The sequence below is a fragment of the Dendrobates tinctorius genome, unplaced genomic scaffold, assembly GCF_039654945.1.
Source record: "Dendrobates tinctorius isolate UK_male_01 unplaced genomic scaffold, ASM3965494v1 ptg000126l, whole genome shotgun sequence".
In the NCBI taxonomy this organism is placed as follows: domain Eukaryota; kingdom Metazoa; phylum Chordata; class Amphibia; order Anura; family Dendrobatidae; genus Dendrobates; species Dendrobates tinctorius.
Window position 1 is genome coordinate 29,680,694 of NW_027361794.1, and position 52,592 is coordinate 29,733,285.

The 52,592-nt window shown below is 47.4% G+C and overlaps 1 protein-coding gene across 1 annotated transcript; it reads right to left on the reverse strand.

Moving 5' to 3' along the window:
- Positions 1–781: 781 nt before the first annotated feature.
- Positions 782–39,835, reverse strand: LOC141047221 (oocyte zinc finger protein XlCOF29-like). The gene is made up of 3 exons (XM_073542171.1): positions 39,815–39,835; positions 1,136–1,282; positions 782–1,006 (listed from the first exon to the last, which is right to left on the reverse strand). The coding sequence occupies exons 1-3, from the start codon at positions 39,833–39,835 to the stop codon at positions 782–784; spliced, it is 393 nt and encodes a 130-aa protein (XP_073398272.1).
- Between the last annotated feature and the right edge of the window lie 12,757 nt (positions 39,836–52,592).

The window sequence follows — 52,592 nt, forward strand, 5'->3', positions numbered from 1 at the left end:
TTGAACAGTTTTGGGTGGAGGAAAATGTTGTGGTCTAGAGGCAAAATGGTGATCATGGTAATACGGCCAGACTACACCACCGATAAAGCAGCCACAGCCGGTGACTGAGAAGAATCTGTGACGTCTCTGCATTCAGTGGTTACTACTCACCTGGGTAGTTATATGTGGGAATCTCCTCTTTACACCATTCATCACCCCTCACATATGTCTCTGTAGTATTAATATGGGTCAGATCTTCACCCTGAAACAAATATTGTAAAAGTCACAGACAGATGGAGAAGTCCCATCTATGATCAGCTCTAATCCTGCCATCTCCACCGTTCTCATTACATAAGTATAAAACATATAATACTGGTGGATAAAACAAGACTGAGCACAAGACCTTCACAGCCGTCTACACATCATAGGGGAGATCTCCTGACACCTTCTCTCCATCTACCTGATGATCCTGAGGAGCACTGGGATCTTCTTGGTTACAGTCCTGTGGAAGAAGAGGACGGGGACATCTCTCTGGTGTTGTCCTCTTACTGGATAGATCTGGAGGAAACACATACAGGGACTGAATTCATTCTCTACATACAGATAATTATAGGCCGTGTGTATTTAGTCCTGTCTATTACCTGGAGATGTGAGGGGCTGGGGAACCTCCATTATGACATCCTTGTACTGATCTCTGTGTCCTTCTAAATACTCCCACTCCTCCATGGAGAAATAGACAGCAACATCCTGACACCTTATAGGAACCTGACACATACAATGATACCGTCATCCCCCGATCCCTTCATAGTGTTACTGTATAATGTCCCAGCATTCCCAGCAGTGTCACCTCTCCAGTCAGCAGCTCAATCATCTTGTAGGTGAGTTCTAGAATCTTCTGGTCATTGATGTCCTCATGGATCAGGGGGTGAGGTGGAGGCCCCGTGATTGGGCTCAGGGGTCTTCCACATCTCTCAGACACAGGGTCCTGACAGCGATCACTAGAGGTCTTCTTCACCACTGTGTAATCCTGGTTATGGAGAAACACATTAATAACTCTCACTCCAGACATTTCCAGAGTCCTCACCTCTCCAGTTCTGTCCATCTGTTATTCCCATAGATAAGAATGATGTAATGTGACGTCATCAGAATCTCTCACCTCTCCAGTGAGACGGAAGAGGATCTCTAGGGTGAGGTGTAATATCCTCTCTGCCATCTTGTCTCTGTCCATATCCATCCTTGATGGGTAAATCAGGAAAATTCTCTTTTGTAGATCTTCACTGAGAGGATCCGATATTGTAGAGACCTGAATGAGAAGAAGATGATCCGATGTAACATCATAAGAATCCTGTGTAATAATACAATTACTGGAGATAATAATGGAAACATATGAGGAGATTTATTATCTTACAGGGTTTAGTTTTCTTCCCTGACATCTACTAATAAAACCTATATATTTAGGCCACAGACAACAAGCAGTTTCCTCCTCGGAGTCGGCAGCTGAACACGTTCCTCATAGACTCATCTTCCATAACGCTAATTCTCGTCTCATTACCGACACTGGAATCGGCATTAGCAATACTGCAGGAGATATTCATTACATGCGACATGAGAAATAACTCCTTCATGATGAGGACGACATCTTCATCTTCTACTGCGGCTCTAGAGACAGATTTGGCCAGAGTCGGTCACTGCCTCCATCCCCACCGGCCGTCTATATGAAGGTTTCCCGTCTTCCCCGCACTGGAATCTTCTCTCACGTTAAATCTCAGCTCTGAGTCACACACAGAAGTTTGAGGCTTTTAGAACAGATTTTTTGTTTCCACAAACACAACGGACAGAAATGATCTGATCCCAAAGTCTCCATGTACAGTGATTTATGGGGATTATTTCTGGCCTTAGGCTTTCCTATATTACAAGATGGATGTGAAGACTTTTCTGCCCAATGATGATATAACTATTCTAGGAGTGACGCCTTTATAACCAGATAATAGTATGTTTGCAGCTTGCAGAGCACAGCGGCTCCTTCTTCAGGCAGCTGCAACAATCAGACTCCGTCAGACTCGGGGACGGAGCGACATTTTACTGGGAACATTTCATTCCTCCGCTCAATGTTACACAATTCTGTGACCCCCTGAGGGTTAATAATCCTCCCTGCCCCCTAGATGAGCCCCCAGAGGTGGAGGGGGAAACATGGGGCCACTTGTGGGGTCTCTGCTGTTCTGGTGTCAGAGCTCTTCACACGTCACACGGCGTCCGCCGTCTATCCCAGCCACAATGGCGCCCCTTCCCTCCCGAGCCTGTGGGGTATCGGCACTCAGGAGACACGGCGCACTGTGCGGCCTCAGTGCTCCTGTCACCTTTAGGACAATGACACATTGGGGGGAAAGTCACATTTCTGTGAGGAAAACAGTAAAATTGTCATTTCTTCCTTCCACATTGCTGAAATTCCTGTCACACTGTCCGAATTCAGAGATTGTCCTGTCAGAAAGGAGAAGACAGGGAGCGAAATGGTTAATAGGACTCACAGGAGGAACCGGCCCAGAAAGCAGAAGGTCCAGGAGCGTCCGACACATATATGACTGCTCTGTGCACAGGACCTGTGATGAGGTGACAAGAGGGGAGGAGTCAGGGGTCACATGATCAGGGGCCTCAGTGTGTGCAGGACTCTGCTGTGCTGGTTGTCATGGTGCTGGATGAGGGGAAGTTTCTGTGTGGGGTCAGGAGGGGTTTACAGGGTGGATGTAGCAGAGCCGTGTGTGTGCGAGGTGTACGGAGCGGAGCCGTGTGTGTACGAGGTGTATGGAGCAGGGTCATGTGTGTATGTGGTGTATGGAGCGGAGCCGTGTGTGTACGAGGTGTAAGGAGCGGAGCCGTGTGTGTACGAGGTGTACGGAGCGGAGCCGTGTGTGTACGAGGTGTACGGAGCGGAGTCCTGTGTGTACGAGGTGTGCGGAGCGGAGCCGCGTGTGTACGAGGTGTACGGAGCGGAGCCGTGTGTGTACGAGGTGTACGGAGCGGAGCCGTGTGTGTACGAGGTGTACGGAGCGGAGCCGTGAATGTACGAGGTGTGTGGAGCCGTGTGTGTACGAGGTGTACTGAGCCGTGTGTACGAGGTGTACGGAGCCGTGTGTGTACCAGGTGTACGGAGCGGAGCCGTGTGTGTACGAGGTGTACGGAGCAGAGCCGTGTGTGTACGAGGTGTACGGAGCGGAGCCCTGTGTGTACGAGGTGTACGGAGCGGAGCCGTGTGAGTACAATAGGGTGACCGGATCTCATATGGGGGGAAAAATGTCATGTGACCGCTCTTCTGCAGAGGAGAGGGGGAGGGGAGATCACTCACCCAATCCTGGCTGAGCGCGCTCTCCTTGAAAGCTCCCTGCTGCAGAGAAGTCATCATCTCCAGCAGCAGCCTGGACGCGGGGGACTCTGCCTCTGCCTGTGAGCTGAGCTCCCTGTCTGCACTTGATTGCTTCTGACTGAGAGGAGCCTGACAGCTGAGGAGCGTGCTGCTCCAGGACCAGTGGACACTGCACACGGCATGGGGATTGATGAGTATCTATGTTAATCACTATTTGAAGTGTCTAATCTGTTGCTTTGGATATATACATACAACTTACTGCTATTGGGGTGTAATATTCATTACATGATGCTCTCCTTACGTGTTACATAGTTTTCAGGCACTTTGCAGCGGTCACTGATGCGCTATATGGCGATGCTTTGTCTTGGCCTGGGAATTTACTGCACTTTGGGACTGAGAGAAAACCAGGAAAAGCGCAAACTAGAGATCGCACTGCTGGCTGCAGGCATTGAGCTGTGCAGAGAAAGCGGCGCATCCTCCCTGGCAGGCAGAGGGAGGGTTAAACCAGTGTATCACCTTATCTCGCTGTTTGTGCTGTAATTATTAACCTACCCGTTACCAGGCTGACCGCGAGTCCTAGAGGATTAGGGGATGTGCACACGTTGTGGATTACTCTGCGGATTTGGCCAAATCCACAGGTAAATCCGCAGGTTAAATAACCGGCGTTTTACCTGCGGATTTTGTGCGGATTTAGTGCGGATTTCCCCTGCGTTTTTACACCTGCGGATTCCTATAATGGAGCAGGTGACAAAACGCTGCGGATTCCGCACAAAGAATTGACATATTGCAGATTAAATCCGCAGAAAATCCGCACCGTGTGCACTGTGTTCTTCATTTCTCATAGACAGTACTGTACAATGCAGCAGAAACTGCTGATCCGCAGGACCAAATCCACTGCAGATCCGCAGCAGAATCCGCAACGTGTGCACTAGAGTGACCGGATCTCTAATGGGGGGAAAAAAATGTCGGAATCTTGTTCGTCTGGACCCCACAAAATGATTCCCCTTTCCAGATATTGAGAGAGCCAAAATTTCAGCTCGATCAAACGACGTTAACCCGTGCCGCTCGTCGCTCAAAGTTTGAAAAAATCCAAATTGAGGTATTTTAAGATTTTGGTATTTTGCATAGTCTGTTAGACTATAAAGAATGTGACAACAACATTGCAGAAATAGCCCTGACCAAATTTTCGAACCATTTGTGGTATTTGCAGAGTTGGTGGGATTATCGTTTTTTGATCCCACCATTACAGACAATGAAAAGTTGTTAATGGCTAATAAATTGCTCAGTAGCACAGATGAACCATCAGAGCACGCTAACCTACATGAGTTGATAATTTTACATAGTTATCTAATCTATTCTAGAGCTTTTGTTAAAGTAGTTTTTGAAACGTCAGAATATAATGCTCGGCATTTGCTTACAACTTGCAGGACATATTGCTTTTGTTCTTCATCTTTTGTCAGAAGGTCGTTAAAGTCGGTTACTTCCTACCTCTTTTAATTTTTCTTTCCTAACTTTTGGATTTACAACCCTAGCGTGCCCATATTTTGTCCCCTAGAAAGAAATAGCGCCATTTGTGCCCCTTTGACAGTCACAGTTACCTGAGTTCCCTATAACAATAAGTGCCCACTTTACATTTAATAATGTCATGAGTCTCCCCCCTGTACAGCTTCCCTATACACTGTATGATGCTCCCCTATACACAGTATGATGCCCCCCTATACACTGTATGATGCTCCCCTATACACTGTATGATGCTCCCCTATACACTGTATGATGCTCCCCTATACACAGTATGATGCTCCCTATACACTGTATGATGCTCCCCTATACACTGTATGATGCTCCCCTATACACAGTATGATGCTCCCCTATACACTGTATGATGCTCCCCTATACACTGTATGATGCTCCCCTATACACTGTATGATGCTCCCCTATACACAGTATGATGCTCCCCTATACACTGTATGATGCTCCCCTATACAAAGTATGATGCTCCCCTATACACAGTATGATGCTCCCCTATACACTGTATGATGCTACCCTATACACTGTATGATGCTCCCCTATACACAGTATGATGCTCCCCTATACACTGTATGATGCTCCCCTATACACAGTATGATGCTCCCCTATACACTGTATGATGTTCCCCTATACACAGTATGATGCTCCCCTATACACAGTATGATGCTTCCCTATACACTGTATGATGCTCCCCTATACACAGTATGATGCTCCCCTATACACTGTATGATGCTACCCTATACACTGTATGATGCTCCCCTATACACAGTATGATGCTCCCCTATACACTGTATGATGCTCCCCTATACACAGTATGATGCTCCCCTATACACTGTATGATGTTCCCCTATACACAGTATGATGCTCCCCTATACACTGTATGATGCTCCCCTATACACTGTATGATGCTCCCCTATACACTGTATGATGCTCCCCTATACACTGTATGATGCTCCCATATAAACAGTATGATGCTCCCCTATACACTGTATGATGCTCCCCTATACACTGTATGATGCTCCCCTATACACTGTATGATGCTCCCCTATACACAGTATGATGCTCTCCTATACACAGTATGATGCTCCCCTATACACAGTATGATGCTCCCCTATACATAGTATGATGCTCCCCTATACACAGTATGATGCTCCCCTATACACTGTATGATGCTCCCCTATACACTGTATGATGCTCCCCTATACACAGTATGATGCTCCCCTATACACTGTATGATGCTCCCCTATAAACTGTATGATGCTCCCCTATACACAGTATGATGCTCCCCTATACACAGTATGATGCTCCCCTATACACAGTATGATGCTCCCCTATACACAGTATGATGCTCCCCTATACACAGTATGATGCTCCCCTATACACTGTATGATGCTCCCCTATACACTGTATGATGCTCCCCTATACACTGTATGATGCTCCCCTATACACAGTATGATGCTCCACTAAACACTGAATGATGCTCCCATATACACAGTATGATGCTCCCCTATACACAGTATGATGCTCCCCTATACACTGTATGATGCTCCCCTATACACAGTATGATGCTCCCCTATACACAGTATGATGCTCCCCTATACACTGTATGATGCTCCCATATACACAGTATGATGCTCCCCTATACACTGTATGATGCTCCCCTATACACAGTATGATGCTCCCCTATACACAGTATGATGCTCCCCTATACACTGTATGATGCTCCCCTATACACAGTATGATGCTCCCCTATACACTGTATGATGCTCCCCTATACACAGTATGATGCTCCCCTATACACAGTATGATGCTTCCCTATACACTGTATGATGCTCCCCTATACACAGTATGATGCTCCCTATACACTGTATGAAGCACCCCTATACACTGCATGATGCTCCCCTATACACTGTATGATGCTCCCCTATACACAGTATGATGCTTCCTTATACACAGTATGATGCTCCCATATACACAGTATGATGCTCCCCTATACACAATATGATGCTCCCCTATACACTGTATGATGCTCCCCTATACACAGTATGATGCTTCCCTATACACAGTATGATGCTCCCATATACACAGTATGATGCTCCCCTATACACAATATGATGCTCCCCTATACACTGTATGATGCTCCCCTATACACAGTATGATGCTCCCCTATACACAGTATGATGCTCCCCTATACACTGTATGATGCTCCCCTATACACTGTATGATGCTCCCCTATACACTGTATGATGCTCCCCTATACACAGTATGATGCTCCCCTATACACAGTATGATGCTCCCTATACACTGTATGATGCTCCCCTATACACTGTATGATGCTCCCCTATACACTGTATGATGCTCCCCTATACACAGTGTGATGCTCCCCTATACACTGTATGATGCTCCCCTATACACTGTATGATGCTCCCCTATACACTGTATGATGCTCCCCTATACACAGTATGATGCTCCCCTATACACTGTATGATGCTCCCCTATACAAAGTATGATGCTCCCCTATACACAGTATGATGCTTCCCTATACACTGTATGATGCTCCCCTATACACTGTATGATGCTCCCCTATACACTGTATGATGCTCCCCTATACACAGTATGATGCTCCCCTATACACTGTATGATGCTCCCCTATACACTGTATGATGCTCCCCTATACACTGTATGATGCTCCCCTATACACTGTATGATGCTCCCCTATACACAGTATGATGCTCCCCTATACACTGTATGATGCTCCCCTATACACAGTATGATGCTCCCCTATACACTGTATGATGCTCCCATATAAACAGTATGATGCTCCCCTATACACTGTATGATGCTCCCCTATACACTGTATGATGCTCCCCTATACACAGTATGATGCTCTCCTATACACAGTATGATGCTCCCCTATACACAGTATGATGCTCCCCTATACACAGTATGATGCTCCCCTATACACTGTATGATGCTCCACTATACACTGTATGATGCTCCCCTATACACAGTATGATGCTCCCCTATACACTGTATGATGCTCCCCTATACAAAGTATGATGCTCCCCTATACACAGTATGATGCTCCCCTATACACTGTATGATGCTCCCCTATACACTGTATGATGCTCCCCTATACACTGTATGATGCTCCCCTATACACAGTATGATGCTCCCCTATACACTGTATGATGCTCCCCTATACAAAGTATGATGCTCCCCTATACACAGTATGATGCTCCCCTATACACTGTATGATGCTCCCCTATACACTGTATGATGCTCCCCTATACACAGTATGATGCTCCCCTATACACTGTATGATGCTCCCATATAAACAGTATGATGCTCCCCTATACACTGATGCTCCCCTATACACTGTATGATGCTCCCCTATACACAGTATGATGCTCTCCTATACACAGTATGATGCTCCCCTATACACAGTATGATGCTCCCCTATACACAGTATGATGCTCCCCTATACACTGTATGATGCTCCCCTATACACTGTATGATGCTCCCCTATACACTGTATGATGCTCCCCTATACACAGTATGATGCTCCCCTATACACTGTATGACGCTCCCCTATACACAGTATGATGCTCCCCTATACACTGTATGATGCTCCCCTATACACTGTATGATGCTCCCCTATACACAGTATGATGCTCCCCTATACACTGTATGATGCTCCCCTATACACAGTATGATGCTCCCCTATACACAGTATGATGCTCCCCTATACACAGTATGATGCTCCCCTATACACTGTATGATGCTCCCCTATACACTGTATGATGCTCCCATATAAACAGTATGATGCTCCCCTATACACTGTATGATGCTCCCCTATACACTGTATGATGCTCCCCTATACACAGTATGATGCTCCCCTATACACAGTATGATGCTCCCCTATACACAGTATGATGCTCCCCTATACACTGTATGATGCTCCCCTATACACTGTATGATGCTCCCCTATACACAGTATGATGCTCCCCTATACACTGTATGATGCTCCCCTATACACAGTATGATGCTCCCCTATACACAGTATGATGCTCCCCTATACACTGTATGATGCTCCCCTATACACTGTATGATGCTCCCCTATACACTGTATGATGCTCCCCTATACACAGTATGATGCTCCCCTATACACAGTATGATGCTCCACTAAACACTGTATGATGCTCCCCTATACACAGTATGATGCTCCCCTATACACAGTATGATGCTCCCCTATACACAGTATGATGCTCCCCTATACACAGTATGATGCTCCCCTATACACTGTATGATGCTCCCCTATACACAGTATGATGCTCCCCTATACACTGTATGATGCTCCCATATACACAGTATGATGCTCCCCTATACACTGTATGATGCTCCCCTATACACAGTATGATGCTCCCCTATGCACAGTATGATGCTCCCCTATACACTGTATGATGCTCCCCTATACACAGTATGATGCTCCCCTATACACTGTATGATGCTCCCCTATACACAGTATGATGCTCCCCTATACACTGTATGATGCTCCCCTATACTCTGTATGATGCTCCCCTATACACAGTATGATGCTCCTCTATACACTGTATGATGCTTCCCTATACACAGTATGATGCTCCCCTATACACTGTATGATGCTCCCCTATACACTGTATGATGCTCCCACATACACAGTATGATGCTCCCCTATACACTGTATGATGCTCCCCTATACACAGTATGATGCTCCCCTATACACTGTATGATGCTCCCCTATACACTGTATGATGCTCCCCTATACACTGTATGATGCTCCCCTATACACTGTATGATGCTCCCCTATACACAGTATGATGCTCCCCTATACACAGTATGATGCTCCCCTATACACAGTATGATGCTCCCCTATACACTGTATGATGCTCCCCTATACACTGTATGATGCTCCCCTATACACTATATGATGCTCCCATATACACTGTATGATGCTCCCCTATACACAGTATGATGCTCCCCTATACACTGTATGATGCTCCCCTATACACTGTATGATGCTCCCATATACACAGTATGATGCACCCCTATACACTGTATGATGCTCCCCTATACACAGTATGATGCTCCCCTATACACAGGATGATGCTCCCCTATACACAGTATGATGCTCCCCTATACACTGTATGATGCTCCCCTATACACAGTATGATGCTCTCCTATACACAGTATGATGCTCCCCTATACACAGTATGATGCTCCCCTATACACAGTATGATGCTCCCCTATACACTGTATGATGCTCCCCTATACACTGTATGATGCTCCCATATAAACAGTATGATGCTCCCCTATACACTGTATGATGCTCCCCTATACACTGTATGATGCTCCCCTATACACAGTATGATGCTCTCCTATACACTGTATGATGCTCCCCTATACACAGTATGATGCTCCCCTATACACAGTATGATGCTCCCCTATACACTGTATGATGCTCCCCTATACACTGTATGATGCTCCCCTATACACAGTATGATGCTCCCCTATACACTGTATGATGCTCCCCTATACACAGTATGATGCTCCCCTATACACTGTATGATGCTCCCCTATACACTGTATGATGCTCTCCTATACACAGTATGATGCTCCCCTATACACTGTATGATGCTCCCCTATACACTGTATGATGCTCCCCTATACACTGTATGATGCTCCCCTATACACAGTATGATGCTCCCCTATACACAGTATGATGCTCCCCTATACACTGTATGATGCTCCCCTATACACAGTATGATGCTCCCCTATACACTGTATGATGCTCCCCTATACACAGTATGATGCTCCCCTATACACTGTATGATGCTCCCCTATACACTGTATGATGCTCCCCTATACACTGTATGATGCTCCCCTATACACTGTATGATGCTCCCATATACACAGTATGATGCTCCCCTATACACAGTATGATGCTCCCCTATACACAGTATGATGCTCCCCTATACACTGTATGACGCTCCCCTATACTCAGTATGATGCTCCCCTATACACTGTATGATGCTCCCCTATACACTGTATGATGCTCCCCTATACACAGTATGATGCTCCCCTATACACTGTATGATGCTCCCCTATACACAGTATGATGCTCCCCTATACACAGTATGATGCTCCCCTATACACTGTATGATGCTCCCCTATACACAGTATGATGCTCCCCTATACACTGTATGATGCTCCCCTATACACTGTATGATGCTCCCCTATACACAGTATGATGCTCCCCTATACACTGTATGATGCTCCCCTATACACAGTATGATGCTCCCCTATACACAGTATGATGCTCCCCTATACACTGTATGATGCTCCCCTATACACTGTATGATGCTCCCATATAAACAGTATGATGCTCCCCTATACACTGTATGATGCTCCCCTATACACAGTATGATGCTCCCCTATACACTGTATGATGCTCCCCTATACACAGTATGATGCTCCCCTATACACAGTATGATGCTCCCCTATACACAGTATGATGCTCCCCTATACACAGTATGATGATCCCCTATACACTGTATGATGCTCCCCTATACACTGTATGATGCTCCCCTATACACAGTATGATGCTCCCCTATACACTGTATGATGCTCCCCTATACACAGTATGATGCTCCCCTATACACAGTATGATGCTCCCCTATACACTGTATGATGCTCCCCTATACACTGTATGATGCTCCCCTATACACTGTATGATGCTCCCCTATACACAGTATGATGCTCCCCTATACACAGTATGATGCTCCACTAAACACTGTATGATGCTCCCCTATACACAGTATGATGCTCCCCTATACACAGTATGATGCTCCCCTATACACAGTATGATGCTCCCCTATACACAGTATGATGCTCCCCTATACACTGTATGATGCTCCCCTATACACAGTATGATGCTCCCCTATACACTGTATGATGCTCCCATATACACAGTATGATGCTCCCCTATACACTGTATGATGCTCCCCTATACACAGTATGATGCTCCCCTATACACTGTATGATGCTCCCCTATACACAGTATGATGCTCCCCTATACACTGTATGATGCTCCCCTATACACAGTATGATGCTCCCCTATACACTGTATGATGCTCCCCTATACTCTGTATGATGCTCCCCTATACACAGTATGATGCTCCTCTATACACTGTATGATGCTTCCCTATACACAGTATGATGCTCCCCTATACACTGTATGATGCTCCCCTATACACTGTATGATGCTCCCACATACACAGTATGATGCTCCCCTATACACTGTATGATGCTCCCATATACACAGTATGATGCTCCCCTATACACTGTATGATGCTCCCCTATACACTGTATGATGCTCCCCTATACACTGTAAGATGCTCCCCTATACACTGTATGATGCTCCCCTATACACAGTATGATGCTCCCCTATACACTGTATGATGCTCCCCTATACACTGTATGATGCTCCCCTATACACAGTATGATGCTCCCCTATACACTGTATGATGCTCCCATATAAACAGTATGATGCTCCCCTATACACTGATGCTCCCCTATACACTGTATGATGCTCCCCTATACACAGTATGATGCTCTCCTATACACAGTATGATGCTCCCCTATACACAGTATGATGCTCCCCTATACACAGTATGATGCTCCCCTATACACTGTATGATGCTCCCCTATACACTGTATGATGCTCCCCTATACACTGTATGATGCTCCCCTATACACAGTATGATGCTCCCCTATACACTGTATGACGCTCCCCTATACACAGTATGATGCTCCCCTATACACTGTATGATGCTCCCCTATACACTGTATGATGCTCCCCTATACACAGTATGATGCTCCCCTATACACTGTATGATGCTCCCCTATACACAGTATGATGCTCCCCTATACACAGTATGATGCTCCCCTATACACAGTATGATGCTCCCCTATACACTGTATGATGCTCCCCTATACACTGTATGATGCTCCCATATAAACAGTATGATGCTCCCCTATACACTGTATGATGCTCCCCTATACACTGTATGATGCTCCCCTATACACAGTATGATGCTCCCCTATACACAGTATGATGCTCCCCTATACACAGTATGATGCTCCCCTATACACTGTATGATGCTCCCCTATACACTGTATGATGCTCCCCTATACACAGTATGATGCTCCCCTATACACTGTATGATGCTCCCCTATACACAGTATGATGCTCCCCTATACACAGTATGATGCTCCCCTATACACTGTATGATGCTCCCCTATACACTGTATGATGCTCCCCTATACACTGTATGATGCTCCCCTATACACAGTATGATGCTCCCCTATACACAGTATGATGCTCCACTAAACACTGTATGATGCTCCCCTATACACAGTATGATGCTCCCCTATACACAGTATGATGCTCCCCTATACACAGTATGATGCTCCCCTATACACAGTATGATGCTCCCCTATACACTGTATGATGCTCCCCTATACACAGTATGATGCTCCCCTATACACTGTATGATGCTCCCATATACACAGTATGATGCTCCCCTATACACTGTATGATGCTCCCCTATACACAGTATGATGCTCCCCTATGCACAGTATGATGCTCCCCTATACACTGTATGATGCTCCCCTATACACAGTATGATGCTCCCCTATACACTGTATGATGCTCCCCTATACACAGTATGATGCTCCCCTATACACTGTATGATGCTCCCCTATACTCTGTATGATGCTCCCCTATACACAGTATGATGCTCCTCTATACACTGTATGATGCTTCCCTATACACAGTATGATGCTCCCCTATACACTGTATGATGCTCCCCTATACACTGTATGATGCTCCCACATACACAGTATGATGCTCCCCTATACACTGTATGATGCTCCCCTATACACAGTATGATGCTCCCCTATACACTGTATGATGCTCCCCTATACACTGTATGATGCTCCCCTATACACTGTATGATGCTCCCCTATACACTGTATGATGCTCCCCTATACACAGTATGATGCTCCCCTATACACAGTATGATGCTCCCCTATACACAGTATGATGCTCCCCTATACACTGTATGATGCTCCCCTATACACTGTATGATGCTCCCCTATACACTATATGATGCTCCCATATACACTGTATGATGCTCCCCTATACACAGTATGATGCTCCCCTATACACTGTATGATGCTCCCCTATACACTGTATGATGCTCCCATATACACAGTATGATGCACCCCTATACACTGTATGATGCTCCCCTATACACAGTATGATGCTCCCCTATACACAGGATGATGCTCCCCTAAACACAGTATGATGCTCCCCTATACACTGTATGATGCTCCCCTATACACAGTATGATGCTCTCCTATACACAGTATGATGCTCCCCTATACACAGTATGATGCTCCCCTATACACAGTATGATGCTCCCCTATACACTGTATGATGCTCCCCTATACACTGTATGATGCTCCCATATAAACAGTATGATGCTCCCCTATACACTGTATGATGCTCCCCTATACACTGTATGATGCTCCCCTATACACAGTATGATGCTCTCCTATACACTGTATGATGCTCCCCTATACACAGTATGATGCTCCCCTATACACAGTATGATGCTCCCCTATACACTGTATGATGCTCCCCTATACACTGTATGATGCTCCCCTATACACAGTATGATGCTCCCCTATACACAGTATGATGCTCCCCTATACACTGTATGATGCTCCCCTATACACTGTATGATGCTCCCCTATACACAGTATGATGCTCCCCTATACACTGTATGATGCTCCCCTATACACTGTATGATGCTCCCCTATACACTGTATGATGCTCCCCTATACACAGTATGATGCTCCCCTATACACAGTATGATGCTCCCCTATACACTGTATGATGCTCCCCTATACACTGTATGATGCTCCCCTATACACAGTATGATGCTCCCCTATACACTGTATGATGCTCCCCTATACACAGTATGATGCTCCCCTATACACTGTATGATGCTACCCTATACACTGTATGATGCTCCCCTATACACTGTATGATGCTCCCCTATACACTGTATGATGCTCCCATATACACAGTATGATGCTCCCCTATACACAGTATGATGCTCCCCTATACACAGTATGATGCTCCCCTATACACTGTATGACGCTCCCCTATACTCAGTATGATGCTCCCCTATACACTGTATGATGCTCCCCTATACACTGTATGATGCTCCCCTATACACAGTATGATGCTCCCCTATACACTGTATGATGCTCCCCTATACACAGTATGATGCTCCCCTATACACAGTATGATGCTCCCCTATACACTGTATGATGCTCCCCTATACACTGTATGATGCTCCCCTATACACTGTATGATGCTCCCCTATACACAGTATGATGCTCCCCTATACACTGTATGATGCTCCCCTATACACAGTATGATGCTCCCCTATACACAGTATGATGCTCCCCTATACACTGTATGATGCTCCCCTATACACTGTATGATGCTCCCATATAAACAGTATGATGCTCCCCTATACACTGTATGATGCTCCCCTATACACAGTATGATGCTCCCCTATACACAGTATGATGCTCCCCTATACACAGTATGATGATCCCCTATACACTGTATGATGCTCCCCTATACACTGTATGATGCTCCCCTATACACAGTATGATGCTCCCCTATACACTGTATGATGCTCCCCTATACACAGTATGATGCTCCCCTATACACAGTATGATGCTCCCCTATACACTGTATGATGCTCCCCTATACACTGTATGATGCTCCCCTATACACTGTATGATGCTCCCCTATACACAGTATGATGCTCCCCTATACACAGTATGATGCTCCACTAAACACTGTATGATGCTCCCCTATACACAGTATGATGCTCCCCTATACACAGTATGATGCTCCCCTATACACAGTATGATGCTCCCCTATACACAGTATGATGCTCCCCTATACACTGTATGATGCTCCCCTATACACAGTATGATGCTCCCCTATACACTGTATGATGCTCCCATATACACAGTATGATGCTCCCCTATACACTGTATGATGCTCCCCTATACACAGTATGATGCTCCCCTATACACAGTATGATGCTCCCCTATACACTGTATGATGCTCCCCTATACACAGTATGATTCTCCCCTATACACTGTATGATGCTCCCCTATACACAGTATGATGCTCCCCTATACACTGTATGATGCTCCCCTATACTCTGTATGATGCTCCCCTATACACAGTATGATGCTCCTCTATACACTGTATGATGCTTCCCTATACACAGTATGATGCTCCCCTATACACTGTATGATGCTCCCCTATACACTGTATGATGCTCCCACATACACAGTATGATGCTCCCCTATACACTGTATGATGCTCCCCTATACACAGTATGATGCTCCCCTATACACTGTATGATGCTCCCCTATACACTGTATGATGCTCCCCTATACACTGTATGATGCTCCCCTATGCACTGTATGATGCTCCCCTATACACAGTATGATGCTCCCCTATACACTGTATGATGCTCCCCTATACACTGTATGATGCTCCCCTATACACTATATGATGCTCCCATATACACTGTATGATGCTCCCCTATACACAGTATGATGCTCCCCTATACACTGTATGATGCTCCCCTATACACTGTATGATGCTCCCTGTGATGTACAATGTCTGTGAGGTATGGGGTTTTGTCTACAAAATATGATGTTTTCTGTTGTAACTTTCCAGAAAAATCCAGCCCTCTATGCCAATGCAGGCTGTCAGCTCATGCAGCACCTTCCCCCCTCCTCTTTTCGCCCATGGCTCACTCACACACTGACCAGTGCCCCCCTGCCTGGGCTAGCTCTGAAACCTTAAACCAACTTCCTCTCGAAGAGCAGGGGGAAGGGATCCCTTTGTTCGGAAAAACACAGGCTGTATGCCGGTATATGGGAAACATAAAAGTCATATTACGAAAACCATACCCAGTAGAGATATGAAAATCATATTTTTGTAACCTGAGCGGTCCCAGCTTCGATGCCGTGTCTCTTTCGAAGTTCCACCCTGCCCAGAACATGAGATATGATTTGCGCCCAAATGGACGGTCATATCGCATAGATGTTTGATGTTTTCTTGATGGGCTCATTACGCTGGGAAACATGATACCACTGATGAGTCCATACCAGCTTCTCCCATAAAGTTATAGCTAATCTAAGTTTTGTAGCCAAAACATAACTTGGATAAGAGAGGTGGGATCAACCCAGAATGCACCTCTCCGTGATGTCACATAGGAAAGTCTATAAGGCATTTCCTGGGCAAACCAGCTGAGAACAGCTGCAGAGTCGGTGCTGACAAGAACTCCAGATGAATGGAGACGTGTGGCTCCTCCCCCCTTAAAGCCGCATGGTCTGCCTAAGGAACAATATGGAACTGTGAGTGTAATCTCTTTGTTTTCTCCACTTTTATTTTATACCTGTACTGTACATATTTTATGTCTCAATTTTATAGCAACTTTTATCTGTAATCACTGTACTCTTTCGGAAAATAAATGAAATTATTTAGATCTGTCTCCATGCTCTAAGAATCGAACTATACGCCTTTGATAGATAATCGCTACTAATTCAAGGGGTTTGCCACGGACCCTCTTAATTTAACACTGTGAATTAAGTAACCGTGACTGGTGGCAGCGCGTTGTGTACGGCTATTACGGCTTGCTGGCAGTCTAGAAGGGTCTTATATTGCTGAGTAAGGGGCTTCAGCCACAGCATTGATAATTCCCTTACTGCAGAAGCCTAATTGCCGGTTCACAACAGGCAGCCCGTCCGGCGACTAATTATCCTAGGTGCAGTTCCCTGACTGACCTGAGGGTAAGGGGGGCGCCGGAGAGCTGCGAGTTCCAAAGTGGAACTGGGAAAGTGGGATATACACAAATCCCCGCAGAACTTGGAAGATTGATAGCAGTGGTGGGGCATCCAAATTAAACTCCCCCTGCGGCAAATTGTAGAGCGAGATTAGCTTGCTGGATATTTTTGTCACATGGTGCCAGTGGTGGGATAACTAAGATAAGCCCCACTGCGCCTGTGATAGCCGTGTGCCGGCATTGTGTCACGTCCCTCCGTCCGCTGATACACCGGTGTCAGTGGTGGGATCGTGACATAGTGGTGACACAGGGTCCGCTGTCCGTCGCGTTTTGGTGGCAGCGGGACCCCCGTTAGTGTCGCCCGTAAGTAGACGAACGGCGGTGGGCTGTTCGTCACATATTGGTGGCAGAGCGGTGGGATAATCCTAGAGCATTAGTGATTTGGTTTGAGCAATCATTCCTCTCACTAAAGACCTGCACGGTTCCTGCGGGAATCCTGCATCATAGGTTTTGGAGAACAGACTCAGTGGTTACTAGTCCTGAGACATTAGTGTGTACTTGCAAGTATCCCCCTCCCGTTTCTTCGTTTTTCTTTTTCTATCTTTTATTTGGCAACCATGGCGGCGATGACAGTGGAGTGGTATCAGAAGCAGAAAAAGGACACCCTTGCTGGGTTATGCACGTACCGAGGCATAGACGCCGCAGGAGGAACCAAAGATCAAATGATCGCGTCTCTAGTGCAGCTGGACAACGGCCAGAATCCAGCGAGCGCAGAAGTTGGCCCAAGTTGCCATGGGGCTGCAGCAGAGGCTCCACTCCTGAGCGCTGGCCCCACATTCAACCAGAACGGGGTGGACCCCTATCTGCAAATGGCCTTGGACGAACTCCCCGCCGAAGACAGGGATGGGCGGGTGAGGCTGATCCAGCAATATCGGCAGGAGGCCCAAGCCGAACGTGAGCGCCAAGCTGAGGCTGAGAGGGTCGAGCGTCAAGCCCAGGCTGAGAGAGCTGAGCGCCATGCAGAAGCTCAGAGGGCCCATGAGCTGGAGATGCTCCAGCGGGGGTGGAATGCCCCCACAGCCCGAAGCCGTGAGCCCAGCAGCGTCCAGACTCCTAAACCCCGGCCAGAGCATTTTCCCGTGATGGAAAAGGATGGGGACTTGGACACGTTCCTGCGAGCCTTTGAGAAAGCCTGCAGACAGTACCAGCTGCCTAGAGACCAATGGGCAAGGTACTTGACCCCAGGGCTAAAAGGCAAAGCCCTGGAGGCATTTGCTTCTCTTCCGCCAGAAGCCGATGACGACTATGACGCCATAAAGCAGGCGCTGATCGCCAAATACCGGCTGACACCTGAGGTATACCGAAAGAAGTTCCGACACCTCCAACGTGGCCCACACGATAGCTACAGTGATGTGGTGCAAGGACTCAGGACCCACTTTGACCAGTGGATCCATGGACTGTCCGTTGAAACCTTTGAGCAGCTACGGGACCTGATGATCAAAGACCAGTTCCTGCATCTCTGCCCAGCTGAGGTCCGACAGTTCATCCTGGACCGCGAACCAACGAACGCGGACAAAGCGGCGCAGATCGCCGACAACCACGAGGCCAACCGGAAGCCCGAGACGCGGAGGCCAGTCACCACCAGCTGGAAAGGGGGTAAGCCAGCAACCAACCCCAATGCCCCAGCTGGCCGTCCCTCCGGAGGCCCTGTCCCTGTTGCCAACAACAGGCCGGCTACTGACAGTCGCCTGTGTCACCACTGCCAGCGGCCTGGTCACTTCTTTTACGCCTGTCCGAACAGGCCGAAGAACCCCCCAGCCAAGGCCCCCGGGCCCAACGCCTCTGTTCTTTTGGTGGGAGGTGTGGTTGGGAGGGCTGACGACAACGTTCAACCTGTTCAGGTGGGGGCCCGTCTTGCTACAGGCCTCAAGGACACCGGGGCTGAACGAACCCTCATCCGTCCTGGACTGGCGGCCCCTGAAGAGTTTGTTGAGGGGAAAACCCTGACTGTCACCGGGATTGGAGGCACCCGTTGTCCCTTGCCAGTGGCACGAGTTTTTCTTGATTGGGGTGCCGGGAGCGGGTTGAGGGAGGTGGGAGTGTCTGAAAATTTGCCCACTGATGTTTTATTGGGGACTGACTTGGGGAGGATGGTTGCATACTATGTCCCTGACACCCTTCCCCAAACTGATAATAAGGGTAACGTTAACCCTGATGATGTTGATGATGGGAAACTGAATGTGTTACCTGCTAATGCCTTGATGAGTAATGATGCAACTAACAACCATTCTTTCCCAAGGTATGATGCTGATGTGATTGTACCAAAGCAAACTGATAACCATTCTTTTCCTAGGAATGATGATGTTGATGTATCTGTGCCGACTGAACCCGTTAACCCTTTCTTTGAAACGGTAGATGTGTCCACAGGTACCGAGGTGCTCAGCCCCGTCACTCTGCGGAGTGAGACGGCTGAGGAACCCCTGGCAGGAGCAAGCAACGGTGCTCAAGAGAATGGGGAGGTGCATGGGGACCATGAGGAAGGTAATGCCATGCAGCTGACCAGTGCCACCGAGGAAGGTAACTGGCCCATAAGTAGCACTGCTCCTAAAGTGTTGGGGGTGGATGGGGAGGTAGAGCCCAGGGCAGCACCAGCTGGTGGGTCTGCAGAAATCCCCAGGGAGACAGCATACATAGCAGCTGTCACACGCAGTCAGAGTGCCCAGATCGCAGGTAACGCACTGTCTTCTGGACCCTCTGCTGCTACAGGAGAGACTGAACCAGAGGTGAACCCAGAGCCGGTTCCAGAGGGTCCCAGTAAAGAGGGGACCCTGACGTCCCTTCTGGCAGCCTCCAGCATGGAGTTCCAGGCTGCTCTGCACTCAGATGCCAGCCTGGAGAAATTGAGAGGTCTCGCCGAGACGCCCACCTCCAAGTCTGATAAGGAGAGGGTGTTCTGGGAACGAGGAAGGTTGTACCGGGAGACGGTACCCGGAGATCCTAAAAAGGAGTGGTTGAGGGAAAGACAGCTGGTCGTCCCCTATCAGTTCAGAACCGAGTTGTTGCGGATTGCCCATGAGATTCCACTCGCTGGACACTTGGGGATCAGCAAAACAAAGGCACGGCTGTCTCAACACTTCTATTGGCCCAAGATGGGGACAGATGTAACACACTACTGCCGCTCCTGTGCCACCTGTCAAAAAGTGGGTAAGGCGGGGCCTGCACTTAAGGCTCCCCTTATTCCTTTGCCGGTGATAGAGGAGCCTTTCCAGAGAATCGCGGTGGACATTGTAGGACCGCTGTCCGTCCCCAGCAGCTCCGGAAAGCGATACATTCTCACCGTGGTAGACTACGCTACCCGGTACCCAGAGGCAGTAGCTCTGTCTTCAACCAGGGCAGATAAGGTGGCTGACGCACTGGTGACCATCTTTTCGAGAGTAGGATTTCCCAGGGAGATGCTTACCGATCAAGGGCCCCAATTCATGTCTCGCCTAATGGAGGCTCTCTGTGAGAAAATGCAGGTGACGCAGCTGGTATCGAGTCCGTATCACCCACAGACTAACGGTTTGTGTGAACGTTTCAACGGTACCCTCAAACAGATGCTCCGCATACTGGTTGAGACCCAAGGGCGCGACTGGGAGCGGTACCTCCCACACCTGCTGTTCGCTTACAGAGAAGTTCCGCAGGCTTCGACCGGGTTCTCCCCCTTCGAGCTCCTGTATGGCAGGCGAGTCCGGGGACCCCTTGGGTTGATAAGAGAATCCTGGGAAGATGAGCCAAACCCCACAGAAGTGTCCATCGTGGATTATGTCATGCGCTTCCGTGACAAGATGCAGACCTTGACGCAGTTGGTGCATGACAACATGACGCAGGCTCAGGCTGACCAGAAGCACTGGTACGACCAGAACGCCCGGGAGCGGACCTACCAGGTGGGTCAAAAGGTGTGGGCGCTGGTCCCTGTACCAACGGATAAGCTTCAGGCAGCCTGGGAAGGCCCATACGTCGTCCACCAACAGCTCAACCCGGTCACCTACGTGGTCACGCTTGACCATGCTCGGGGTAGGCGCAAGGCCTTTCACGTCAACATGCTGAAGGCGCACTACGAACGTGAAGCTTGCGTCCTACCGGTCTGCAATCTGCCAGAGGATGGGGAGGAAGATTCCCTCCTGGACATGCTGGCCCAGGCCAAGGCCAATGGGTCCATTGAGGACATGGAGATAAGTGGTTCGCTCACCGTGTCCCAGCGGTTGCAGTTGATGGCCACCCTGGAACTCTTCCGGCCCGTGTTCACCAACCGTCCTGGGAGGACGGAGTTAGCGGTTCATGAGGTGGACACCGGGAATCATGCCCCATTACGGCGAACACCTTATCGGATCTCTGAAACGGTGCAACAAGTCATGCGCCGAGAGGTCGATGAGATGTTAAGGCTGGGAGTGATTCGACGGTCAAAAGGTGCGTGGGCTTCACCTGTAGTCCTCGTTCCTAAAAAGGATCGAACCACCCGGTTCTGCGTGGACTACAGGGGGCTCAACGCCATCACAACCTCTGATGCCCACCCGATGCCGCGCATCGAGGATCTGCTCGAGCGGTTGACAAACGCCAACTACATATCCATCATGGATTTGAGTCGGGGATACTGGCAGATTCCCCTGAGCCCTGAGGCGCAGGAGAAATCCGCCTTTATCACCCCCTTTGGACTGTACGAGTCCACGGTCATGCCCTTCGGCATGAAGAATGCCCCTGCCACTTTCCAGCGGATGGTCAACCACCTGCTTCGGGGACTGGAGGAGTACGCCGTGGCATACTTAGACGATATTGCCGTCTTCAGTTCCACCTGGGAGGAACACCTTCAGCACCTCCAGGAGGTGCTCAAGCGTCTTCACCAGGCAGGCCTGACCATCAAGCCGGGGAAGTGCCAGATAGGCATGCACAAGGTCCACTACCTGGGGCACCGGGTAGGCGGGGGTTCCATGAGTCCGGAGCCAGAAAAAGTGGACGCAATCGTGTCCTGGCCCACCCCCAGGACCAAGAAACAGGTGAAGTCCTTCTTGGGCACTGCAGGGTACTATAGGCGGTTCGTACAGGACTATAGCGCCCTTGCCAAACCCTTGACTGACCTCACCAAGCAGAGGCTACCCCAAACAGTCAACTGGACAGATGACTGTGAGGCGGCTTTCCAAGCTTTGAAAGCAGCCCTGTGCAACTCTCCAGTGTTGAGAGCAGTCGACAGCAGTCGCCCGTTTCTGGTACAGACCAACGCCAGCGAGTTTGGCCTCGGTGCTGTGCTTAGCCAGGTCGACTCGGGGGACCAAGAGCACCCCGTGTTGTACCTGAGCCGGAAACTTTTGCCGAGGGAAGTGGCATACTCGACCATCGAGAAGGAGTGTCTGGCCATGGTGTGGGCACTGCAACGTTTGCAGCCCTACCTGTACGGGCGCGCCTTCACGGTGGTAACCGACCACAACCCTCTGAGCTGGTTGCACACAGTGTCCGGAACCAATGGAAGATTGCTCCGCTGGAGCCTTGCCCTTCAACAGTACGATTTTACTGTAAAACACAGGAAGGGCAGCGAAAACGGCAATGCCGATGGGTTGTCCCGCCGGGGCGAACCCGCTGAGGTGCGCATGGCCGATTACCGAGAGGTAATGCCTCCTTAGCGCCCTCTTAAGGGGGGAGGTGTGATGTACAATGTCTGTGAGGTATGGGGTTTTGTCTACAAAATATGATGTTTTCTGTTGTAACTTTCCAGAAAAATCCAGCCCTCTATGCCAATGCAGGCTGTCAGCTCATGCAGCACCTTCCCCCCTCCTCTTTTCGCCCATGGCTCACTCACACACTGACCAGTGCCCCCCTGCCTGGGCTAGCTCTGAAACCTTAAACCAACTTCCTCTCGAAGAGCAGGGGGAAGGGATCCCTTTGTTCGGAAAAACACAGGCTGTATGCCGGTATATGGGAAACATAAAAGTCATATTACGAAAACCATACCCAGTAGAGATATGAAAATCATATTTTTGTAACCTGAGCGGTCCCAGCTTCGATGCCGTGTCTCTTTCGAAGTTCCACCCTGCCCAGAACATGAGATATGATTTGCGCCCAAATGGACGGTCATATCGCATAGATGTTTGATGTTTTCTTGATGGGCTCATTACGCTGGGAAACATGATACCACTGATGAGTCCATACCAGCTTCTCCCATAAAGTTATAGCTAATCTAAGTTTTGTAGCCAAAACATAACTTGGATAAGAGAGGTGGGATCAACCCAGAATGCACCTCTCCGTGATGTCACATAGGAAAGTCTATAAGGCATTTCCTGGGCAAACCAGCTGAGAACAGCTGCAGAGTCGGTGCTGACAAGAACTCCAGATGAATGGAGACGTGTGGCTCCTCCCCCCTTAAAGCCGCATGGTCTGCCTAAGGAACAATATGGAACTGTGAGTGTAATCTCTTTGTTTTCTCCACTTTTATTTTATACCTGTACTGTACATATTTTATGTCTCAATTTTATAGCAACTTTTATCTGTAATCACTGTCCTCTTTCGGAAAATAAATGAAATTATTTAGATCTGTCTCCATGCTCTAAGAATCGAACTATACGCCTTTGATAGATAATCGCTACTAATTCAAGGGGTTTGCCACGGACCCTCTTAATTTAACACTGTGAATTAAGTAACCGTGACTGGTGGCAGCGCGTTGTGTACGGCTATTACGGCTTGCTGGCAGTCTAGAAGGGTCTTATATTGCTGAGTAAGGGGCTTCAGCCACAGCATTGATAATTCCCTTACTGCAGAAGCCTAATTGCCGGTTCACAACAGGCAGCCCGTCCGGCGACTAATTATCCTAGGTGCAGTTCCCTGACTGACCTGAGGGTAAGGGGGGCGCCGGAGAGCTGCGAGTTCCAAAGTGGAACTGGGAAAGTGGGATATACACAAATCCCCGCAGAACTTGGAAGATTGATAGCAGTGGTGGGGCATCCAAATTAAACTCCCCCTGCGGCAAATTGTAGAGCGAGATTAGCTTGCTGGATATTTTTGTCACATGGTGCCAGTGGTGGGATAACTAAGATAAGCCCCACTGCGCCTGTGATAGCCGTGTGCCGGCATTGTGTCACGTCCCTCCGTCCGCTGATACACCGGTGTCAGTGGTGGGATCGTGACATAGTGGTGACACAGGGTCCGCTGTCCGTCGCGTTTTGGTGGCAGCGGGACCCCCGTTAGTGTCGCCCGTAAGTAGACGAACGGCGGTGGGCTGTTCGTCACACTCCCATATACACAGTATGATGCACCCCTATACACTGTATGATGCTCCCCTATACACAGTATGATGCTCCCCTATACACAGGATGATGCTCCCCTATACACAGTATGATGCTCCCCTATACACTGTATGATGCTCCCCTATACACAGTATGATGCTCTCCTATACACAGTATGATGCTCCCCTATACACAGTATGATGCTCCCCTATACACAGTATGATGCTCCCCTATACACTGTATGATGCTCCCCTATACACTGTATGATGCTCCCATATAAACAGTATGATGCTCCCCTATACACTGTATGATGCTCCCCTATACACTGTATGATGCTCCCCTATACACAGTATGATGCTCTCCTATACACTGTATGATGCTCCCCTATACACAGTATGATGCTCCCCTATACACAGTATGATGCTCCCCTATACACTGTATGATGCTCCCCTATACACTGTATGATGCTCCCCTATACACAGTATGATGCTCCCCTATACACTGTATGATGCTCCCCTATACACAGTATGATGCTCCCCTATACACTGTATGATGCTCCCCTATACACAGTATGATGCTCCCCTATACACTGTATGATGCTCCCCTATACACTGTATGATGCTCCCCTATACACTGTATGATGCTCCCCTATACACAGTATGATGCTCCCCTATACACAGTATGATGCTCCCCTATACACTGTATGATGCTCCCCTATACACAGTATGATGCTCCCCTATACACTGTATGATGCTCCCCTATACACAGTATGATGCTCCCCTATACACTGTATGATGCTCCCCTATACACTGTATGATGCTCCCCTATACACTGTATGATGCTCCCCTATACACTGTATGATGCTCCCATATACACAGTATGATGCTCCCCTATACACAGTATGATGCTCCCCTATACACAGTATGATGCTCCCCTATACACAGTATGATGCTCCCCTATACACTGTATGATGCTCCCCTATACACAGTATGATGCTCTCCTATACACAGTATGATGCTCTCCTATAAACAGTATGATGCTCCCCTATACACAGTATGATGCTCCCCTATACACTGTATGATGCTCCCCTATACACTGTATGATGCTCCCCTATACACAGTATGATGCTTCTCTATACACTGTATGATGCTTCCCTATACACAGTATGATGCTCCCCTATACACAGTATGATGCTCTCCTATACACTGTATGATGCTCCCATATACACAGTATGATGCTCCCCTATACACTGTATGATGCTCCCCTATACACAGTATGATGCTCCCCTATACACTGTATGATGCTCCCCTATACACTGTATGATGCTCCCATATACACAGTATGATGCTCCCCTATACACTGTATGATGCTCCCCTATACACAGTATGATGCTCCCCTATACACAGTATGATGCTCCCCTATACACTGTATGATGCTCCCCTATACACAGTATGATGCTCCCCTATACACTGTATGATGATCCCCTATACACAGTATGATGCTCCGCTATACACTGTATGATGCTCCCCTATACACTGTATGATGCTCCCATATACACAGTATGATGCTCCCCTATACACTGTATGATGCTCCCCTATACACAGTATGATGCTCCCTTATGCACAGTATGATGCTCCCCTATACACTGTATGATGATCCCCTATACACAGTATGATGCTCTCCTATACACAGTATGATGCTCCCCTATGCACAGTATGATGCTCCCCTATACACAGTATGATGCTTCTCTATACACTGTATGATGCTTCCCTATACACAGTATGATGCTCCCCTATACACTGTATGATGCTCTCCTATACACTGTATGATGCTCCCCTATACACAGTATGATGCTCCCCTATACACTGTATGATGCTCCCCTATACACAGTATGATGCTTCCCTATACACAGTATGATGCTCCCCTATACACTGTATGATGCTCTCCCATACACTGTATGATGCTCCCCTATACACTGTATGATGCTCTCCTATACACTGTATGATGCTCCCCTATACACAGTATGATGCTTCTCTATACACTGTATGATGCTTCCCTATACACAGTATGATGCTCCCCTATACACTGTATGATGCTCTCCTATACACTGTATGATGCTCCCATATACACAGTATGATGCTCCCCTATACACTGTATGATGCTCCCCTATACACAGTATGATGCTTCCCTATACACAGTATGATGCTCCCCTATACACTGTATGATGCTCTCTTATACACAGTATGATGCTCCCCTATACACAGTATGATGCTCCCCTATACACTGTATGATGCTCTCTTATACACAGTATGATGCTCCCCTATACACTGTATGATGCTCCCCTATACACTGTATGATGCTCCCCTATACACAGTATGATGCTCCCCTATACACTGTATGATGCTCCCCTATACACAGTATGATGCTCCCCTATACACTGTATGATGCTCTCCTATACACTGTATGATGCTCCCCTATACACTGTATGATGCTCTCCTATACACAGTATGATGCTCCCCTATACACAGTATGATGCTTCTCTATACACTGTATGATGCTTCCCTATACACAGTATGATGCTCCCCTATGCACAGTATGATGCTCCCCTACACACTGTATGATGCTCTCCTATACACTGTATGATGCTCCCATATACACAGTATGATGCTCCCCTATACACTGTATGATGCTCCCCTATACACAGTATGATGCTCCCCTATACACAGTATGATGCTCTCCTATACACAGTATGATGCTCTCCTATAAACAGTATGATGCTCCCCTATACACAGTATGATGCTCCCCTATACACTGTATGATGCTCCCCTATACACTGTATGATGCTCCCCTATACACAGTATGATGCTTCTCTATACACTGTATGATGCTTCCCTATACACAGTATGATGCTCCCCTATACACAGTATGATGCTCTCCTATACACTGTATGATGCTCCCATATACACAGTATGATGCTCCCCTATACACTGTATGATGCTCCCCTATACACAGTATGATGCTCCCCTATACACTGTATGATGCTCCCCTATACACTGTATGATGCTCCCATATACACAGTATGATGCTCCCCTATACACTGTATGATGCTCCCCTATACACAGTATGATGCTCCCCTATACACAGTATGATGCTCCCCTATACACAGTATGATGCTCCCCTATACACTGTATGATGCTCCCCTATACACAGTATGATGCTCCCCTATACACTGTATGATGATCCCCTATACACAGTATGATGCTCCCCTATACACTGTATGATGCTCCCCTATACACTGTATGATGCTCCCATATACACAGTATGATGCTCCCCTATACACTGTATGATGCTCCCCTATACACAGTATGATGCTCCCTTATGCACAGTATGATGCTCCCCTATACACTGTATGATGATCCCCTATACACAGTATGATGCTCTCCTATACACAGTATGATGCTCCCCTATGCACAGTATGATGCTCCCCTATACACAGTATGATGCTCCCCTATACACTGTATGATGCTCTCCTATACACTGTATGATGCTCCCCTATACACAGTATGATGCTCCCCTATACACTGTATGATGCTCCCCTATACACAGTATGATGCTTCCCTATACACAGTATGATGCTCCCCTATACACTGTATGATGCTCTCCTATACACTGTATGATGCTCCCCTATACACTGTATGATGCTCTCCTATACACTGTATGATGCTCCCCTATACACAGTATGATGCTTCTCTATACACTGTATGATGCTTCCCTATACACAGTATAATGCTCCCCTATACACTGTATGATGCTCTCCTATACACTGTATGATGCTCCCATATACACAGTATGATGCTCCCCTATACACTGTATGATGCTCCCCTATACACAGTATGATGCTCCCCTATACACTGTATGATGCTCTCTTATACACAGTATGATGCTCCCCTATACACAGTATGATGCTCCCCTATACACTGTATGATGCTCTCTTATACACAGTATGATGCTCCCCTATACACTGTATGATGCTCCCCTATACACTGTATGATGCTCCCCTATACACAGTATGATGCTCCCCTATACACTGTATGATGCTCCCCTATACACAGTATGATGCTCCCCTATACACTGTATGATGCTCTCCTATACACTGTATGATGCTCCCCTATACACTGTATGATGCTCTCCTATACACAGTATGATGCTCCCCTATACACAGTATGATGCTTCTCTATACACTGTATGATGCTTCCCTATACACAGTATGATGCTCCCCTACACACTGTATGATGCTCTCCTATACACTGTATGATGCTCCCATATACACAGTATGATGCTCCCCTATACACTGTATGATGCTCCCCTATACACAGTATGATGCTCCCCTATACACAGTATGATGCTCCCCTATACACTGTATGATGCTCCCCTATACACTGTATGATGCTCCCCTATACACAGTATGATGCTTCCCTATACACAGTATGATGCTCCCCTATACACTGTATGATGCTCTCTTATACACAGTATGATGCTCCCCTATACACAGTATGATGCTCCCCTATACACTGTATGATGCTCTCTTATACACAGTATGATGCTCCCCTATACACAGTATGATGCTCCCCTATACACAGTATGATGCTCCCCTATACACTGTATGATGCTCCCCTATACACTGTATGATGCTCCCCTATACACTGTATGATGCTGCCATATACACAGTATGATGCTCCCCTATACACAGTATGATGCTCCCCTATACACAGTATGATGCTCCCCTATACACTGTATGATGCTCCCCTATACACAGTATGATGCTCCCCTATACACTGTATGATGCTCCCCTATACACTGTATGATGCTCCCATATAAACAGTATGATGCTCCCCTATACACTGTATGATGCTCCCCTATACACTGTATGATGCTCCCCTATACACTGTATGATGCTCCCCTATACACAGTATGATGCTCCCCTATACACAGTATGATGCTCCCCTATACACTGTATGATGCTCCCCTATACACTGTATGATGCTCCCATATAAACAGTATGATGCTCCCCTATACACTGTATGATGCTCCCCTATACACTGTATGATGCTCCCCTATACACTGTATGATGCTCCCCTATACACAGTATGATGCTCCCCTATACACTGTTTGATGCTCCCCTATACACTGTATGATGCTCCCCTATACACTGTATGATGCTCCCCTATACACAGTATGATGCTCCCCTATACACTGTATGATGCTCCCCTATACACAGTATGATGCTCCCCTATACACAGTATGATGCTCCCCTATACACTGTATGATGCTCCCCTATACACTGTATGATGCTCCCATATAAACAGTATGATGCTCCCCTATACACTGTATGATGCTCCCCTATACACTGTATGATGCTCCCCTATACACAGTATGATGCTCCCCTATACACAGTATGATGCTCCCCTATACACTGTATGATGCTCCCCTATACACTGTATGATGCTCCCCTATACACAGTATGATGCTCCCCTATACACTGTATGATGCTCCCCTATACACAGTATGATGCTCCCCTATACACAGTATGATGCTCCCCTATACACTGTATTATGCTCCCCTATACACTGTATGATGCTCCCTATACACTGTATTATGCTCCCCTATACACAGTATGATGCTCCCCTATACACTGTATGATGCTCCCCTATACACTGTATGATGCTCCCCTATACACTGTATGATGCTCCCCTATACACAGTATGATGCTCCCCTATACACAGTATGATGCTCCACTAAACACTGTATGATGCTCCCATATACACAGTATGATGCTCCCCTATACACTGTATGATGCTCCCCTATACACAGTATGATGCTCTCCTATACACTGTATGATGCTCCCCTATACACAGTATGATGCTCCCCTATACACAGTATGATGCTCCCCTATACACAGTATGATGCTCCCCTATACACAGTATGATGCTCCCCTATACACTGTATGATGCTCCCCTATACACAGTATGATGCTCCCCTATACACTGTATGATGCTCCCCTATACACTGTATGATGCTCCCCTATACACTGTATGATGCTCCCCTATACACAGTATGATGCTCCCCTATACACTGTATGATGCTCCCCTATACACAGTATGATGCTCCCCTATACACTGTATGATGCTCCCCTATACACTGTATGATGCTCCCCTATACACAGTATGATGCTCCCCTATACACTGTATGATGCTCCCCTATACACTGTATGATGCTCCCCTATACACAGTATGATGCTCCCCTATACACTGTATGATGCTCCCCTATACACAGTATGATGCTCCCCTATACACTGTATGATGCTCCCCTATACACTGTATGATGCTCCCCTATACACAGTATGATGCTCCCCTATACACTGTATGATGCTCCCCTATACACTGTATGATGCTCCCCTATACACTGTATGATGCTCCCATATACACAGTATGATGCTCTCCTATACACAGTATGATGCTCTCCTATAAACAGTATGATGCTCCCCTATACACAGTATGATGCTCCCCTATACACTGTATGATGCTCCCCTATACACTGTATGATGCTCCCCTATACACAGTATGATGCTTCTCTATACACTGTATGATGCTTCCCTATACACAGTATGATGCTCCCCTATACACAGTATGATGCTCTCCTATACACTGTATGATGCTCCCATATACACAGTATGATGCTCCCCTATACACTGTATGATGCTCCCCTATACACAGTATGATGCTCCCCTATACACTGTATGATGCTCCCCTATACACTGTATGATGCTCCCATATACACAGTATGATGCTCCCCTATACACTGTATGATGCTCCCCTATACACAGTATGATGCTCCCCTATACACAGTATGATGCTCCCCTATACACTGTATGATGCTCCCCTATACACAGTATGATGCTCCCCTATACACTGTATGATGATCCCCTATACACAGTATGATGCTCCCCTATACACTGTATGATGCTCCCCTATACACTGTATTATGCTCCCATATACACAGTATGATGCTCCCCTATACACTGTATGATGCTCCCCTATACACAGTATGATGCTCCCCTATGCACAGTATGATGCTCCCCTATACACTGTATGATGCTCCCCTATACACAGTATGATGCTTCCCTATACACAGTATGATGCTCCCCTATACACTGTATGATGCTCTCCTATACACTGTATGATGCTCCCCTATACACTGTATGATGCTCCCCTATACACTGTATGATGCTCCCCTATACACAGTATGATGCTTCTCTACACTGTATGATGCTTCCCTATACACAGTATGATGCTCCCCTATACACTGTATGATGCTCTCCTATACACTGTATGATGCTCCCATATACACAGTATGATGCTCCCCTATACACTGTATGATGCTCCCCTATACAAAGTATGATGCTTCCCTATACACAGTATGATGCTCCCCTATACACTGTATGATGCTCTCTTATACACAGTATGATGCTCCCCTATACACAGTATGATGCTCCCCTATACACTGTATGATGCTCTCTTATACACAGTATGATGCTCCCCTATACACTGTATGATGCTCCCCTATACACAGTATGATGCTTCCCTATACACAGTATGATGCTCCCCTATACACTGTATGATGCTCTCCTATACACTGTATGATGCTCCCCTATACACTGTATGATGCTCCCCTATACACAGTATGATGCTCCCCTATACACTGTATGATGCTCCCCTATACACAGTATGATGCTCCCCTATACACTGTATGATGCTCTCCTATACACTGTATGATGCTCCCCTATACACAGTATGATGCTCCCCTATACACAGTATGATGCTCCCCTATACACAGTATGATGCTCCCCTATACACTGTATGATGCTCCCCTATACACTGTATGATGCTCCCCTATACACAGTATGATGCTCCCCTATACACTGTATGATGCTCTCTTATACACAGTATGATGCTCTCCTATACACTGTCTGATGCTCCCCTATACACTGTATGATGCTCCCCTATACACAGTATGATGCTCCCCTATACACAGTATGATGCTCCCCTATACACAGTATGATGCTCCCCTATACACTGTATGATGCTCCCCTATACACTGTATGATGCTCCCCTATACACAGTATGATGCTCCCCTATACACTGTATGATGCTCTCTTATACACAGTATGATGCTCCCCTATACACTGTATGATGCTCTCTTATACACAGTATGATGCTCCCCTATACACAGTATGATGCTCCCCTATACACTGTATGATGCTCTCTTATACACAGTATGATGCTCCCCTATACACTGTATGATGCTCCCCTATACACAGTATGATGCTCCCCTATACACTGTATGATGCTCCCCTATACACAGTATGATGCTCCCCTATACACTGTATGATGCTCCCCTATACACTGTATGATGCTCCCCTATACACAGTATGATGCTCCCCTATACACTGTATGATGCTCCCCTATACACTGTATGATGCTCCCCTATACACAGTATGATGCTCCCCTATACACTGTATGATGCTCCCCTATACACAGTATGATGCTCCCCTATACACTGTATGATGCTCCCCTATACACAGTATGATGCTCCCCTATACACAGTATGATGCTCCCCTATACACAGTATGATGCTCCCCTATACACAGTATGATGCTCCCCTATACACTGTATGATGCTCCCCTATACACTGTATGATGCTCCCCTATACACAGTATGATGCTCCCCTATACACAGTATGATGCTCCCCTATACACTGTATGATGCTCCCCTATACACAGTATGATGCTCCCCTATACACTGTATGATGCTCCCCTATACACTGTATGATGCTCCCCTATACACTGTATGATGCTCCCCTATACACTGTATGATGCTCCCCTATACACTGTATGATGCTCCCCTATACACTGTATGATGCTCCCCTATACACAGTATGATGCTCCCCTATACACTGTATGATGCTCCCCTATACACAGTATGATGCTCCCGTATATACACAGTATGATGCTCCCCTATACACACTATGATGCTCCCCTATACACTGTATGATGCTCCCCTATACACTGTATGATGCTCCCCTATACACTGTATGATGCTCCCCTATACACTGTATGATGCTCCCCTATACACTGTATGATGCTCCCCTATACACAGTATGATGCTCCCCTATACACTGTATGATGCTCCCCTATACACAGTATGATGCTCCCGTATATACACAGTATGATGCTCCCCTATACACACTATGATGCTCCCCTATACACTGTATGATGCTCCCCTATACACTGTATGATGCTCCCCTATACACTGTATGATGCTCCCCTATACACTGTATGATGCTCCCCTATACACTGTATGATGCTCCCGTATATACACAGTATGATGCTCTCTTATACACTGTATGATGCTCCCCTATACACTGTATGATGCTCCCCTATACACTGTATGATGCTCCCCTATACACTGTATGATGCTCCCCTATACACTGTATGATGCTCCCCTATACACAGTATGATGCTCTCTTATACACAGTCTAATCCCCCCTCACTGTATATACACTGACCGCTTAGTATTCCCCAAATTGTTTGATAGCTCCAACACTGTAATCTCCACACTGTATGATGGCCCGCTAGATAGCCTCCATATAGTATAATGTGCCAGACAAGTCTCACTATAGTCCTCAGTATAGTATAATGCACTCCCCATAGGCAGACCCTATAGAATAATGCAGCCCTTTATATAATGCACCCCATAGGCAGCCTCATAAAAATAAATCCAAAACTCACCTTTCCTCCTGGTTTCTTCACTGCTGTGAGCTCCCGCACATCTCCGGACTGTAGGCTCCGAGCAGTGACGTCATTGCGACCCCCTGTCAGTGTTGGGGTTAGTGACATCAGAAGCTGATGAGAGGGGGATGATGGGAGAGGGAGCGTAATGCTCCTTCTCTCATCAATGGAGTCAGCTGAAATGGCCTCCAGCCAACACAGTTGATTTTGCAATGACAGGTGGGGACCCACTGCTGGCGCAGGGCCCTAGCGCCTGCTCAGGGGCCTCATAGCGGCCGGGTGGCAGAGCAGGGAGATCGATTCTGCCTGATCGGCCGCAGAATGTAACACTATCGGCGTGCTGTGGGTGGGTCCCCTTAGAGCGCTGGTCCCGGGGTGACCTCCCTCCCCCTTTAGCTCCCCACATTGTAGGATTAACGATAAGTCACCTGCATTACTGATACTAATATATCACACTAGTAACATGTCCATGCCACTAACAATCGCTGCATAGAAAAACACTATTCCACAGCTATTTGTCACCAAGCACTAACTGCTGCTGTGGCACTACAAGTGCCAGACTTCACTTCCCAGTAGGAGCAGCAAACACTAGTTAGGGTGTGTGCACACGATGCGGATTCTGCTGCGGATCTGCAGTGGATTTGGTCCTGCGGATCTGCAGTTTCTGCTGCGTTGTACAGTACTGTCTATGAGAAATGAAGAACACAGTGCACACGCTGAGGATTTTCTGCGGATTTAAATCTGCAGCATGTCCATTCTTTGTGCGGAATCCGCAGCGTTTTGTCACCTGCCCCATTATAGGAATCCGCAGGTGTAAAAACGCAGGGGAAATCCGCACAAAATCTGCACTAAATCCGCAGAGTAATCCACAACGTGTGCACATCCCCTAATCCTCCAGGACTCGCGGTCAGCCTGGTAACGGGTAGGTTAATAATTACACGCCAGCACAAACAGCGAGATAAGGTGATACACTGGTTTAACCCTCCCTCTGCCAGGGAGGATGCGCCGCTCTCTCTGCACAGCTCAATGCCTGCAGCCAGCAGTGCGATCTCTAGTTTGCACTTTTCCTGGTTTTCTCTCAGTCCCAAAGTGCAGTAAATTCCCAGGCCAAGACAAAGCATCGCCATATAGCGCATCAGTGACCGCTGCAAAGTGCCTGAAAACTATGTAACACGTAAGGAGAGCATCATGTAATGAATATTACACCCAAATAGCAGTAAGTTGTATGTATATATCCAAAGCAACAGATTAGACACTTCACATAGTAATTACTATAGATACTCATCAATCCCCATGCTGTGTGCAGTGTCCACTGGTCCTGGAGCAGCGGCTCCTCAGCTGTCAGGCTCCTCTCAGTCAGAAGCAATCAAGTGCAGAGCAGACAGGGAGCTCAGCTCACAGGCAGAGGCAGAGCCCCCCGCGGTCAGGCTGCTGCTGGAGATGATGACTTCTCTGCAGCAGGGAGCTTTCAAGGAGAGCGCGCTCAGCCAGGATTGAGTGAGTGACCTCCCCTCCCCCTCTCCTCTGCAGAAGAGCGGTCACATGACTCACTCCCTGCTGCAGCATGGAATTATATCTGCGCGATCTGCACGCCGATATAGTTACATAGCATAGCTCGGGTGGGCCCCATCAGAGCGCGGGGCCCGGGGCCACCACCCCCTCTGCCCCCCTGGTAGCTACACTACTGTCAATGAACGATCGTTCCCCTGCCCAAAGGGTCATATAGACATTTATTTTCAAAACTGGTTGCCCTGAGAGTAGTACCGCTCGGGAGGATCTGCTTTGCAAAGTGGAAGATCTGGTTCAGTCGCATTACCTCCCTAACTGGAGGGTCAAATGTTTGAACAAATTCCTGTCTGTCAAGTAAGATATTAAATGGGGAACACAAATGTTTAAGTATATGAATACCTTTCAGCTTCCACCAAGAAAACATTTGTGGCTCAAGGCCTGGAGGGAACATGGGGTTTTGTAATATAGCTGTCAGGGGAGAAGGGCTTGATTGTAAGTTATATTTAAACCGGACTTTCCTCCAAAGAAGCAACAAGTGGACTGTAAAAGGAGCCACATTCATTAACCCCCGTGGAAGTCGGTCTATGGTCCACATTAGGCCTGATAAAGAGAATGGTTGGGAGAGAAATGATTCCAGAATAACCCATCTCGGACTATTGGGATATGAACATGCACTTATTAATGGAGCAATCTGTGCCGACTTGTAATAAAGTGTAAAATTAGGGAGGGATAAACCCCCTTCTTTTCTGTGACGGAACATAAGTTTTTGCACAATTCTGGATTGTTTTCCGAGCCAAAGAAACTTAGACATCATAGAGTGTAAATGAGTGAACGTTCTGGCTGGTACCATAATTGGGAGGGACCTAAATAGATATAAGAAGCGAGGCAGTGACACCATTTTTAATGCATGTATTCTGCCGAGCCAGGGTAACTTTGAGGAAGCCCATCTATCCAGGTCCCTCTGGAAGTTTTGGATCAGTGGAGTGTAATTCCACCTAAACAGAGTTGACCTGTTGGCTGTTAAGTTGATACCCAGATATGTTAGATAATGTTCTTTGTGTATAAACCCAAAATGGGAGGCTATATTAGTTTGCTCTTAGGAAAATTTACAAATAATGCTTCGGATTTATCAATTTTAATCTTTAACCCTGAGATCTTCTCAAATTCGTGAAGGAGGGAAAACAAGTGAGGGAGTGTAGTGTGGGGACTTATTAATGTTAGCAGGAGATCATCCGCAAAGAGGCTGACTTTATATTGGTCTCCCATATTCTCAGGGCCCAGGATATTCTGATCTCTCCTTATTGCTTCCACAATGGGTTCCATTGCAAGTGCAAAAAGATCCGGAGATAGAGGACAGCCCTGCCTGGTACCCTCTGAATATTAATTGGAGTGGGGTGTGGTGACGGGAGTTTTACATAAGCGATAGGGCTATCATATAACAATTGGAGGCACTTTATAAGTTTAGGGGAGAATCCGACTTCTGATAGAACCGTAAAGAGATACGTCCAGGACGCCGAATCGAAAGCCCTCTCAATATCTAATGCAAGCAGGAGAAGTCGCTTTCGCTGTAGGTTAGTTGTATGAATAATATTTAACGCTCTCCTAATATTATCTGGGGCCTGTCACGCTGGTATAAAACCAACCTGACCCCGATGGATGAGGTGAGGGAGGATTTTATTGATCCTGTTAGTCACAATGGAGGTAAAGATTTTGAAGTCAATGTATAAGAGGGATATAGGTCTATAATTTGTTGTGAGATGATTAGTGTTGAGCTTTCCGATACCGCAAGTATCGGGTATCGGCCGATATTTGCCGTATCGGAATTCCGATACCGAGTACCGATACTTTTTTCGTATCGGATACCGGAATCGGAAGTCCAAAATGCAATGAGCCACTTTTGTGGCTCTGATTGGCTGCCGAAATGACGTCATCATGATGCGCTGTCTGTGCGCATCATGATGCGCCGTCAGTTCGGGCCTTCGGGGGGGGCTGTGCCGACTGTCCGGGGGTCTGTACCGGCCTGCCGGTGGTCTGTGCAGGCTCCGGTGGTCTGTGCCGGCCTGCCGGGGGGGCTGTCCCGGCCTGACGGTGGTCTGTGCAGGCCTGCCGGGGGGGCTGTGCCGGCCTGCCGGTGGTCTGTGCAGGCTCCGGGGGTCTGTGCAGGCATCGTCCGATGGGACTACAAGTTCCATCGGGCGATGCCTGCTACCATGACAGTGATTGACACATTGGCCAATGATGGGACAGTAGTAGTCCCATCATCCGGCTAATGTGTTGAATGTAAAAAAAAAAAAAAAATTTACATGCTACATACATGCTACATACATGCTACATACATACAACATGCATACTACATATACATACTACATATATACTACATGTAACATACATACTACATACATGCTACATACTGTACATACTACATACTACATACATAATACATATATACTACATGCATGCAACATACATACAACATATATACTACATGCATGCAACATGCATACTACATATATACTATATATACTACATGTAACATACATACTACATATATACTACATGCATACTACATACATACTACATACATGCAACATACATACAACATATATACTACATGCATGCAACATGCATACTATATATATACTATATATACTACATGTAACATACATACTACATATATACTACATGCATACTACATACATACTACATATATACTACATACATACTACATACATGCTACATACATGCTACATCGGAAACCCACGTCAACCAATACTCTATTACAAGCTGGCTCTTCACATCCGCGCTCAACCATCAACAGTATTCCGATTGGTCAGCATCTAAGAATTAAGAGAATATGCTCAACGAAAGAAACTTTTGATCAACAGGCCAAAGATATATATTCGAGGTTCCGAGAACGCGGTTACAGTCATAGGACTATTCGGCGGGGATATCGTAGAGCATGCAATGTCACCAGAAATGAGTTATTATATAAATCTCCTACTAGGGAGATTAATGCCAATTCATCACCTAGACTGATTACTTCATTTAACAATCAATGGGATTCTCTAAAGGGTATCTTCCAAAAACATTGGGACATACTGAAAATGGATCCCATCATTAGAAATTTTATCTCACCAGTACCGTTAGTTACAGCAAAAAGATCTCAAAATCTGCGTGATTTGTTGGTACGTAGTCACTATGAGGGATCTAGGCAAAAATCGATTGGTCAGTCTATTAAGGGTTTTTTCCCTTGTGGACTGTGCAAAGCGTGTAGAAATTTAGTTAAATGTAAGGAATTTTCTAATTTTGATGGATCCCGTTCTTTTAAGATCTTGCATCGCCTTACCTGTTCGTCCTCAGGAGTCATTTATCACGCTCAGTGTCCTTGTGGATTGATTTATGTAGGAATGACTACTCACGAGCTAAAAATTCGTGTCCGAGAGCATGTACGTGACATTGAAAAGGCAAAGAATATGGATTCCATGGACACGTTGAAGACTCTTGCGAGACATTTTAAAGTTCACCATAAATCCGACTCAAGCAAGCTGATTGTTAAAGCTATTGACCAGGTATCTTTGGGCCCTAGAGGGGGGGACATATTTAAAAGTTTATCCCAAATAGAAAGTAAGTGGATATACCGTTTACATTCCATTACCCCCTTTGGGCTAAATGAAAGTTTTGGGTTCAGTTCCTTTTTATAGTATTATATGTGGGTCCTGTGTGTAGTTGGGTTGTATGTTTCATTTCTATTCTTTCATTTTATTTTGTTTTAATATTTTATGTATTTGATTTTAGTGTATAAAGATTTCCTTCTGACCTCTCTTTTCATTGAATCATCCTCTTCAAGTGGGACGTTCTAAGTAGGGATCTCTTGAAGAATTTTCTGCATCGTTCAAGATTTTCTACTACAGTATATATAATATTATGTATATCACAGTATGGTTAAATAATTTATTCTACTAGATTGTAGCCTATTTTGAATGTATATTGTGGTATTTTGATGCTGCTTTTGTATATTTTGTCTATTTTTTCATGTATTAGTTTTGTATTGTATTACTGACTATGCAAATGTATTGATATCCTATTTATATTATATTTTGGTTCTACTAGATTTCCCTAGAGTTAATATAATATCGACATTAACTGCTCTGTGGAGTGCGCATGTCCGGCTTGTTCGGGCTCCGACCTCTGATGGGCGGACAATGGGAAAGTGGTGCGCTTGCGCGGTCGTCTTGACGACGCGCCGCCGCTTCTGGTCCGGGTCCGCCCATCCGTGGTCTCCTTCTAGGGAGTGTGACGCCAGCGGCACATGCGCCATGAAGACAGGAAGCAGTGATACGTAATGGGGTTGGATTGCATGATAAATTGGTGACGTGCATATGTTGCTAACTTGTGATTGGCCGTCCAGTATATTTAATACCCATCCACCTAGCCATTAGACACGCCTCCTGACGAAGAAGCGAAACACGCGTTGGGGCGAGTGGGAACGCCAGCGCCATTACTTATATCTTGTAAGTGTCCTTACCACATTGGTAGTATGTTTATATATCTGTTTATACACATTGCTCATAGTTGGGCTCTTTTTGCTAAGTGATCACTGAGTGGTTTTGTATATACCCACTGTGGGAAGTACTGTGAGTTCAGTAACATTTGTGCTGTTCTCTTTGGGCTATTTAGCTGTACGTAGCAAATTACATGCCACTCTCTGATCAATATGTGTAATTATTCAACATTTTTATTTATATTTGGTTAAACGGGCAATATAAATATTCAGCTATATGTATTATAGCACATGCCACCTTCTGATCAGTGTGTGTAAATGTTCAATATTTGTACTTATATTTGGTTAAATGGGCACTAGTGCAATATGGCTCCTGCTTTGGATAGCAGTCACCCTTGTGTGTAATTTTTATCCTTGTATTTTTGTATTCAATAAAAGTGTTTATTTTTGGGCAATTTATACTTATTCTTGTTGTTTATGGATTCTAATTTGAGTTTTTGCCGTTATCATTTATTGGGTTTTTGTTGTTTATACATACTACATACATACACTACATGCATGCAACATACATACTACATATATACCACATGCATGCAACATACATATATACTACATACAATACATACATATAGACATACAGTACATATAACATAGAGTACATACTCACCGTCACTTGTCACTTTGATCCCCGAAGCCATTGTCGCCTGAGGAATAAATATCAAAATAAAAAAACACCAATATACTTACCCCGATCCGCAGAAGTCCACGAGGGTCCCACGTCCATCTTGCGTGGAGAACAGCAGCATCAGCTGATGCTACCGTTCTCTACCAGCTCCAGGAATACAATGACGGAAGGTAGGTATCCTTCCGCACTGTATTCCTCCACCACTGTAAAAAAAAAGTCTCTAGTCTCACTTTATGCCATTGCTGCGTGGGAATTTCCCACGCAGCAATGGCATAAAGTGAGACTAGGGACTTTTTTTTTTTTAAAGTGGTATTTTGATATTTATTCCTCAGGCGACAATGGCTTCGGGGATCAAAGTGACAAGTGACGGTGAGTATGTACTCTATGTTATATGTACTGTATGTCTATATGTATGTATTGTACGTACTATATATGTATGTTGCATGCATGTAGTATATATGTAGTATGCATGTTGCATGCATGTGGTATATATGTATTATGTATGTTGCATGCATGTAGTGTATGTATGTAGTATGTATGTAGCATGTATGTAGTATGCATGTAGTATATATGTAGTATGTATGTTACATGTAGTATATATAGTATATATGTAGTATGTATGTTACATGTAGTATATATAGTATATATGTAGTATGCATGTTGCATGCATGTAGTATATATGTTGTATGTTGCATGCATGTAGTATATATGTATTATATATGTAGTATGTATGTAGCATGTATGTAGCATGTATGTAGTATGCATGTTGCATGTAGCATATATGTAGTATGTATGTTACATGTAGTATATATAGTATATATATAGTATGCATGTTGCATGCATGTAGTATATATGTTGTATGTATGTAGTATGTATGTAGCATGTATGTAGTATGTAGCATGCATGTAGTATGTAGCATGTATGTAGTATGTATGTTACATGTAGTATATATGTAGTATGCATGTTGTATGTATGTAGCATGTAAATTTTTTTTTTTTTTACATTCAACACATTAGCCGGATGATGGGACTACTACTGTCCCATCATTGGCTAATGTGTCAATCCCTGTCATGGTAGCAGGCATCGCCCGATGGGACTTGTAGTCCCATCGGACGATGCCTGCACAGACTACTGGAGCCTGCACAGACCACCGGCAGGCCGGCACAGCCCCCCGGCAGGCCGGCACAGCCCCCCGGAGCCTGCACAGACCACCGGCAGGCCGGCACAGCCCCCTGGAGCCTGCACAGACCACCGGCAGGCCGGCACAGCCCCCCGGCAGGCCGGCACAGACCACCGGAGCCTGCACAGACCACCGGAGCCTGCACAGACCCCCGGCAGGCCGGCACAGCCCCCCGGAGCCTGCACAGACCCCCCCGGCAGGCCGGCACAGCCCCCCGAAAGGCCCGTTCAGACCCCAGAGAGGCTGTACAAGACAAAAATAGGGTTTTTCTTATTCCGATACCGGAAGTCCCATAGACTTGAATGGGACTTCTGGTATCGGAATCGGCGATACCCGATATTTTTTTTAGATCGGCTGATACCATCCGATCCGATACTTTTAAGTATCGGACGGTATCGCACAACACTAGAGATGATCTTTCTTAGGATTAGGGATTACGGTTACATGCGCCACGTAGAGCTCAGGGGGCAGCTGTGAGCCATTTAGTAGTGAATTACAGAGGTTTTTATATGTGGTGTCAGCACATCGCTGCATTTTCTATAATATATTGCTGTAAGACCATCCGGCCCCGGGGCCTTTCCTCTTTTTAGTTTTTTGATTGTTGAAGCTATTTCCTCCTCAGAGATGTGTAAATGGAGTTGTTGTGCCGCGGACTCAGTCAGGTTAGGTAGATGTAGTGTGAGAAGGAATGACTCCAGTAGTGAGGGGGGTGATTGTGGGGCGAATACAAACTCTGGGGGTATTCATTATAAGTGCTATACATGACATCGGGGTGGGCTGAGGTCTGACCCTTAGGGTCTTTTATAGAGGAGATTATATGCAGTGACTCTCTCATTCTGAGCTTACGAGCGGCATCTTATTAGGCTTATTGGCATGGTGATAAAACGCGGCTTTACTCCAAGTTAGCGCCTCTCCGTTCTGGTGGTGAGAATGGCGTCTAATTGTCATTTCATATCTTGTATTTGTGTAGATAAGTATAGGGGTGAAGAGCGCTGATTGGCCAATTCTCACTCCTGCAGTTTCTCCTCCAGTCTGGGCTGTAATTCAGACCTTTCTTCTTCCTGTCGGCCGATAACTTAATCACAGAACCGGGAATAGATTTTCTGTGCGCGATTCACATTGCTCCAAGTGAGGCCTCCTCCGCTGTGTGAGTTTAGGGGAAATTTGTTATATCTTCTCTTATAGCGGTTACATTAGAGATTTGGGCATTTTAGCTCCTGGTGTGGAGTCGATAGCACAATCATATGCCGCCATATAGTAGACGGCCGGTAACCGGTGATAATTCCCTCATGTGTGGGGTCTATTTCCCTCCAGAGAAATCACACGTTACATTCCACACATAACACTGTGTAGAGAAGGCGGCGCGGGGTAATTGTGCCAGTAGTGAGGGGCAAATAATGGCGGGAATGTCACTGACTGAGGAGAAGGCTCCATGGAGGTCTGCACTCCGGAGATCATGTGACCCCTGACTCCTCCCCTCCTGTGACCTCATCACAGGTCCTGTGCACAGAGCAGCCATATATGTGGAGTGCGGCTCTGCAGGTTAGTGATGGGCAGTCCGGCTCTTCTGGCTCCTTTCCCCACTTTTCTCCCTCCTGTCCCTTCACTATAAAGCCTGGGCCTCATTATACAGCTGTACAGGGGTCTAATGAAGGCTTTTTAGCCCTTTCCTCAGTCTGTAGCTCCTGGGAACAGGCCCTCACTCCTGTCCCTTCACTATAAAGCCTGGGCCTCATTATACAGCTGTACAGGGGTCTAGTGAAGGCTTTTTAGCCCTTTCCTCAGACTGTAGCTCCTGGGAACAGGTCCTCACTCCTGTCCCTTCACTATAAAGCCTGGGCCTCATTATACAGCTGTACAGGGGTCTAGTGAAGGCTTTTTAGCCCTTTCCTCAGTCTGTAGCTCCTGGGAACAGGCCCTCACTCCTGTCCCTTCACTATAAAGCCTGGGCCTCATTATACAGCTGTACAGGGGTCTAGTGAAGGCTTTTTAGCCCTTTCCTCAGACTGTAGCTCCTGGGAACAGGCCCTCACTCCTGTCCCTTCACTATAAAGTCTGGGCCTCATTATACAGCTGTACAGGGGTCTAGTGAAGGCTTTTTAGCCCTTTCCTCAGACTGTAGCTCCTGGGAACAGGCCCTCACTCCTGTCCCTTCACTATAAAGCCTGGGCCTCATTATACAGCTGTACAGGGGTCTAGTGAAGGCTTTTTAGCCCTTTCCTCAGACTGTAGCTCCTGGGAACAGGCCCTCACTCCTGTCCCTTCACTATAAAGCCTGGCCTCATTATACAGCTGTACAGGGGTCTAGTGAAGGCTTTTTAGCCCTTTCCTCAGTCTGTAGCTCCTGGGAACAGCCCCTCACTCCTGTCCCTTCACTATAAAGCCTGGGCCTCACTATACAGCTGTACAGGGGTCTAGTGAAGGCTTTTTAGCCCTTTCCTCAGTCTGTAGCTCCTGGGAACAAGCTCTCACTCCTGTCCCTTCGCTATAAAGCCTTGGCCTCATTATACAGCTGTACAGGGGTCTAGTGAAGGCTTTTTAGCCCTTTCCTCAGACTGTAGCTCCTGGGAACAGGCCCTCACTCCTGTCCCTTCACTATAAAGCCTGGCCTCATTATACAGCTGTACAGGGGTCTAGTGAAGGCTTTTTAGCCCTTTCCTCAGTCTGTAGCTCCTGGGAACAGGCCCTCACTCCTGTCCCTTCACTATAAAGCCTGGGCCTCACTATACAGCTGTACAGGGGTCTAGTGAAGGCTTTTTAGCCCTTTCCTCAGTCTGTAGCTCCTGGCAACAGCCCCTCACTCCTGTCCCTTCACTATAAAGCCTGGGCCTCACTATACAGCTGTACAGGGGTCTAGTGAAGGCTTTTTAGCCCTTTCCTCAGTCTGTAGCTCCTGGGAACAAGCTCTCACTCCTGTCCCTTCGCTATAAAGCCTTGGCCTCATTATACAGCTGTACAGGGGTCTAGTGAAGGCTTTTTAGCCCTTTCCTCAGACTGTAGCTCCTGGGATCAGGCCCCCACTCCTGTCCCTTCACTATAAAGCCTGGGCCTCACTATACAGCTGTACAGGGGTCTAGTGAAGGCTTTTTAGCCCTTTCCTCAGATTGTAGCTCCTGGGAACAAGCTCTCACTCCTGTCCCTTCGCTATAAAGCCTTGGCCTCATTATACAGCTGTACAGGGGTCTAGTGAAGGCTTTTTAGCCCTTTCCTCAGACTGTAGCTCCTGGGCACAGGCCCCCACTCCTGTCCCTTCACTATAAAGCCTGGGCCTCATTATACAGTTGTACAGGGATCTAGTGAAGGCTTTTTAGCCCTTTCCTCAGATTGTAGCTCCTGGGAACAGGCCCTCACTCCTGTCCCTTCACTATAAAGCCTGGGCCTCATTATACAGCTGTACAGGGGTTTAGTGAAGGCTTTTTAGCCCTTTCCTCAGACTGTAGCTCCTGGGAACAGGCCCTCACTCCTGTCCCTTCACTATAAAGCCTGGTCCTCATTATACAGCTGTACAGGGGTCTAGTGAAGGCTTTTTAGCCCTTTCCTCAGACTGTAGCTCCTGGGAACAGGCCCTCACTCCTGTCCCTTCACTATAAAGCCTGGCCTCATTATACAGCTGTACAGGGGTCTAGTGAAGTCTTTTTAGCCCTTTCCTCAGACTGTAGCTCCTGGGATCAGGCCCTCACTCCTGTCCCCTCACTATAAAGACTGGGCCTCATTATACAGCTGTACAGGGGTCTAGTGAAGGCTTTTTAGCTCTTTCCTCAGACTGTAGCTCCTGGGTACAGGCCCTCACTCCTGTCCCTTCACTATAAAGCCTGGGCCTCATTATACAGCTGTACAGGGGTCTAGTGAAGACTTTTTAGCCCTTTCCTCAGACTGTAGCTCCTGGTCACCATGTGATCTCACCATAACCCTAACAAGCTAATTAAGGTGTCCCTCTTTCCTTTTTGCAATTATGAAATTGTAAAAAAGTCTATATAGTCTATATATATATATATATATATATATATATATATATATGTATATTTATTATTATTTTTGCCTAAAATACAAAGGACATGTGTCAGAGGTTCGTCCCGCTGGTGCTCAATATTTAATAGGGCCTTGCTGTTAAACTTAATGAAAAGTTCGGTGAATTTCTTTGAGCTGTTATAACTAGAGATGAGCGAATATCGTCAGAGAAGTTGTTATTGGCTAATATCGCTTAGCGAATAGCTGCATCGGGACCCCGGATCCCTGGAGAGCTCCCGATAATCAGCTGCATGTGTCGCACTCCATGCAGGTGCTGTGACTATCACACAGCGCTACACACTCAGCTGATTATCGGGAGCGCTCCAGCACACTGAGTCCTGAACACTCTGAGGCCCCTGATCATGTGACCCCTGACTCCTCCCCTCCTGTAACCTCACCACAGGTCCTGTGTGCACAGAGCAGTCATAGGCAACGGCGGCGCAGTCATGACAGTACCCCCCCTTTACGTCTCCTCCTTCTGAGATTGGCCAAGAATCTGTCCATGATGTGAGGAGCATCAACTTTCTCTCGCGATTCCCAAGACCTCTCCTCAGGCCCGAACCCTCTCCAATCGATAAGAAAAAAGGTCTTTCCCCTAACCTTTTTCATGGCCAAAATATCCCTCACTTTGAAGACATCATCGTCCCCTACTGGCTGAGGAACAACGGGAGGCGCAGGACAGAACTGATTGAGGATGACCGGTTTCAGGAGCGAGATATGGAAGACATTATGGACCCGGAGTGAAGCAGGCAGCCTCAATCTGTAGGCCGTATTGTTGATGCGTCCAAGAACCTCGAAGGGACCCATGTACCGGAGGCCCAATTTATATGAAGGGATTTTCAAGCGGATGTGCTTGGACGACAGCCTGACCTTGTCTCCTGGATGGTATGGTGGGAGATCCCTCCGCCTCTTGTCGGCATGTTTTTTCATCCCGGCCACGGCTTGTATAAGAGCCTCTTTGGTCTTCCTCCAGACCTGGGAAAACTCTTGGGAGAGAACATCGGCGGCGGGTACGCCGGAGGATGAAGATAATGGAAGAGGCACACCTTGATTCTGACCGGAGCCCACAAAAACGGATACCTGGTGGTAGATTCATTGGAGTGATAGTTATGCGCAAAACTCTGCCCATGGAAGAAGATCGACCCAATTGTCATGATGAGCGTTAGAGAAGTTCCGCAGGTAGGAGGTCAAGACTTGGTTGATCCGTTCGACTTGCCCGTTGGTCTGTGGATGATAAGCGGAAGTGAAATCCAGGGATATGCCCAAGAGTTTACAGAGTGCTCTGCAGAAGCGGGAGGTAAACTGTACCCCGCGGTCAGACACGATTTGCTGAGGAAGTCCGTGTTATCTGAAAATCTGATGAATGAAGATTTTAGCCAATTCAGAAGCTGTGGGCAAGCCGGGTAACGGGACAAAATGGGCCATCTTGGAAAATCGATCGACTACCACCAAAACAGTCGTGCATCCAGAAGAGCGGGGTAAGTCGGTAACAAAATCCATGGTGATGTGTTGCCAAGGAGCTTCGGGAACAGGCAACGGCAGAAGAAGGCCGGAGGACAAGCTTCTAGGTACCTTGTTCCTGGCACAAATTGAGCAGGAGGCCACGAAGTCTGACATCTTGGCGTAGAGAAGGCCACCAGTAATAACGGAAAACCAGCACAAGGGTCCTCTTGATGCCGACATGTCCAGCGATCTTGGAGGAGTGGCCCCAGTGTAGTACTTCTGCCCTTTTGTCTTGTGGGATGAGGGTCTTGCCAGGCGGCACGGAATCAAGATTCACAGGAGCTACTGTGATAACTCGGGCAGGATTGATAACATTCGACGGAGCCTCCTCCACTTCAGGTGACTGCAGGGACCGGGAGAGAGCATCTGCTTTGGTATTTTTGTCACTGGGTAGGAAGTGGAGCTCAAAGTCGAAGTGAGAGAAAAACAATGACCACCTGGCTTGTCTGGAGTTAAGTCTTTGAGCCGACTGGAGGTAGGCCAAGTTTTTGTGGTCAGTGAATATGGTGAAGGGATGGACTGCCCCTTTCAGGAGATAACGCCACTCCTCCAGCGCCATCTTTATGGCCAGCAACTCCCGATCCCCAATCATGTAGTTACACTCTGCAGGTGAAAATGACTTGGAGAAGAACCTGCATGGAGCCAAGCGCCCTTTTGGGAAAGAATCGCCCCAGCCCCAGTAGAAGATGCGTCTACCTCGAAGACGAAGGGCTTGCCGACCTCTGGCCGATGCAAAACCGGAGCCGTAGCAAAGGCCCGCTTCAGGGCGAAAAATGCATCTTCAGCTTCCTAGGGCCAGATGTTCGGTCTTGCTCCCTTCTGGGTAAGGGCAACAATAGGCTTGGTTAAAGCAGAGAAGTGCGGGATGAATTGCCTATAGTAATTTGCGTTGAATGGCCTTCACTCCGGCAGGTCGTGGCCATTTGAGCAGCATGGACAATTTCTCTGGGTTCATTCGCAACCCCAAGTCCATGATGATATACCCCAAGAACGGTAGGGAGGTCTGCTCGAACAGGCATTTCTCCAACTTGGCATAAAGTTGATTCTCCCGCAAGCGTTGCCAGACCAGGCGAACACTCCTCCTGTGAGAGGACAGGTCTGATGAAAAGATGAGGATGTCATCTAAATACACCACGAGGCACGAGTCGTATAGAAGATCCCGGAAAACGTTGTTAACAAATTCTTGGAAGACCGCTGGGGCGTTACAAAGTCCAAGGGGCATGACCAAATATTCATAATGGCCGTGTTGAAGGCGGTCTTCCACTCATCTCCAGCACGTATTCGGACCAAATTGTAGGCCCCCCGTAGATCCAGTTTGGTAAAGATCCGGGCACCACGCAGGTGGTCAACAGTTCGGGGATAAGTGGTAGAGGATACCTATTCTTGACCATGATGTTATTTAAGCCTCGGTAGTCAATGCAAGGTTGAAGGGATCCATCCTTCTTACGAACAAAGAAAAACCCGGCCCCTGCTGGAGAAGACGACTTCCGGATAAAGCCCCTGGCCAAGTTTTCCTGGATGTACTCCAACATGGCTGAGGTTTCTGCAGGCGACAACAGGTATATTCTTCCCCTGGGAGGAGTAGCTCCAGGAACTAGCTCGATTGAAGGGTCTCAGCTTCCTTCTTGTTGAAGACATCCACAAATGAATGGTTGGCCACGGGAAGCCCCGGAAGGTCTGCGGGCACTTGGTGCAGACTGGTACGGGTAACAGGCAGCAGACAACGTTCTTGGCAAGCGTGACCCCAGCGGAGGACTTCCCCGGAGCGCCAAGCAAGGACTGCCTCATGCGACCTGAGCCAGGGCAGGTCATGGAGCAGAGCGTGAAACAAATTAGGCAAAACATAAAAAGCTATTCTCTCCCGGTGAAGAGCTCCGATATGCATTTCCAGCACGAGAGTGACCATGGTGATGGGAACAGGTAACGGCTTGCCATCCACTGAGGTGATCACACACGGCTCTTCAAGGGTGACGACAGGAATCCGGAACTTGTCCACCTTTTCCATCCGAATGAAGTTGCCCGCCGCACCCGAGTCCACATATGCCTCCACAGATCTACGCTCCCGACCTAGGAGAATTAAAGCTGAGATGGTAATGAGTAGAGAGGGAACAGAGTCACCTAGGAAGGCCTCTCTTACCTGGCCTAGGCGGAGGAGTTTCCCGGCCTCTCAGGACAGGAACGCAGGGAGTGGTTGGTTCCACCATAATAGAGGCATAAACCTTGCTGGAACCTTTCCCTGCGCCGCAGCTCTGATAGCTTAACGCGATACACCTGCATGGGCTCCGGGGCAGAACTACTGGCAGGCTTGAACGAATGAGGACTGGGGGCAGGATTGAACCTAGACGGGCCTCTCTCCCTGACTGTCTCACGGGAGCGTTCCTGGAACCGCAAGTCAATGCGAGTAGCCAGAGATATAAGGTCCTCTAAAGAGGTGGGGGTGTCCCGACCAGCAAGCTCGTCCTTGATTTTCCCCGAAAGCCCCCTCCAAAAGGCCCCTACCTATGCCTCATTATTCCACCCGAGCTCTGAGGCCAGGGTCCGGAAGCGGATAGTGGACTATCCCACGGTAAGAGTTCCCTGTCGGAGATTGAAAAGGGACTCCGTGGTGGAGGCCAGACGCCCGGGCTCGTCAAAGACCTGGCGGAAAGTATCCAGAAAGTCATGTAGGCTGGATACCACCGGATCATGCCGCTCCCACAGGGGGTTCACCCATGCCAAGGCCTCCCCCTCGAGATGGGACACGATAAATGCCACCTTAGCCCTATCAGACGGGTATTGCTGGGGCAGCAGCTCGAAATGTAGGCGGCACTGGTTAAGAAACCCCCGGCATAATTTGGGATCCCCGCTATACCTAGGAAGCTTCCCCAAATGTGGCGGTGGGTGAGGTGCAGGGTCGCGGGGCGGGACAGAGGCCGCTGTGGATGACTGCAGGGACTTCAAACGGTCATCAACAGACGAAATGTAATTTAGAATAAGGGACTGAGTATCACGCTGCTGTGCGAGCTCCTGCTGGAGTCCCACCAGCAGAGGGGCGCTCCCTGGATTGGAGGTTTGAATGGCGGATAACCGAGTGTCCATGGACTTCATAAAAGCCATAATCCGGGTTTGGTTCTCCCGCAAAAAGAGTAGTTCCTTTTGGGTGGCTGCCGAGGCACCAGCGGGGTCCATGGCCTGATTATACTGTTATGAGTAGCAAGAGTGGACCCTCTGGGTCACGGTACCGGGATCCCTGGGGTGAGCTGGCCAGGTGGTGCCGACCCCTATACAGGGTCCGACAGGAGCAGGCCCGAAGGAGCCGAATACCGTGACAGCTGATACCAAGAGGGGTGGCTCAGGTGCGGGTGAGACAGACAAGGCAGACTGGAGTCAGGAGTGACCGGAGTCAGGAGTGACCGGAGCCAGGAGCAACAGGGGTCAGGAGCGACAGGAATCAGGAGTAACCAGAGTCAGGAGTGACAGGAGTCAGGAGCAACTGGAGTAAGGAGCGACAGGAGTCAGGAGCGACAGGAGTCAGGAGTAACCGGAGTCAGGAGTAACCGGAGTCAGGAGCGACTGGAGACAGGAGCAACAGGAGTCAGGAGCGACTGGAGACAGCAGTGACCAGACAGGGCCAGAATACCGTACGGAAGGCACACAATAATCAGGCGCCTCCATGAGGGAGGAGCCGCCTGATATACCCTGTGCAGGAGCTTGATTGGTGATCGCTCCACATGGGGTGGTGCAGAAGGGGTTAAGTGAGGAGAAGGGAGCACGCCCGCGGCCTAAGGTGCATACCAGGAGCAGGACAGGAAGAGGAACCCTCTTGCTGAATCCCCCGGGCTGCAGGATGGGAGGCTGAGGGTGTCGTGCGGCGGCCAGAGCGGTAAGCGGGGATCCGAGGGGGAACCCTGGGAGCAGCAGCAGCAGGAAGAGCGGGACCCGGTGAGATAGGTGACGCCGGCCCCTACCTGACAGGCGGCGCCGGTACTGGTGGCGCATGCATGACAAGATCGCTCTCCACAGCGTCTCCAGACTCTGTCACGTCTGTCACATGTGCTCAGTGTGAACCTGCTTTCATCTGTGAAGAGCACAGAGGGCGCCAGTGGTGAATTTGCCAATCCTGGTGTTCTGTGGCAAATGCCAAGCATCCTGTACGGTGTTGGGCTGTGAGCACAACCCCCATCTGTGGATGTCAGGCTCTCAGACCATCCTCATGGAGTCAGTTTCTAACCATTTGTGCAGACACATGAACATTTGTGGCCTGCTGA

What these genes read in the sequence shown, in the direction of transcription:
- LOC141047221 (XM_073542171.1), bottom strand. Translation starts at nt 39,835, where the DNA reads ATGACTCCTGAGGACGAACAG. An exon ending in TGACTCCTGAGGACGAACAG is followed by an intron (nt 1,283 to 39,814) that starts GTAAGGCGATGC and finishes CTTCTCATTCAG; the next exon opens with GTCTCTACAATATCGGATCC. An exon ending in TCTTCCGTCTCACTGGAGAG is followed by an intron (nt 1,007 to 1,135) that starts GTGAGAGATTCT and finishes CTCCATAACCAG; the next exon opens with GATTACACAGTGGTGAAGAA.